This window comes from Drosophila innubila, assembly GCF_004354385.1.
Source record: "Drosophila innubila isolate TH190305 chromosome 2L unlocalized genomic scaffold, UK_Dinn_1.0 4_B_2L, whole genome shotgun sequence".
Classification (NCBI taxonomy): Eukaryota; Metazoa; Arthropoda; class Insecta; order Diptera; family Drosophilidae; genus Drosophila; species Drosophila innubila.
In genome coordinates, this window is record NW_022995372.1 from 3,530,045 (window position 1) to 3,591,277 (window position 61,233).

Sequence of the window (61,233 nt, forward strand, 5' to 3'; positions counted from 1 at the left end):
AATTTATTGAGAGGGCAAATCATGAACAAAATGACATTCTGCTTGAAAATCGGTTCAGTTTTTATCAAGTTATGACAGTTTGAAGTTGGTCAGACTGAGGATTTAGCAACTTTACAAGTCCAAATTTTTGTTCACTTTCACATGATTTTTTACCAAAAAATGAAAGGTCTCAGAATCAAGTTTAAAGTGTTGTTTTACACTAATTACGATATAAGGAGTTGATTAAAAGTGAAAACTTGAGATTTAAAATTTTGAATTTTCGAAATTTCAAAGGGGGGACCCTTAGCTTGGAAATCGAATTTTGGTCGAAAATAAATAAATTTTCTAAGTGAACACAAATTGAATAAAGAATGAATTTAGAGGCCAAATCATGATCAAAATGACATTCCGCTTGAAAATCGGTTCAGTTTTGATCAAGTTATGACGGTTGGAAGTTGGACAACTCTTTGACCTAGCAACTTTACCACAACCGTGCTGGTACAAACGTTTCGGTGTTCGGTTCTTGACAGAGAATTTCGTTTGGTTACGGCTTCAGTTCCTGTTTTAAAAATGAAACGGTTAGTTTCGGTTAAAGGTTCCGGTAAAGGTTCCGGTGTTATTCCCTGTTATTTGCAAATTTGAACTTTTTATAAGATATTTTTCCGCGCTGAAAAGAGGCATGATTTTTAAACAAAGTAGATATGGTATATAAAAATATTGTCACCAAATTTAGTTGCTCTAGTTCTTAAGGTGTCTGAGATCTGAGTTAGCCACTAACCCATAAGCTTGTTTACCCTTTGCGTACTGGGCTTTAAATGCTTAAAAAGTCAAACGCAGTGACTCACAGGCGAATTTCGAAAGTCGAAAAGTCGAAAGTTGAATCAGAGGCAACACTAACTACGAGTACAATATACATTGTGGGTCAATGGTGGCACATTTTTATTGGTCATTAGTGCCGAGCCTCTATCGGCATTCGTAAGCATTTACACATCGTTAAACTTTCATTTCCGGCAAATTAAGCGCATTCTATGTACCTTCCGTCCAGCTGTCCTCTTGTCCTCGTGTCCTTCGGTCCGTTGTGGTGTCCAGCCACAAGCCAAGTCTGATGTGGAGGTGGAGCCATATTCACGCCGTGTCCTTTTGTCCCTTTCCCCCGTCCACTGACATCGCATGGCATCGCATCAGTTGGTCACCCGTTCGTATCTTTGTCAGCAAAACATTTTCAGCGATTGTGAGAGGAAGAGGCGGGGTTAAAGGGGCAAATGACCACAACAAATCGAGTCCACACAGTGCGAAATAATCAAGTGCATATCGACTCCTTTTTGTGAATTTTTCGTTGGCACATTTTTTTAAAAAAGTACTTTCTCATGTAAAAAATCCAACTTCTGAAAAAATAATTATTTTTTCGATCATTTCGCTAAAATTAAAAAATTCGCACTTTAATTAGAATTACTTCATTAATTTTTTTTTATAGATATATAATTATAATAATTTAAATAATATTATTTTTCTAAAGAAAGACTGACTTAAATGATACTTTGAATTTCAGTCTCAATTATTCAGGATTACAAATACTTAAAAATTTGAATTCAAAAACTAAAAGGATAAACAATTACTATATACAAATTTTTTTTTATGCTCATTTTAATTAACTGGAACTTATATTAAGAAACAGTTTAAAATTTTAATACAATGAGGTATAAAAATTGAGTGTTCTTAAAAACATTTTTTTTAAGTGTCAGGGTAAAATATGGAAAAATTGACACTGTTGGAAAAAAGTGGATTATTCAATTTTAGTGCAGAAAACTAGTAAATATATAATGATACAATTTATATTCTGCAAGGAAATCGGGTAAGATTTGTCAAATTTGTAGCAGTTTGAAGTTTTTGATAAAATTGGGAAAATCTCTATTGCGAAAATCAAGTATTCGATTTTTCAAGTATTGCACCATTGTGGAACTTTTTTTTAGTACGACTTTTTCTCTCAGTGCAGGACAGAGTCAGAGTCAGAGAAAGAAGCAGATTCTCATATATACGAACCTGGCCATATTTAATGGACATCAAGCAAATAGAGGTACGCCCAGAGGCGGTTCCGCACTTTTGTTTGCTTTTCAATCAAAAGTCAATAGCAGAAGCGGCCTTATAAAAGCCTTTAGGCTTGGTCTCTCTCTATATTCTTCTATTGTGCTCGTCATGTCATTCTGGGCGGTTAGCCGCGGTCTGACGCCGCCAGGTGGCGCTAAGGTGGCACCCAAATTGAATCCCAATCAACGACAATTTCTAGAGGATGAGGTGCGATATCGTGAAAAACTAAAGATCCTGGAGGGTGGACAGGCCATGGATGATGTGTATGTGCGTAAACCGGACACAGTGGATGATCCACTGGAGCTGGACAAGCACGATGCTTTCTACAACACCACCAAGAGTCTGCTTGTGTTGTTTCAAATCATGGGCGTAATGCCCATACACAGGAATCCACCCATCAAGAACTTGCCACGCACTGAGTATTCTTGGACCTCGAAGCAGGTGATGTGGGCCATTTTCACCTACAGCTGCCAGACGACGGTTGTCGTCCTGGTGCTGCGAGAGCGGGTCAAGAAGTTCATCACAAGTCCCGACAAGCGCTTCGACGAGGCCATCTACAATGTCATCTTTATCAGTTTGCTCTTCACCAACTTTCTCCTGCCCGTTGCCAGCTGGCGACACGGACCTCAGGTATTTATTAAGTTCAGTCATTAAAGGGTTAAGAAGGTCAGCTTTTTAGCCCAGTTATTAAAGGGAAAACAGACTAATGAGTTTGTGATAATGTCGGACTGACCCTATGAAAATAAGACTCCTATGAATTCCTTTTGCGTTTAATATCATTTTTTAATCATATTAATCCTACCTTCTATCTTTTTACTTGGTAAAATTCATTAAATTTCTTATTTTATTTATTTTTATTTTTTAGTAATAAGCAACATTATTTAAAATAATTTTTTTTTACTTTTCAATCAATTAATATTGGTATTATTCATTAAATTTATTATTTTCGTTCATTTTAAATAATCTGATATAAAAAGTTAAGTGCAAAATGTTTATTTATTTTCTACAATTTTTACTTCTCTTTAAGTTTTCCAAAAAATAAAATAAATACAAACAAAATTCAAAACGCGATTTTTCACTTAAAATATTGATTTTGTTATATTTTTGTAGTTATTTATGTACTTATTTTATTTACATTTAATTTGTAATATTTGAATTGCAAAGATAATAGTACTGGGTATTTAATAGTCGAGCACCTACACTGTAGCGCTTTTACTTTGGTTTTTGTTTACGCTTCAATCTATTTTCTAATTTAAATTTACTTAATTTACTACTGTCATTCAGGTTGCCATCTTTAAGAACATGTGGACCAACTATCAGTATAAATTCTACAAGACGACAGGCTCTTCAATTGTATTTCCCAATCTCTATGTGCTGACGTATGCACTGTGCATCTTCTCCTGGTTGCTCAGCATAGCCATCAATCTCTCTCAGTATTTTCTTCAGCCCGACTTTAGTTTGTGGTACACTTTTGCCTATTATCCCATTATTGCCATGTTGAATTGCTTTTGCAGCTTGTGGTATATTAATTGCAATGCCTTTGGCACTGCAAGTCGTGCTTTATCCGATGCACTACAGCAAACACTTCGCGATGGCAAACCTGCCCAGAAGTTGACCGAATATCGTCATTTGTGGGTCGATCTCAGTCACATGATGCAGCAATTGGGACGTGCTTACTCCAACATGTATGGCATGTATTGTCTGGTCATTTTCTTCACCAGCATCATTGCCACTTATGGCAGCATCAGTGAGATTATTGATCATGGCGCCACCTACAAGGAAGTGGGACTTTTTGTCATCGTTTTCTACTGCATGTGTTTACTGTACATCATCTGCAATGAGGCTCATTATGCATCCCGCAAGGTGGGCCTTGACTTTCAGACAAAGTTGCTCAACATCAATCTCACGGCTGTGGATACGGCTACACAGAAGGAGGTGGACATGCTTCTGGTTGCCATCAACAAGAATCCCCCTATCATGAATCTCGATGGATATGCCAACATCAATCGCGAACTTATCACCACTAATATTTCCTTTATGGCCACCTACTTGGTCGTCCTACTGCAGTTCAAGATCACGGAACAGAGACGATCTCAGACGCCTTAGTACACGATTCACATGTTAATTGAATTTATTCTATTAACCATGGTATAACGATTAAAAACAGAAAAAATAAGCTATATATTTAAAAACGTTAATAAACATAATAAAATACGGAATAAAAAGTAGATACAGAAATCAGGGAATCAATTCGATCAATTGCAGAAACAACTTTAACAAAAAAAAAAGTCTATTTTAGTTTTTTTCTTTCGGTTCATTAATATCAATACCGGAACAACAAATCCCATTTTAAAAAATTTTAAAATGACGAAGAAAAATTATTTCAACAACATTAATTAAATTTAAGTGCAGCATGAATTTAGAGACCAAATTTCGATCAAAATGACATTACGATTGAAAATCAGAACAGTTTTTCAAAAGTTATGACAGTTCAATTGGTCAGACTTTAGATCTAGCAACTTTACAAGTTAAAATTTTTGTTCAATTTCACATGATTTTTTACAAAAAAATTAAAGGTCTCAGAATCAAGTTTAAAGTGTTGTCTTATACTAATTACGATATAGGGAGTTGATTAAAAGTGAAATCTTGAGATTTAATATTTTGAATTTTCGAAAATCACAATCGGAACCGAATCCAATTTTCGTTGAAAAAAATTTAATTTTCTAAAGGAAAAAAACTTGAATGCAGAATGAAGAAAGAGGACAATTCATAATTAAAATGACATTCCGATTGAAAATCGGTGGTGTTTTGGCAAAGTTATGATTGTTTGAAGTTGGTCAGACTTTGTATCTAGCAACTTTACAAGTCCAAATTTTTGTACAATTTAGCATGATTTTTTACAAAAAATTTAAAGGTTTCAGAATCAAGTTTAAAGTGTTGACTTACACTATTTATGATATAAGGAATTTATTAAAACTGAAATCTTAAGATTTAAAATTTTGAATTTTCGAAAATCACAAGGGGGGACCCTTACAATCGAAACCGAATGCATCTTTTGTTGAAAAAAATAAAAAAATTTTAAAGGAAAAAAACTTGAATGCAGAATGAAAAAAGAGGACAGTTCATAATCAAAATGACATTCCGATTGAAAATCGATGGTGTTTTGGCAAAGTTATGACAGTTCAAAGTTGGTCAGACTTTAGATCTAGCAACTTTACAAGTCCAAATTTTTGTACAATTTAGCATGATTTTTTACAACAAATTTAAAGGTTTCAGAATCAAGTTAAAAGTGTTGTTTTACACTATTTATGACATAAGGAATTTATTAATTTATTAATTGAATTTTCGAAAATCACAAGGGGGGACCCTTACCATCGAAACCGAATCCTGCCAATATGGCATCCTGCTTGGTGGTTTTTTCGAATAAAAAGCTCAAAAACTCAGATTGTGGTCTCAAAAATGAATCGAGAAGCAACTGTGTTGTAATTGAAGAAGGAAATGTCAAAATAATTTAAGCAGATTTAAATTTAAAAGTTTTTCGATTTCATTGAAATTTTGTCCATGGATCCAGAGAAATGTGTCACAGACCGGCAGCAGATCACAGCAAGAACCTTTACTTGGGTCTCCACTTGGGCGTCGAGCGTCTGGAGGCTATATTATTAGATGCCGAATTGCAGGTGACATTTACGGCTGTGGTGCGATATGATGTAGATCTGCCGGAATATGAAACTATATTAGGAGTCAGCAAGGATGCAAAACCCGACGAATTTCAAGTGAATACTGTGATGTATGTCAAGGCATTGGATGTTCTTCTCAACTGTCTGGCATCACAGGGTGCCAATCTGCACAGGGTGGTTACTATCGGAGGTGCAGCCCATCATTACGGAACCGTTTTCTGGACGGACACAGGCTTTCGTCGCCTCTGTGGCCTGAATCCGTTGAGTCGCCTCCACGAACAACTTAACAACGCTGCCTTTGAGCAGGTCTCGACTCCCAGCTGGGTGGTGAGATCCTCCATAAAGCAGTGCTACGAAATGGAGGACGATGTGGGAGGGGCCATGACAATGGTCAAAATCACGGGATCCAAGTGCTTTGGAAGATTGACGGGTCCACAGATACGCAAGGTAGGCATGTAAAAAAAAACATCGATACTTTTGGTAATAATGGGAAAGCGTTATTTATACTGTTGTTGGTTAGGGGTATTCAGGAAACAGGATAAACTTTCTATTTTAGTTTTTATCACACAAATTAAATATATCTTTATTTTTTGGGTAACTCAATTAGGAAATTAAATGTTAATTATTTATTATTACCCATAGATTAACTTTTATTTTAAATTTTTATTATAACAAATTTTGTTTTTAAAATTGTAATTCTTAAAATAGTAATTTACACGTTATGATATTTTTAGAATATAAACTTAATTTTTTGTATAAGAGAAAAAAGTAAACAAAACTTATTTTGGTGGTGTTAAAATACATCGATTTGATAATATTATACATATTTTAAACGATATATTGAGTTAAATACACTCATTTTCTTGAATGTTTTAATTTTTGTTCTATTTTGTAAATACAATTAAGTTTTTAAATTAAAAGGTTTATTTTTGAAAACTCCACCTGTCGGCATTATAGTATTTTCCGATTGATCGACCACTTCTTCCATTTTCATGTTTCGAATAAAGATTATTATTTAATTATTATTTTATTTATTTATTTTTTTACATAAATTATAATTGTTACGTTTCTGTTTCTTATAAAAGCTCTACGAGGAGTTTCCGGAGCAATATGAACGCACAGTTCGCATTTCTCTGATGAGTAGCTTCCTGTCATCGATACTTGTGGGCAGCATCGGCTCGATTGATTACTCTGATGGCTCGGGAATGAATCTTCTGGATATTGAGAGCAAGAACTGGTCCAAGCATTGTCTAGCTGCGTGTGCTCCGAACTTAAAGCAGCGTCTTATGAATCCCATTGCCACGAATCGACTTCAGGGACGCATTGCCGATTATTTTGTGAAACGCTGGAACTTTCGTTCCGATTGTATGGTGGTCAGTGCCACTGGAAGCGGTCCATCCACGATTTCCGGCTTGAATCTTCAGCAAAATGTTCTGGTCTTATTGTTATCGACAACGGATAAACTCCTGATGAGCTACAAAGGACGACCCCAGTTGGACGATGGATTTGTCAAAATTCATCCAACAAATCCCGATGAATTTATTGGATTAGTTGTATTCCGCAACGGATCTAAAGTGCGAGAATCCATCTGTAATGAGATTGCCCATGGCAACTGGACACTTTTCAATGAAAAACTCTCCGCAACTCCAATGGGAAATGGAGGAAATATTGAGGTGCGTTTCGATGAAATGGAGTATACTCCTGAGGCCAAGGGCACGCTCCGTTGGGACAATCACATCGATGAAATGTCCATGGAGGCTCTAAAGGCAGGCAACAATTTGAAGATATTGAAACCGAAGCTCGCGCTGTCATCGAGGGTCAAATAATGCATCGACGTGTGGTTGCCATCGATGCTGGTTTTAAAATTCAACCAGACACCAAAATTATTGCCCTGGGAAATGATTCGAATAATCAGCAAATTGTGCAAATTGTCGCCGATGTCTTTAATGCACCCGTATATACCCATGATGGTCCCCACGTAACCCTCATGGGTGCAGCCTATCGGGCCCGTTATGCTTTCTATGAATACCGTGAGGCCAATTGCAATTGCCAACAGTGTAAGATTCGTCGGGGAAGAGAGCCAAAACGGACTTACGCCGAATTCTTCAAGCATCTGCCCGATAAACTCAAACTCTCCGCAGAGCCCACGCCCGGCTGTGAGGTCGTCTATAATCCTCTGATTGATCGTTGTCGGAATATGTGTCGCCTTTTGGCAGCCGGCACAAATATCGATGATAGTCGCATTAGATACGAATAAAAATCGTATTTTTCTTCCCTTAAATTTGTACTAAATTAATTTAATTTACTGCATAAAGTTCTATAAAATACAAAAAATTAAGAAACAATACTCACAATAGAAAACAAAGCAAAGCATTTAAATTATAAACAATCAAATTAGGAATAATGATAGAAAGAAATTAAAATTAGAAAAAACATATATAATCGAATAAAAGCAACTATATTTAAATTTATTTTATCTACCATTATTTAATATTTTGGTCTTAGCGTTTGGGCTACACAAATATCAGTCAGTCAGTCAGGACAAACAGTTTGATATTTATAGACTATTTGAAAGAAAATTTAAGCACAAACAGAGAAATCAAAGCTAAATTTCCTAATATCGAGGAAATAGATTTTGCCTATTAATTGTAGTCGATATATTTTTTTTACTTGATTTTCCTATTTTGTGTACTTGTGTAGTTAATTTTTTCTAATTTATTCTTAATTTATGCCATACTTATTTAAATTTCTTGAAATATAATTATTAAATTTTTTTGTTTTTATTTTATTTTTTTTGTAAATCTTACAAAAATATTCGGAATTCGTAAGAGGTAACCTAATTATTGCATAAAGTCAAGTAGTGCAACAACAATAATAACAACGCCTACTACTAAAAGTCCGCATCCCAGCCGGATAGCTCGTCCGGCGGCTCGCTGAGATCGCAGGGGAATCGATCAAAGTATCTCACATCTGTGGGATGTGCAATGGGACGCACAAAGGGAGGAATCAACAGCTGACTGGACAGACCATCCCAGTCGAAGCCCTGAAACCATCTAAAGTATAATGGATTAGTTGTAGAAACTTTATATTGAAAAAGAATTCTTCTCCCAGTCACTCTACTCACTTGTGCTTCTTGATGTCCTGAATGCCGCCTGTTTGGTAGCCCAGTCGCTCGGAGGGAACATCTCGACATAAACGCTTTATAAGCTGCACAGCCCAGCGGGATGTATGTTTCGGAAAGCTGATCATATCGATGCCTTTCAGTATAAGATTGTACGTCTGCATGGGATCCGGAGCATTAAACGGCGGACTGTAAAAAAAAACATTAAATTCATGAATATTCAACAAAACAAAATATTTTGGCCAATTTAGAATAAACTAGAGCAGTTAGAAATCACATTGATATAATTTTAAATGTAAATTTATTTATGTGAGTTTTCTCTGCTTAACTAAAATAATCTTCGACCTTGTTTTAAACAGAAATAAGTGCAAGCAAACAGAAAATATATGTGGAAAATAATGATAAGTGTTCTTATACTCCAGGAACTGGAGTACATTGAGTTCAAAACAAAAAAAAAAAACAAATTTGTGTTACAGGCGTGCAAACCCCAAATCTATACACATAAAACTCTTTGTCCTGACTCACTCACTGACTGACTGATCATTTCACAGCCCAAAGCAGAAGACCAAGTAGCCTTTTAAATCAAACAATCGAATTAATTGAGCAACTTTAAATTAACTTTACTTAAAATAACTTTCTTTTTTTTTTAATTCCTTAACGATTGGACATAAACTAACATTTAATCAAAGCGAAATTTAATTGAGCTCTGGCTGCATTCTTGAGTGTTTCTGGTGGTAGAAACGACTACAAATATTTATAAATATAGCAAGTACCAAATAATGTATGCGATTCCGATAATCGTTTAAAAATTTGCTTCTTCGCACCAAGTAAAATGTCGACTCTGTCAGTCTTCTGAGGAATTCAGTGAAATTCAGTCGCAAAATGTTGTCAAAAAGTAATTTCTATATTGGAGTCTAAATCTCTCTCTTTCTCCCTCTATCTTTATCAGTTTTTTTCTTTTTCTCTCCATTCTGACAATTTTCATATTTGCACCAATTGCCAAAGAAAAAATATAATATTTTTAGACCCCGTACTTAAAAAAAGTACAGAGATCTATTAGGTTTGTTTTAACGAATATGTGCGTAACAGGCAGAAGGAGGCATGGCAGACCCTATAAAGTATATATATTCTTGATCAGCATCAACAGCCGAGTCGATATAGCAATGTCCGTCTGTCCGTATGTCTGTCTGTCTGTATGAACACCTAGATCTCGAAGACTATAAGAGCTAGAGACCCCAAACTTGGTATGTAGGTTCCTCTATATTGCAAGCAGATCAAGTTTGTTTTTAAAATTCGGCCACGCCCCCTTTATCGCCCAAAAATCGAAAAAAAAAATTTCATATCCAAATTATAAGACCAATTTAAAAGCTAGCGACACAAAATTTGATATGTAGATTCCTCTATCTTGCAGGCAGGTCAAGTTTGTTCCTTTTTTGAATCGGACCACTATATCATATAGCGCCCATAGGAACAATCGGTCGAAAAACAAGTTTCAGAATGAAAAACTTTTTTGTTTAATGAGATATTGTAACCAAACTGATACAATAAGCATATGACTTGGTTTTATATATCCTGTTTAAAGTTGGTTCAAATCGGACCACTATATCATATAGCTGTCATTTGACCGATCGAGTGAAAATCAAGTCTCAGTATGGACAACTTTTTTGTTTAATGAGATATCGTAACCAAACTGATAGAATATACATAAAACTTGGTTTTATATATCCTGTCCAAAGTTGGTTCAAATCGGACCACTATATCATATAGCTGTCATAGGACCGATCGGGCAAAAATCAAGTCTTAGTATGAAAAACTTGTTAGTTTTATGAGATATCGTAACCAAACTTATAGAATATTCATTTAAGTTAGTCTTACACATCCTTACCGAAGTTGGTTTAAATCGGTCCACTATATCATATATCCACTATGTCAAAGAAAATACTCGAAAATTGGGTTTCTGAATACAGATGACTTACGTGCCATTGAGCAGCTCGTGAATGAGTATGCCGAGTGCCCAGTAATCCACAGCCCGATCGTGTCCCTTGTTGAGGATGATTTCGGGTGCCACGTACTCGGGAGTGCCACAAAAAGTCCATGTCTTGGCGCTATTGCCAATGTACTTGGCGAATCCAAAGTCCACGAGTTTCACATAGCCACGTTCATCCAGCATGAGATTCTCGGGCTTCAGATCACGATAGATAATGCCACGTGCATGTAGATACTCAAAGGCCTGCAGGACACAGCCAATGATGAACTGGGCCGCATTATCCTCAAAGGAGCCACGATCCCGCAGCATGGTCCAGATCTCACCGCCCATGCAGGCCTCGAGCAGCATATAGACGTACTTCTCGTCCCGAAAAGTGCGAAAGAGACGACAGATGAAGGGAGAATTGGAGCTGAGCATAATGGTCCTTTCGCTGTAGATGTGATCCTCCTGTTTGGTGTCGACAATGTGTCGCTTCTTTAAGCACTTTAGGGCAAAGGTTTCTTCCCTGCCCTGATGATGCGCCTTGACCAGCTCCACACGTCCAAATCCACCAATTCCCAGAGTGCTTATCACCTCCAGATCGGTGAGCTTTAGATCGGGATACTCCTGCTGAGCCTGGGCGCCAAAGGACTGCTCACACTGAGCCGCCTGTTTCATGGCCAACATGCGACTCTCATCGCCATAATCCTTCTCCTTCAGCTCACACAGATCGCCGATTAGGCGCTTAAACGAGTCCCGATCCAGACTGAGACATTCCACGCCTGGTGACAGAGCAATTATGTTGGCTGTTCTCTTATCCTCATTGATCAGCGCCTGTTCGCCAAAGTAATCCCCCCGGTTGAGAGTACGCAACTCGGTTTCCTCCAGTGAGGCGGGTGTCAGTTTCTGTGTCACTCGCACCTGTCCCTGCGAGATGAGAAAGAAACTGTCGCCGGCCGTTCCCTGGCGTATGATATACGTGCCCGCCGCATAGAATTCCAGCTCCAAGACATCGGCAATCTTGGCCAGCAGCTCCTCGCTCAGATTTCTCAACAATGGCACCGATCGCAGGAAATTCACACTATTCTCAATGCGCTGCAAACCGGTTCGCATCATTATCTGCTGGAACACACGACGGTCGAGCACCCAAACCCGTGCCTCACTCAACACGCTTATCGATGCCGTCCTGGTGCAATTGTAGAGTATTGCCAGCTCACCGAATGCCTTGCCCGGTCCCATCTTGTCCAGCACTTTGCCATTCTGCATCACTGCAAATTCTCCAGCTGCAGACACATACAAATGGGCGCCCACCTCCCCCTCGCGCACTACAAACTCGCCCGCCTCGATGCTCCTCGAGTACATGGAGTCCACCAGCTCACGCACCTGCGAGGCATCGATGTTCTTCAGAAAGTCATTGTCCATAATGGCGTCTTTGATCTGTTGCTTGGCACTGAAATGGCAAAAGTTGTACACTCAGAAAAATTATAGCACGAAACATTCTAGAATTATTTTTGTGCTTTAAAATAAATATTTCACTTAACTCACTAATTTCAAATTATTTTAAAATAGGAATTTGTCTATAATTTTAAAATCGCCATAATAGTAAAAAAAATAATAGCTATGCTCTTGAAGAAAAACTTTTTAGCATGAATTTTTTCTGAAATGTTAAGATCACTATTTTGGTTAAGAGTAATAGGTGTGCAGCTAGATAAAATATAACGTTCACTTCCGAAATTTGTCTTTTTAAATCGAGGTAAAATTTTTGCAAATAAAAAAATATTTTACTCAATTTTGTAATATGTTTTTATTTTTGAAATAGCTTCAAACAAAAGTTAAGCATTCAAAAAAAAAATAATTTCAACTAAGAAATTTGTCTATAATTAAAAAAAAAAGCCATAAAAGTTTAAAATAATAATTGTGCACTTAGAAAAAAAACGGTAAATAAAAAATTTATATTTTTTTTTGGAGTCGGTAAATATTTAAAAAAAATTTCCAATAAATCAAATAGACTTTGAATATATTACACTAATATGTTAATTTTAGAAATATTCTTTTTGAAAAATGGATAAAAAAAAAGAATTTATTTCTAAAAATAAAGTGATTTGGCTATTTAATCTTTTCTAAATTTTATGCAGAAATTCATTACTATGTTGATATTATAGATTTGTTGCTTGGCATTAAAATATCAACAGTTGTACACTGAGATAAAAATATTTCACAGAATTAAGTAAATAGTCTTTTATTTCGCTATAAAAATCGCTATAATAATTAGATATAGTACTTAGTTGTGTTTATTTAGAAATTAGTCTTTAATTTTAAAATCGGCAAAATAGTTAGAAAATTTTCTTATATATCAGAAAACATTTTTTTTAATATAAGAGTTATAACATTAATTAAAATTTTAATTTTTTTAAATTAAACTGTGTGAAAAACGATTATGTTACATTATTAAAAAAAGACTTGATTTAATCAATGGGATAATGTTCCTAAAATAATGTTTCTAACCCTTTTTCTTATTAATATTAGGAAAAACTCTAAAGGTTAAAAAAAATTTTTTAATTTAAAAAAATAGTAATAAATTGTGGTTCAGAAAAAAGTTATTGAGTAGAGGTTTCGTTTCTGAGTGCATTAATATTGAGAATGTATATATGCTCACCTGAAATCCTTCTCGTATTTGGGTATTGGAGCTGTGTAGGATTGCTGCATGGATTGCACACAGCTCTCGGCGGAGACGCCTTGTTTCTTGATGGCCGCCGAGAGAGGCTTGGGTCTCAGCTCGGCCTGAGTTGGAGCTGGAGTTGGCGATGGAGATGGCGATGGAGATGATGTTGAGGTTGGAGTCGGAGTCGGAGTTGCTGTCGTCAACGTTCTAGTGGTTGTGGGTGATCCCAGGGAGAGTGACTCCAGTGTGAACTCGGGACTGCCCGGCATGACCATGCCACAAGAGCTGCAGACATGCGGATTCCTCTGATGACTGCTGGTCACCTCGCCGCACTGCTCCGGCAGCGGATAGAGCTTCGTTTTGCCGGTCTGCTGTTTGCTGGAGACGCTCAGCTGATTCGTTGTCTGCTGCAGCACACTCTGCAGTCGGAGAAACGTCAATTGAAAGGCGTCGTTCAATTAATTCGGTGTCAATTGAGCGTCACATGGAAACGCAATTTAAAACATCTCACCCAGCCAATGACCCCTCACGTGCTTCTGCTTCCCTTTCCTCATAGCATGAACAACCTCTCTACACTCTTTCCAACTAAGTGACCTTCAAAAGCCGTTTAAATGGGCCAAGAATAGTTTGTGCGTGTCATCTTATCACACTTTTTGCTCGTAAATAAGTAGCATGCAAAAAGTGACCCAAAAACCAAAAAAAGCGTAAAGATAAAACACCGAAATCCATATACGAGCACGACTTTAGTCGACTCATCGGGCAAATAAGATAAGCCAAATATCACAGTGCACAGTGTGGCAAACTTCTTAGTTTCAGGCCCCAGTTGTGATTATCCCCTTGGCCTCCCTCGACTGTGCTTATTTGTCTTCTAAATTATTTACATAGAAATTAGCAATTCAAAAACGGTCTGTGTACTCTTGTTACTCGCGTGCCCTGTACTTAAAATAAACAGAAAGGTAGTTCTAATTGGCGTATACAGCAAACTGTGGAAAATACTTAAGAACTTATAAGCTTAATTAAAAGACTTCTTAATAACTGTAAAATAAATTCAAATATTATTAAATGAATTTAAATACTTAAAAAATTCAATAAATTAACTAAAAAATTACTAAAAAATTATGTTTCTTCGATTTTATTAAAGGTGTAATTACATTTATGGTCATCACTCAAATAATATACCAATTTTAAAAAGCTGTATTATTCGTAAAAACTAATTTATAAATCTATTAATTATTCCTTCACCTAAATAATATTTATTGTATTTAGAACTTTTTTATTTTAAATTAAGAAAATGGTCTTTGAATTTTTTTTGCAATTTTTTTTAATTTTTTAAAATTAAAAATCTATATAATGAAATTTCTACGACCTCATATTTATGTATCTAAATTAATTAAGTGTAGTTAAAGGTATTTATCAATTAAATAAATATATAGAGTAAAATTACACTGCTTAGAAAAAAATGATATGGAAATTACGAAACCGAAAACATTTTTTTTTATTTTAAATTATACAACTTAAATAATAAATACGAAAAAAATCAAATTTTTCAATTCAATAGATTCTTAATACAATTTAAACTTTAACGCAAAACAATGAATTTTTAATTTTATTTAGGTTTTTTTTCTAATATGACGTATTTCATTCCTAAAGAACTGAATAAAACACAGTCATCATATAAACATGACGAGCTTTAATATGTATGTATTGTGATTCCATAAGCAGGGTATCTTTTAGTCGAGTCACATATATCAAGTCTATGTTGTTCTCTTCTGAAGCGCGTGTGCTGTCCAGTGAAAATTATAGAATAACATTGTATTTATTTACATAAAGCAAATACTGACTACGACTGTGGGAAGAAGAAGTTGACTCTCAGTTGGAGATGAAGTTAAAGACGAAGCTGATCCGGCAATTAGCGATGCAGAGCTGCGAATCCAAAGATACATTTGTATCTAAATCTGAGAGTGCTCTCTCTCTCTCTCTCGCTCTCTGCAAACACGGCTCGTAATTTGTGCTCTTTGGGCCATTAAAGTGCGCCACGAAAATCTCACCAAAAAGTGCTAATCGCTTGGCTCAATAAAAATGCTTTACAATTTAAATATACACATGCCGGGGCGGGGAACTGAAAGAGACTGAAGGGGGGGAACTGAACAATGCCAAATGATGTTCAAGTACAAACTTATTATAAGGCACTCGACTTGAGGCCCAGATACAAAGATACAAAGATACAAACTAACTGAATGTCAGCCACAAAACCGCGATAGATAATTCCAACATGGAAAGCAGGGGTTGTCACTAGGGCATAGGGCAGGGGTATCTTATAGTAGTATCTACTGCTTTCTGTTGTCTACTGTCTATTATTTAGTATCTGATATCTGTGCTGAGCCGCGGCTGCTGTTGCCCTCCCAGAGATAACGACGTGCGACGCAATTGATACGTTTGTGTGCGCGCTTTTCAGATACTTTGCGTTCTGTTTCTGTATCTGTGTGTGTATCTGCACACTACAAAAGCGAATACGCAAACGAATACGAATACGAATTAGTCGAAAAACGTAGGGCAATTGTTACTTTTGCTGTTGCTTATCTGTGGCGCGACAACAATAAACAAACAAAACAAACAAACGAAGCATTAAACAATGACATCCAAACAGCTGTAACCGGTTCAAATAATTCATGAATTTCTATACTAGAAAATTCCCAAAAAATATTACAATACTTTTCCAGTAGCTTCCAACATTTTCTAGCAATTTATCGTTATATTTCTTAAGCTGTTTCCAGAAGAGTAAATCTTAGACCTAAGATTTTAAAAAGTTCTTTTGTGACTGAAACCCTTACACCCTTTAAACTGGTTGGAGTAATTTGTAGATATCTCAACTTTGCCCATAATTTCTATTCTTAAGTTTTCCTAAAAGAGTTACTCTTATACACTACCGAGTAGTTCTATAAGTTAAATTCAAATTAATGAATTTCAATTATTCCTTTAATATAACTTTGCAAAAAAAAAAAAACTTAACATCTTGCCTCAAGCTATTCCAAAAGTTATTCGTATTTGATTATTTTATTTTAATAGTCTCAATAATAATGTAGCATCTCCAAGGTGTCTTGCTTAAGTTTTTCTCAGAAGACTTTATCTATTATAATACCTGCCCTTTCTAAAAGATAACTAGTATTTTCTTGGTTTGTTTTGCCTTAAACTTTTCTAGTCTTAAGCTAATACATTGACAAAAAAGACTGATTACTAAAATCAAGAAAATTAATTATAAAACAATTTAAAAATAAATTTGTTAAGTATAGAAAATTGGTTAAGAAAATACATGAAAAAATTTTTAATTAAATTTTATAAATTAATTTGTTTAATTGGTCATCATTAACTAAAAAAGTGTAATAACTTTATCCAACAATCAAAATGTTTGATCTAAATTAAAAAAATTTAAATTGTTAAACAACAGGAATAAAATATTAATTTTCCTCTCACAAAATTAAAAAATGCCAAATAAAAAATGGATCGAGAACCAAATACATATTTTTATCAGTGCTTTAAAATGTTTTGACTTATTTAAAATTTTTTGAATTCTTAGGCAAAAGGTCTAATTAATATTTTTCTCACCAAACTAAACAATTTCATCTAAATAGGAACAAATATTAGTTTTGATCAGTGAAGTTCGAGCTCTGCCTTCTGTCAAAAGTTGTCTATAGGTTACCTAATCCTAACCAAATCCCTTCTTCTACCGTTTCCTCTCCTTCTGCTTTCGTTCTCACCTTCAGCTTGTGTATTTCCCGATGCAATTTAACCAGCTCGCTCTCCCGATTCTGAACCAGTTCCTTGAGTGCAAGGACATCATTGTGCAGACTGCTGACGATTGCATCTCGTGCCCGATCATCCAATGCCCTGGCCATGTCAGCAGCTCTCGATAATATCCGTGTAGATGATCTTCAATTCAATACTGAGAATGTTTTCCATTCAAACACGACAGTCAACGACTTAATTCAAGCAATTCTTTAAATGCCTGCCGAGCTCTCCGCCTTCGCACGCGTTCGGACAACGACTGTCGGCTGTTTTGACTACTGTTTTTTATTTTTCCCCATGGCCGATCGACGCGACGTATGTGTGATTTTTTCGGATTTGCAAAGAGCGAAAGAGAAAGAGTGTTAAAGAGCATGCTAAAGAGAGAGGCGCGGCAAGAGATCAGAGTCCATGCTATCAGTTAAGATAATTGCTGATAGATAACCAAAGGGGTTGGCGAGTTGAATTTAATTTGGCCAACTGATATAAAACCAACAACAATAACAACGTGCCTAATAACAACAAATACAACAGCTGCATAGGCACAGAGCTAACGAGAATAGGTTACAGTCTGGTGAGCCTGACTGTATGAGACCCTGTACTTGTAAACTAAAATGCTTACATAATATATGATTGTAATTAATTCGATCTAGAGTTATCAAAAATTAGAGTTATGACATAAAAAAATAACAAACTTCAGAAAAATAAAATCTGGAAAAATGAGAAAGTGGCACCAATATTTTAATTTCTATGGCGAGTTATGTAAAAAGATACATTTGCATGTTCAATTTATATTAAAAATATTCATTTTATTTTTTAATTATTATACGCAAAATGAAAATCTTATTTCGTAAAACAAATATTTAATTTAAATTAAATTGAATTTTATTTTTCTAAAAATATTTGATGGTAGTAGTAGTATTATAATAGTTATAGAGAGCAGGGAGTAAAAGGCGGTCATGTTAATGTTGAACAACGATTGTAGAGTTTAATTTTAATCCTAACTTTTATAGTTTAAAAAAAGTATTAGCTAAATATTAGATTTTGGGTGATTTTTAGCGTGAGCTGCCGTTCACAGTAAAATTTAATATAAAAATAATTTAAAATTTTTAAAATAAATATCAATACATTTTAAATATTTTACAGTTTTTTGTTTAAGAAATATAATCGTTAGAGTCACTGTTTAAATAAACGAATTAATTACAAGCTGTTTCACTAGAAAATATTTTTGTGCCTGCCACGCCTCATTCTATCTGCTACGTGTAAGGCCACAAGCTTATAATCCCCTTTTTAACTTAAGCTTTACCGGGCTAAAAAAAAAAAATAAGTAAAAGGCAGAAGCCGCTTTTGTGCTGCACATTAAAGCCAAACTCCAAGACAAAAGCCGAGCGTAATTTGATGATGACAGCTTCGTTGGGTAATGGAAATGACTAAGAGGGAGAGCGAGAAAGAGAGACAGAGAGAGATGGGGGAAAGAGACTGACACAAAGCGTAAAAATGCGAAATGAAAATGAAAATGGCAGCGCAGATGTGAAAGTGAAAGCTAAACGAGACGCGGCCCAAAATAAAATTGCTTTACAGCCATAATAGAATTATAGTGCCCACTATGAAGCGACCACGGTTGAAGACAGAGCACAGAAGAGAGAGAGGGAGGAGAAGGGAGGAGAATGAGTGTGAGAACATTGCTCCTGAAAGCAAGTGAAATAAAATGCCAGCATGCCACGACGTGGCAAGGACACTGATTTGCTGGCGGCAACCAAAGCGATGCTTCATCCGCTCCACATTTAATGTGGTTGCGTCTGCGGGTACACTCAGAAAAATATGCCATCCTAAAATTAGGTACGACCGTACTTGAATTTATACCGTTTTGTTCTTAATATTTTAAGATTGCTGTGTACTAAAAATCTTTAATTAAGTATAAATCGATTTTAAATTTAAAATTCTGACTTCACATTCCCACATTTCCTAAAGAAAATTCACCATTATTTAATGGTAATTAATATTGGTATTTTGGTTAATTTTTGTACACATACTAATGTATGTTTTAAGATTAAAATTAATTAATTATGGCAATGTTTAGTTCAAGATTTTTGTATACTTAAAGTAGTATGTTTTCAATTTTTTCAGACTTGAATTAAACCCAAAACGTACTTAAAGTATCCCCTAAAAATATCATTTTTAGATTTCCGTACTTGCGAAAACCAAACTTGAAATAAGATCTTTGTTCTCAACTTTAGAAATTCGGAACTTAGACAGCTTTTGAGATGGTTTTTTCTTGAAAAAGGCCTTTTTAAGTACGGAAATCTTGATTTTTTTTCTGAGTGTAGCACAGAGAACAGAGGGAGAGAGAGCGGAGAAGGGTAGGGGGCGGGGAAAAGAGAGCAGACATTGATGTATTTGTGGCTGTGAGTGCGTGCTGGCAAGAAGCAGAAGAAAAATGCCACTGCGATTTGTGGAACGTGACAACATCGAAAAATCTTTAGGCGCCGAAAGGCAGCAAAAGGATTAAAAAACGACAGTCGACATACGCGGCGTATACGTAATGATGCAGCAAATGATCTATTAGCTGCACTGAATTCTGAAGCAAAGTAGAAGTAGCACTAATGTAGACAGAGAGACAAGCATATTTCGTAATTTGTTGCTGAGCTGAGAGAAGTTTCTCCGACAAAACTTTCGACACTTGTGCGCCAAAAACTGTGATAATTATCTTCAAGCGCTAGTTATTACTCCCCCCTCCCCTCAATTGGCAGGAAACAAAAAGAGCAACTAATTGCACCAAGGACACTTTGCAGATTATTCTTTTCATAAAAAATACTGTAAGAACTTTTTTCCAAAAATTAATTTGTGCAAAATAAATTAAAAATAAAAAGAATTTCTTTAATTTTAAAAATAATTATTTGATGTCATTTCATTTTATAAGCTAACAAATGGGGACTCACAAATATTATAAAATTTTTCATACTGCCTTGAATTTCCTCCTCACTTAAATTTTTCACTTACGTAGAAAATTAAATTTTTAAACAGTTTTTTTTTTTTAAAAAATGAGAAACCAATTATTCTAAAATTTAAATAAATATATTTTTGACTGAAATCATTAAAAATTTTCAAAACACTTAAATTTTCACAACCAACATGCAAAAGTTCAATTTGAATTAATCAAAGCTAAAATGTTTAAAAGCACCACTGTGCAACGCATTAGTTTAAACGTCAATCTGCAGAGTGACTAATTAATGAACGCTAATTTGAACTATGACACGGAAAGAAGGAGAGGTAAACAGTTTTGTGAACTCGTCGCTATTATAAAAGTGTCTGTGGCGCATTAAGTGCAGGATGCTGTAATGCAAGGATAAGCTTACCACATAGATCCAACAGTCAACCTCAATTACAAAGGCAAATTCGTAGCCAAGGCATGGCAATCAGTCTAACAGGCTAACGGCTAACAGGCTAACGGGATTTGTTGCCAATATTTACATAATAAATATTGCATATCAGTGACAGAGCGAGGAACAAGCTTCACCGGAGTGAAGCTCCCTGGACCCCAGGCCAATATCCATTTGTACTTTGCATTTCCTGCCATTCTCGATGTCACTGCCATATGCCAGAAATCCTAACCAGAGGTGACAGAAGACAGAATAGGACAAAACGGGACATAAGTGTGATAAGTGTCATACACAAAAACGCACACACAGACATGCAGGCAGAATCATCCAAGTGCACGACTACGAGATACTCTGTGTTTAGGCTTAGAGATAACTTAACACGATTTAATTCGCTTTAAAAAATTTATTTTTGGAATAAGAAATTATTTAGGTAAACTCAACGCAATAGACGGGGAATTATTTTGAATTTGTTCTACATTTTTAATGTATATAAAATCTTAAATATCTTGAATAATTTTTTGGTTTTTATTCGTTCATAATAAAATTATTAGATTATTTTTAGACAATAATTTTTATAATTATTTAGCCTCTTATTTGACTCTGCATTAAAATTATAGTATTTAAATTTTTTCCATCACTGTCAATTTTTTCCATACTTTGGCACTTTTCAAAAACTTGAAACTGTCATAACTTTGTCAAAACTTAACCGATTTCATTTCGGAATGTAAATTTTATCATTGCTTAACCATTTATTTGATTTTGCATCAAAATTTAAAAAATACATTTTTTTTGATCACTTTCTTTATTTCCATACTTGACCTTCGAAAGTTTTTTAAAAAAAGGTTTTTAGGAGTCGGTTTTTTTTTTCAATTTGTAATTTATTTTAAAACTCGTTTCAAACTCGTAGAAATTACCCTTTGATACATTTTAAGAAATTAACTAGATACCATTTGTGTGTTACCAACATTGACAACAAACTATTATGGGAAGGCATCCCCATTTTCCATGGGTGCAGGGTATAAACAACAATAGACAAATGGTAAATGGGAAAGGAATTTGAATACGTGCATAAAAGGTGGCAAATCGAGTGGCAATCTATGGTTATGAGCGTATAAGTAATGTTATCCCATCATATGCCCTGTAATTCCCCCTTCGCCCCGCATCCTTGTACCTATGTGTATGTAAATGAGAGCTTAAGCAGGCTTTGACAAATTCCACACTCAAACCCAAGCCAACAAACTGTGTGTGACAGTCAACGCTGGCATTACATTTAGTTCTATATTCTCAACCTTATTGTGAATGTGGATAGAAACAACACACGATAATTTCACAAAAATATACCAAATAGTCGTTTTATTTTTATACCAAAACGGAAGAAGAGAAAGGGATATAGTAAAAAGAAGAAGAAGAAGAACTCAAGGCTAAGATAAAAGATACAAGACGGCAAAAAGGATTTACCCCGAGCACATACACACAATCTCAAGAGTCCTTTAAGCAGGTGAGCAATAAGTTTCAAGTTTCTCGCAGCTGCAATCAGAAAGAACAGAAAATCCATCTTACCCACATGACATTCCTCGGCAGTTATTCAATTAAAATCTCTACGCACTCGCCGTCTGCACTCTACAACGGCCGTGCCACAAAATCCGCCGCATTGTTCCTTGCGTGAAAAGTGGCCCAGGGGACGCAGGTGGCGAGGCGGCCAAAAAGTGCACGCCTGGGATTAATTTCAGGCATTCGGTCTGCCAGCTAAAACACCATCCGACCGACCAACCGACCAACCAACCGACCAACCCGGTCAATAGCTGCCCTCCAATACCGACCTTAAATCCCAGGCAGAGAGAGCTCATTCATTTTCGGTCTTTTGTTGTTTTATGCTCGTGCCTCGTATCTCTTTTATTGCCTTTGTCATACACTAACATCCGGCTGGTTGGCTGACAGCGTTTTACCTTCAACCGTTAAGCCACTTCTCTTACTTTTTTCTGGATATTCAATCAGCAGCGTAACGAATTGACCATACCTCAAGGATTCCTTGAGGAATCATAATCTATGCTGTGTCAGTCCGGGGACTTTTTGAACGATCTACTAGATCAGTGGTTGTTAATAAGCAAATATCTCAGCCCTAAGCTAAATTCATTTTTGATAGTGTGTTTATATCAAGGCTGCAAACCGGTTCTGAACCGAACCTCGTAGAACCGGTTCGGTTCGGGTTTTTAAGCTGCCTGAACCGGATCATGAACCGAACCCTTGAAATTATTTACTTCACGAAACCGAACCTAAACCGAGCAACTTTCTAAACTAAAAGGTTCGGCTCGAAAAAAAAAATAATTACATAAATTTTATGGTTTTCTTATATTACGCAATTATTTGAGACTTCGGATTAATATAAGTCATATTTAAATCTTCAAATAAATTTAAATTAACGTCAAAATTTGATTTCTTCACAAAAAAAAAATTTAATTAGTTCAAAATGTAGAGAAAAATGTATAACAATAAAAATATTTTTTTTTTTTTTGAAATTGAACCAAGGTTCGAACCCAAACCTTGGGTTCAGGGGGTATATAAACCAATTCGTGAACCGAACCGATGTCTAGCTCTATGGAAAATTATTAATGGTGTTTGTATAATTGTGCACACCACTGTTTTGAATAAATATGCAAAGTGCATACAAACTTCGGTGTTCCTTCCCTTCAATTCACCTGCTTCGCATTTCTGCTTTGTTCGTTGCAAGATAAATAGTAACATGTTTACTTTGAACCAAATTCCCAATCCTTGCCATTCATTTGGCATTTTCACTCCTATCGGTATCCTATCTCACCAGAAGACGTGCTCTTGAATTATTCAATGGCCAACTCTTGAATTCAACGGCTAATTTTTTGTGATTTCAGCTGCAAGTCGACGTTATTATGCGATATTCAACCTAATTGAAGTTTCCCCCCTATTCAAGGATAAAGGTAGCACATTCAGAACGCACATTATACATCTGACAGGAGTTTTCCAATTGCGTGTCATGGACATTAATCTAAGGTAAGTTGTCATCTTTTGAATATATTTTTATTATACACTTGCAGTGGGTATTTTAATTTTGTTACGCAATTTGAAAAGCTATAAACATATAAGACAGACGCCATAAAGCAATTAATATTACAATTATTCAAGTCTATATAGCGATGTTCGTATGTTCATCTGTTTCTATTCAATAAAGTCTATCATTCTTGGAAAATTGTGCAGTTCCAACGTTTTACTGCAGGCAGTAGATGTGTCGGAATTGTCTATATAGGATACTTTTATCTTATAGCTATCATAGAAACTAGTGATATAAATCCAAATTATAGATCGAGATTTATATCGAAATAGAAAATCGCCAAAAATAAGTATCGCGTTGTCGATGTATCGGAAAATTCTATATCGAGTTGAAAATATCGAATTTAAAAAAAAAAAAATTTTTTTCGTTTCAAAACGCAGTTGTTATCGCAAGTACACACGTTCCTTTAAACAAATCTAATTTTTCTTGTATCGTTTTCATGCTTTATTCAAACTTCAGCAATTTCGTAGATTATTTATTTATTATTACGGTCGTTCAACAAAAATTTTACGATCACACTCAATTCTACAAATTAACTACGATAAGCAATCCCCAGTGAGTTGTTGCTTTTTTTTGAAAATCAATTTAATCAACTCGATAAAGTACACGAAAATCGCTTCCGCGAATATCGATTTTTCGATATATCGATAAATTTTTACATCACTAATAGAAACGATATGTCGAACATCAACCTTTAGTATAAAAATCATCTTGAAATATCTTAGGCAATCTCACAAATCTTGTAGCTAAAATTGTCGTACACAATTTTAATAAATTTTACTAAATCTATACTACTATATCACATAGATGTCATAGAAACAATCTTTCAAAAATAAAGTTTTAGTATGAAAATCTTTTTTGTTTCTTAAAATATTTGAATCAAACTTACAAGTTAAAACTATAATGCTAATTTATTCATTCTTATACAAATTTTTTGATGTTATGGCTAATAAATTAGATATATAGTAATAATTGTTTGAAAATTAATAACAGCGCTTAACAAGGGTATAAAAACTTCTTTGCTTTCTTGATTTACCATATTTTTGTTGTAAATAAATTTAGATATTTGCCTTCATCACGTTCGTGATTTAGCTGCCAGTTGCTTTTTAGCCAACTGCGAGTGTGGACTCAAAGCTGATGGCCGTGCGTGTTTCTGAAGTTTTGCAAATTGCCAGAGCACACAGACACACACACACACACACAGTCCTCTGACCAGCGGACAATGATAGATTAGCTGTGAGTGCCCTCATCTCCCTCTTTCTCTCTATGACTTTCTCTTTTTCTGACCCTTGGCATTTTCATACTTTTCTATACACTATATGCACTTCACATTAGAAAACTTCAATTGGCAGTGCCAACATCTCTTGCAACAAAATTAAACTGTAATTGAAAAAGTCAATTAAAAAGTTTCGCATTTTACGTCCAACAGTCAAACAGACAGACAGAGAAAGCGACAAACCGGCAGACAGAGAAAGAAAGAAAAAGAAAGTAGTTCAGTTAGCTAAGGCAAGACCTTTGTCTTCTGTCCTTTTCCTCGACTTTTCAAGTCAAACTTTCTTGACTTTCACACTCCCCGGCAGCTTCATGGCCAACGAAAGTGCTTAATTATCAATTAGAGTAAAGTTTTCATGAATAATAATAAATGTTTTTTGTGCATTTCACAGCTAATATTGTTTTTGAAATACTTTTACTTTGCATTTCTGCAGCTTGGAACATTATGAGGCACTTTATAAGGCGGCCCTCGCCGCCCAGGAACACGCCCACTATTCGCCAAAGTGTGTGAAGACAGTGGAGGAGTTGCAGCTACGTTGTCGCATCTGCGGTTGCCTGGACGACGGCACCTTTGTGGAGTTGGACGCAGTGCAGGACTTTGATTTCGAATCCTCGATATGCAGCTATCGTGTACTCTTCCAGCGCACCTCGCTGCAGTTTGTAAGTTGCAATCCCTATACTATTATTGTACCCTAGCGAAGGTTGCTATATATTTTTTGTCGCTTAATGGGCAACAAATTCAATATATATATAAAATAGTCAAAAAAAAATGGTATGAAACTACACTGAAAACTTTATTCTGAGACCTTTCATTTTTTTGAAAAAAAAAATAGTGAAGAATAGGATAAAAATGTTGACTTGTAAAGTGACCAACTCCAAAGTCTGACCAACTTCAAACTGTCATAACTTGATCAACACTAAAGCGATTTTCAAGCGGAATGTCATTTTGATCATGATTTGAACTCTTAATTCATTCGGCATTCAAATTTTGTTCATTTGGAAAATTTAATTATTTTCGACCAAGATTCGATATCGATGCTAAGGGTCCCCCCTTTGAAATTTCGAAAATTCAAAATTTTAGATCTCAAGTTATCACTTCTAATTAACTCCATATATCGTAATTAGTATAACACAACACTTTAAATTTGATTCTGGGACCTTTCATTTTTTTGTAAAAAATCATGTGAAATTGAACAAAAATTTGGACTTGTAAAGTGACCAACTCCAAAGTCAGACCAACTTAAAACTGTCATAACTTGATCAAATCTGAACCGATTTTCAAGCGGAATGTCATTTTGATCATGGTTTGGACTCTTAATTCATTCGGCATTCAAATTTTGTTCATTTTTATGGTAAGGGTCCCCCCTTTGAAATTTCGAAAATTTTTAAATTTTTAAATCTCAAGTTATACCTTTTTATTAACTTCTTATATCGTAATTAGTATAAAACAACACTTTAAATTTGATTCTGAGACCTTTCATTTCCTTGTAAAAAATCATGTCAAAATTAATAAAAAATTTTTACTTGTAAAGTTGTTAGGTTAGAGGCTTGAGCAACTTTGAACTGTCATAACATTGTTAAAACTCAACCGATTTTCAAGCGGAATGCCAATTTGATGATGGTTTGGCCACTTAATTCATTCTGTATTTAAATTTAATACATTTAGAAATTTTAATTATTTTATGACCAACGAAGCCATGGTTCTATGTTGACTAAAATTGGTATTATCCTTAATAGATTAAAAGATGGCTGCAATATCATATAGCGTCAAAGGATAGATTCTTTTGTTTTCCTAGACTTTGAAATAAAATTGTTTTTTGTTTTAAAAGATATTTGTTACTTTTTATTTAAAATGTTAGCGGGAGTATTAAAGCTTAAATTTTTTTTTGTCGAATTTTTCTTAACTTTCCTTTCCTTTGCAGCAATTTCACACAATGCCCGATCTGCCATCGCGCATTTGCATCAGATGCGGATACAAAGCAAAGATATTCTATCTGCTAACGCGACAATTTGTGCTCGGTCAACACGCAATGCGCTCGACAATCACGGCATGGTATCACAAGAAGTACGGTGTCGAGGCGCCCGAGCAGATCGAGGATCGAACGCGACTGATGAAGGAATTGGGAATAACAGAGACTAGTTTAATTAAAAAACCCAATGAGACACCAAGAAAACAAAATTCGACAGTCAAGGAACTGATTCAGGCTTGTGAAATGGATCGTATTCCGGAGCTGACGCGTTCAGTTTCAGCTGACAATAATTTGGATATCGAATGTACTAAGAATCAAAGTGATCTTGAGACAGATTCGACAACTGCTCGCCACAAGAATCTCCAGGGTGGTCAGATGGCACGATCCTCAGTAAATCTTCTATGCACTCCGAAAATTCGTAGTCCAATTGAAAAGTCTGCAAAGGAAAATCCTAATCGGATTCAGAGTCCACAAACTGCAAGAGCAGAGATGAAAAAGACTCTCAATGGAGATAAATCAAATCGAGAGAAGACTGTGATCATCAAGGAGTGTCTCGTGAGTCCCAGAGTGGCCAAGATCGAGGCGCGGGGAGGGGAACGTTTGCTCAACAAACCCAAAATTCTAGAGACTACTGCGGCAGAAGGATCTACCAAGTCAGAGGTGCCAGCATCGAAGGCTCATTTACAACAAAAGCTTCAGGAACGTAGAAGACAGTGGCGTTAATAATATTTTTTTATACCAGTTAGTTTTTAGTGTTTGTCATATTATTTATGTAGTAGAAGACCGTAGTGGAAAGAGAAGCGCCAATTGGGCAAAAACCATTTCGATTTGTGTCATTTCAAAATCTTTTAGGTATTAGTGCAATAATATAAAGCCAACACATCTGACACAATACAATTACAGGAGATTTAGGGGCAATTTTTGGACGCACAAACACACATACAAATAAAGACCTATTTTGAAAAAAATTTGAGAAATTTTTTTGTTTTTTAAATTGAATGCAACGTTTTATAGCCCAAGTCTTTGTAGAATTATTAAATTAATAAAAGAAGGTCGATTAAAGGTAAAAATATTCGAAGTATGATTTAATTAGCACTTTGAAGACATCAAAAATTAAACGAAAACTGTATACAAAAAGTGAAATAATACCTCAGAATATGTGAATTAAAAATCGGATAAAACGTGTCTTGCTAAAGCAATAATAACAATTGAATATAAATTTAAATCAATAATAATAAATAATACTCAAGAGTACATTTCATTTTAGAGTTAGCAAAGTACGGAAATAAAGCAATCAACTTTTAAATTAAAATCGTTTAATCCCTTTCCCTTTAATGGATGCATTCCTTCACCTTTTGAACAGAATGTATTGGAAATTGGAAATTCGAGCGAAACTAGTTGCAGTAACTAACAAGTTATTTCTTTGACAGGCGGAAGCAGAGACTAAGATGAATTCTTTGACAGTTCCAGGTTATTTTTTCTAATTTTTTTTTGGTTTTCCTAGTCTTATTTAAAAATGCAACAAGCAACGCGATTCTGTTTCGTGCTTTAAAATCGGGCGCACAAAATCGATAGAGTGAAACAAAAAGCAATCCGCATACACTACACAACGCTGGGTCAGCGGGTGGGTCACTGGGGAGGGGGTTCATTTGGGGGTCAGTTGTGGCATTTTGATGGGGGCGTTGTATAAGGCCAGCCAAAAATGCCAAACAAATTGATTGGAATCGAAAACGAAACGTAAACGAAAACGATTCATATGATTGACTGGCTGACTGATGGACGACAGGCAATATGATGGCAACTGAGAGGGGAACGGCGAGAGAGGCTGGTCGAGTTGATGGAATGATGGCATGAGCATATGAGCAAATGCCAGGGTATGTGTGATGTTTGCCATTGATTGCATGTTTTTCCAAAAAATTAAAAAAGTAGAAAAAAGGCAGCACCTGCCAGTCGGTCCGATTTATTTGAGCATACACTCATATGACCGACTGGTTGGGCACATGAAAGTCACATATTTTGCATTGCATTTAATTTGATTACATGTGGAAAATTGCAACAACAACAAGTCGAGTCGCCGACTATAAGATACCCGCTACTTCATTTAAATATACACTAATTGTATCTATGAAATTTAAGCTCGAATAATTTTAGAATTACTCATCACTAACAAGATCTGACTTTTAGAGTCTTCTTGTAAATGAATTTCTTATTATAACTATATCATTTTATATTCGAAAAATGTATTTCTCACTTCATATTTATTTAAAATGTATTGCACTGTAGTTGTTCTAGTCAGTATTAGTATATTGTAATTTACCGGCAATATGTACAAATTTATGATCAATAAAAAATATTACTGCATACTTTTGGGCGTGACTTCAAAACTTAAAACCGTCATAACTATCGTTATAATTATCAGATCTTGATGCGATTTAGTAGATTGAAAGTCAATAATATTTGGAAACTTTCACCAACAAAAAGAATAGTCTGCCATAAAAATTGTGGTTGTGGCGGAATTCTTTCCAAACTGTTGTGACGAAAAAAAGCGTTGCTAAGTTTTCCAAATACTGTGAGGTCTGTGGGCTTCATACAAGCCTATGTACAAAATTTAGTATCTTTAGCTCGAACAGGGTAGTTTATAGGTTTTTTATTGCTTAATTAAAATTGGTGATCACATTTGGTAGATCTAGCTCTTTTAGAGCAACTGATGGAGGTTTTTATTGAGCTATGCTTTCTTCTACCTCTCATAAATACAATATACCCTGTTACTTAACAAGTAATGAGTATAAAAAGGAAAACTGAAGAGGAGAAAACCAAAACCTGAATATAAAATTGCATGAAGTTTGATGAATGCAATTACGCAACGAGTTTTGCCTTCAAATTGTTTGTGTAGTTTTTGTTGCTGTTGTTGTTACTTTTAGTTGTTGCTGTTGTTGTTGACAGTGGCAACGAAAATGCATTTAGCATTATTTGCTGGCCATTGCCCGCGGTGTATGAGTCGCCATTCAAATCAAGTGTATTGAAACGATTCGAATAGAATTGAATTGTATGGCATTCAAAATGCGAGTCTCATCCTTGCACACGGCAAAACAACAATACACACACACACACACACACCTAGTCAAATACACCAAAGTACACACAATGCACAACTCATGACAACGAATCGCATCGAATCGACGTGTTTATTCACTGCATTTCCTGTTGATATTCAACACACTCACAACCACATTCACCAGTCAACTCAAATACTTCCCCCCTGCGTTGGCATCCTAACTGCATCCCCTTGTCGCGCTTTCAAGAGGAAACAGGAAGCGCATTTGCTGCAACCGCCGGCAGCTTCACAACTTGCCCATTGATTTTTGTCATTTATTGTTTTGCGATTTTCGTCGTCCTCATTTTGGTCGCACTTCATAATGTTTTATCTCAATTCTCGTTCGCTCTCTAAAGTTTGAAATGCATTCAAACTATTCAGTTTTAAACTGCAGTTAAGCATTAAATCGTGAATGGTTTGCACAAATTTTTATTTCGTATTTTATGTGAATAAACCTATAGAAAAATACAAACACACATCTTTTGATCTATTTTAAGCTTAAAAATATTTAAACAACTTGTGTTTTTTGAAGAAAATTTCAGAGTTACTCTATAAGTTAATTTATAATTATTTTATTTATAAAAAGAAATATTCCTTTAATAGTAAGGAATTTATTTAATTTTTTCAAAAATATTTAAGATTTATTTTCTCCAACTATATACTATATCCCTTACATTGAAGAAACCAGTAAGTGATAGATCCTCATTTGTAGAAAAACACAACAGACATAAATTCAATTATATCTTATAAACTATACACTTATATTTTTTTCTAATTTAATTCAAGAGTTGACAAAGAGCTAAACTTTCTTAAATAAATTTAAAGAAAAATTTAAACATTTTTAACCAAAAATTAATGCAAATAGTTTAAGAATTGCATAAGCAGAACAAATTTTCCAAATTTTTTTAGATGTATTCGAAAAAGTATTTCTAATTAATATATTTTTTTTTAAGAGATTGAAGTTGAATTTTAGATTAAGAAAATTGTTAGCTCTTAATAATTTACAATGGAACTGAACTCCGTACAATACTAGAATTTTAATTAAGAAGAAAAAGAATTAGATCGAAAATATTTATTTATTTATATTTTTATACCATCATTCCTTTATATATTATATACTCTCTAATAATACAGAGTGTCTTTTATACTTTAATCACAATACTGTGATTTTTTTAAACTGTTTGCAGGGCATTAAGTTGTCGCCCATTATGATTAACTGTGGTTAATACCTTTTGGCTGTGATTTTTCTTGTTTTACCCGCATTTTATTATTTACGTTTTGCAGTTTTCAGTTGCAGCTTTAAAGCTTGTGGCCAACAGGCAAAATCGCACTGTGCATTGTATTCACATGGCCAAAGAGTTTTATTTTTTTATATTTTTGCCACTGCTTCAGCTGCCACGCCTACTGCACAACAAGAGGGCAGCGCAGAGAAAAAGAAAAAAATGGAAAATTCAAAAAAAAAAATATATAAACTAAAAATGTTTTATGCATGAGGAAACCACAACAAAGCGCGTAAATGTCATTTCCTTTTGACTAAAAGGATACTTTGAAATTGAAATTGTGGTATTTTTACTCTCTCTCACTCACACACACGCACATACACACACAAGGCTGTCACGTTTACTTTAATCTGCTTTTGTTGCATTTTCTCCTTTGTTTCTCTCTCTTCAATTTCGATGTAAGTGAGAAGTGAGAAGTTGTTGTAGTAAGAAGAGAAAAAATTCAATATATCTCATTCAAGGCAATTGGCGATGGTGTAGTCGATGCCTGGTTGTTTAAATTCTAGTTGCATAGTTTGCGGCTAATTACAGTCGACAAATAGCGGAGTTGCTGTCGAAAAGGGGAGAGAGAGGAGGAAGAAGGGGGCGAAAGTTTCCCTTCACTTTCTCGCACTCAACTGAACATCATCGTTAAGGCAGCACAATGAAAGCTCGTTCGATGAGTGCGCCCTGAAGTATGCTACAAAGCTAGCAGGAAAGGCTACAATCGAGCGGGCTCGACTGCTAAAGACCCAGTATTTGTTATGAAAGCTCAAAAACTATTTAAAAAATCAAAAAACTGTTGGTTGCCTTAATATTTTTAACACTGCATTGAATTGTTATATTTTCTAAATTTTTGACAATGAAATTAAAAAAAAAAATTGTTTAGTGGTTGTGGCAAAATTAAAACAATATGAACATTTTATTTGGACAAGTTAACAAAAATTTTGCATAAATTAATTTGAAAAATAATAATGCCTATTTTTTTATTCAGATGTTTTCTAATTTTAGTTGTATGTATATTCTTTGAGTATAAGTTAAAAACAAATTATTTTAAAAATATAATATAAATCCAAAATAAAAAATATTTTAAAACGTTTATAAGAAAACTTTAAAATAAATTTGTAAATAAACACTGAATGTAAGCATTATGTGGTTTATTTGAAAAATCTTAAAATACTCATGATGTGTGGCTTAATACCTCTTATATAATACATCACATATCCTTAGGGGACAACTTTTACTTTTTTTAAAATTTTTAAAAAAATAAAAACAAACAAATTATTATTTTTATTAATTATTTTTGTTTTGATTTTTTTAATAAACAATTTCAATACTTTTTTTTTAATTTTATTGAAAATCTAAAGTAATTCATATTTTTTATATTTTTTTGGTACATTTTTAAAAATAATTTTTATATTTGTTTTTTTTTAAATTAAAATGTATATATTCAAATCAGTTTCCTTGCATACTTGATATACTATATGTGTTCTTCCAGTACAGGGTCTAAGAAACAAAGCAAGACATCGCAATGTCATCGAGCGAAATTGGCATTGGCATTGGGCATTGTGGCATGCTGTGACTCTCTGGTTGTGGCAATGGCTGTGTGGCACATTTTGAAAGTCGCATAAATTATTCAAAACTTTGTCCTCAGCAGTTGCAGTCCAGTTGGCTCCCCGAACTACTTACGAATGCTGAAATATTCATGCGTGTAGAGCAAAGCAAAAGGAGTACAAAATAGTAGAAGCAGGCAACAATTATGCAAAAATTGCAACAAAAATGCTGCATGCAACAAAAGGCAGTAGAAAATTGAAACCAATGGTAGCGTTGTCATTGTTATTCTTTGAGGAATGTGAAATAAATGCAGGAGAAGAATTAGTAGGGTGTAGGGAGCTGCAAATTGGCCTAACCGCGATGTACACACACAAATCAACAAAACTAACGAAGCCTGTATCCAAAATCGCTCTTTCGTATTCGCTTTCGTTTTCGTATTCGCAGTCGAAGTTGAAATCGGGAACAACATTTGCCACAGGCTGTGCGTTGAAAACTTTTCAAGCACTCAAAGTTTGTTTTATGTGCCGTTGACAATGTGCCGATGAAAACTGAAGATGCTCGACTGCTGTATGCCCAGTATTTTCGCAGCAGTTTGATTCAATCAACATAATCTTAAATACAAATTAAACAACTTAATTTTCTCTAAAATCAAGGAGTTTTTACAGACCAAGGAAATGACATTGTCAGAAATTAATAAGCCTGTTTACCCTTTAAATACTGGGCTAATAAGGCAGAGGATGGAAATGATGGCTACGACGCTGGCAACAACAGCAAAGTTCAATTACGGTCAGCAAATTGTTTCGCAATTTGAAAACACATTTTCATAGTTTTCACGCTGGCAGCGCTTAAAATTAGGCAGCAGCTTTTCTTAGTCACTTGTATTTGTTTATGAGTGGGTGGGAATAAGCAAACAGAGAGATCTTGGAAAGGAGGAGAAGAGCAAAGGGAAACCCCGCTATAAATTCTACTGTCTTGGCCGCAAAAGTGCGCACAAGATTTTTAATCATGATTTGCGCATATTGCGTAAAATTGAATTTCAAAGTAACCAAAAACTTTTGCCCAATCCCACAGTAATTTTAATTCCATTGTGTCTGTGAGTGTGCGTGTGCGTGTGTATGCGTGTGTGTGTGTGTGTCTGGAGCATTATAATGACAGTTGCAGTAGTTGCTCCATGTTTTTGACGTGTTTACAGGCAACTGCCACGCCCACTTAATTGAGGCACTTCTTGCCAAAGACATGCAACACAGTCTGCCAAAGCTTACATCACTAAGCTCCGCTGTGCTTCACAATAATCTCCTGGCTGTCAGATACCCAGATGCAGCAATTCTTCCCCCTTCCCCCTTTCCCACGTTCTTCTCTCGCTTACAGACTGCAAGTCTGCCTTAAGTAGTTGCAGTCACGAATGAAACATGGCTGCTGAGTTGCTGTTCTTCTTGCTGCTCTTGTTATACCCTGTACCTAGAAGCACAAAGGGTCTGCTCGTATTGTCGTAGGAAAATCGCATAAAATGCATATATACATTAGGGTGCATCGATTATTTCGAAAAAGAAAAAATTGTATCCCATATTCGTAATCTTCTTTCAATTCTAAAATGTTTTTACCACGAAACCAAAGTTTTAAACTCAATTCCTAGTACCCGCTTTTTTAATTGAAAAATTTTGCGTTTTTAGTCCATGCAAGGACGAAAATTATGTTTTAAGCACAATTTGTCTTTGTATTTGAAAGTCCTGGTCATAACACGAGTTTAGATACCAATCTTGTCTGGATCGGACTTAAAATACTAAATATTTGGTAATAATTCATGCTAAAAAAACACGTTTTTCAACTCAAAAAGCGGGCGCTAGAAATTGATTTTGGAACTATGGTTTCTTAGTAAAAACAACTTAGAATTGACCGGAGATTACTAATATCCATTTGTGAATTTTTTTTTGCCCATACAAATCGATGCACTCTAATATACTCTGTACTAAATAAACAATGTCTGCATATCATTTTATTTTTAAAACGAGTTAAACTTAGTTAATATTTATTAAAAAGTTCAATAATGATTACAAAGTTAGAAATTTTTTATGAAATAATAATATAGAAAATTAATTAAGAAAAATTGAGTTATTTTATTGTATAATAATAACACCAGATTTCGAGCCAGAACCTCAAGTTCATTATCTTATTATTTGTTGATTTTTAACACACTTTGCTATTTTACAAAATAAGTACAGGGTCTCTAACAGTCTGGTTTCGAAGTCTGTAGCTACGTTTGAGCGAAGGCTTTAATTTCATTATAAATTCATGAGCTGCAATGGCATCTTGAATGTCTTCGTCAATGCTTCAAGTTTGCTGGCCAATCTGCAAATTTAATTCTTCGCGAGTTTTGCGCAACAACATTTAAGTAGGTTTATTTCGGTCTGGCGAAAATTCAATTTGGGCTCAGGTCGCAATGTGGCACGTTTTTTAATATCTTCCCCAATTTAGGCATTGTTTCGGCTTACTTTATGCTTCCTTTCCGTACTACCTACCAACCTACCACTCTCACTCTTTCTCTTCACTCGAAACAAAGCGAATTTCAAAAACTGTTTTATGCAGCACAATGCGGCGTATGCGTAATATTTGCAGAGAGAGCAAGCAAACGAAACGCACTTTTAATTTAATATTCATAAGCAGCAGTTAATGAAAAACACTTGTAGTCATTATTAGCCCTGGGTTTTTGGGTTTGAGATTCCTGGCAATATCCACGGCGCACTGCGTCGTGTGCCATAATAAAATGTCAAATATGTTTGGCGCAATTTAACCGCAACACAATCTCATACACTGATAAAAAAAATGCTTTAAAATCAAGATTAGTCTAAAAACTAAGAATTTTGCTCTAAAAAATGCATCCAGAACATAAAATTCTTGAATTATTCTAAGAAAACACACATTGGTTTTAAGATCATACCAATTTAAGATTTTTATTCTTGTATAAAGAGCTTTAATTTTGTAGATTATTATTCTTAGTATTATTAATATGGACTTAAAATGTTCTTATTTTTATTTTTTTTTTTTTTCTTGATACGTTTCATTAATATTTTGAGCTTACTACATGCTACTTAAAGCATTTTCAGTGCAATTTCAATATTTTAACAGAACAGGTAAGTAACAGATTTTTAAACATGGCAGGGTTCGAACCCCGTTATTTTTCAAACTGTAGTTCTAGGTATGTGACTCTAACATCTCAGCCACGCGACCACACGTTCTTATTTTAAGAACAAATATTTAAGATAAATGTTCTTGATTTTAGAAGTTGGTATTTTTTTCAGTGTACAGCTTCAGCTTCAGCTACAGCTTCTGGTTTACCTTCCAACTCTGAAATGCCACTCGACGACGCTTAAGGACACTTAGGGACGCTACTCAATGCCGAGCATGCGGATGAGTGTAGGATGAGAGCGTGTTCCAATGTCGATCTGGATATGAATATAAAAAGTGGCAGGCAGGCAGCACGCGGCTTGTGGCATGTGGCATGTGGCAGGTAAAATGGCAAACTGGCTTAAGTTACACTTACACTCACTGGTTGGACAGTGTACATAAGTATGTGTGTGTGTCGCTTGCTACTTATACCCGTCACTCATCAAGTACAAGGGTATACTGAGAGCTTTACTCTTATATTCAATATTCAACTGATTCTTCAGCAGTTGCCAGCTATATGATATAGTCAACCGATTTGAACATAACTTGGTTTAACCGTAAAAAACAAACGAATATATATATAAACAACAATATTTTCCATACTAAACCAAACTTAAACTGTCAGTTGTGTTCAGCTTAATTGCTTTTATTTAAAGAAGAATAATAATCATCAGTTTTGAGTAATTCAATAAAACGTACACCATAAACATTATTTTTGATCAAAAAAAATAAAAATCAAAAATTCTAATTATTTTTGATCAAAAAAATTAAAATCAAATATAATCATTATTATTGATAAAAAAAAATTAAAATCAAATATGATGATCAAAAGTGATTTTTATTTTTAACGCTCAAAATAAAACTTAAAAATAGTACTGGTCGCTTGCTTTGTGCTTCCTGTATAAGGATATGCAATAATATTGATGAAAAGTCGAACACAGAATCCGTAAATTACAGTTGAGTTTTTTTTGAGCGAAAAAAATAAAAATAATTTTTGATCATTATTTTTGATTTATATATTTTTTTTTTTATCAAAAATAATGATTATTTGTAATTTTTAGTTTTTTTGATAAAAAATAATGAATATTTTTGATTTTTATTTTTTTATCAAAAATAATGAATATTTTTGATTTTTATTTTTTTTATCAAAAATAATGATTATGGTGTAAGTCTTATTAAATTACTCAAAACTAATTATTGAGTATTTTTAGTTTTTTTGATCAAAAATAATGAATATTTTTGATTTTTATTTTTTTATCAAAAATAATGATTATGGTGTAAGTCTTATTAAATTACTCAAAACTAATTATATTGAAAAAAAATAATCAAAAATTAGAAATTTAAAAATCATGGCATGGAAATGAAGAGATTGTAAAATTATAAAGATTTTGGTGTAAATCATTATTTTCTAGGAAAATTATAAGTAGGTGTTTTTTTATTAAGAAAAAATAATAATCATTATTTTCGGTCCCTGAGATTAAGGATACTTTAGAATATTAGAAAAGATTTTGATATTGTAGAGTCTTAGAGTTTAATTCTTTGGCCGTATCATCATGACGGCTCTTTTGAGTGAGTATTCATAACCTTTAAAAGTGTACCAATTGACGCCCTTCTTCAAGGTGTTATCGTTATACCTTCCCGTCAAATTGCTGTAAATATTCAAATCAATAAACAAAGCTTTGAAAAAACATTTTGCCCTTCATCGTACCTGGTGTGACAAGCAACGTACCACCAGGCACCAGTGCTGTGTACGGCGCAGTTGCCAAAAATCCAAAAATCATTATCTCGATCATAGGTAGAAAACTCCATGTTACGCTGAACTGAGAGTGAGTCACCAGCCGTTCCATTCGCTTTGCCCAAAGTATGTATGACATATTTTTGAGCCTCATTACCGATTCCAAATTCCTCATACGACTCATACGCTTCATTTCCCTCGAAGTCCTCAAGGATAACAAGTAATTCCTGCCTGCTCTCTGTCGTCAATGTGTGTATTTTATCCAATCCTAAGAAAAACTCGCCATTCAGATCTCCGAATCCCTCTTTGTATTCCGTCCAGTTGCGATAGAAGTCCTCACTTCCATCCATTCGCCTCAGGATTATCGTCCATCCTCCACCTTGAGTCTCTGCATCGCAGGCTACTTTAAAGGGTTCACTACTAAAGTTGGAGATAAGTATTTCACTGATCCCACTAGACTTGGCGTCGCTACAATTGACTGGATGAGAGCTTAAAGTATGCTTTACCGATTCCTTTACAAGTTCGTCTATAAGCTTTCCTTGACGCTCCAGCTCCTCTTTAAGATATTGATTATTAAGTTGTTGATTGAGTTCAACTATCAGTTTTTCCAGACGCTCCAGCTCCGCTGTTAGGAAGTTAATTCTCGATTCTTTATCAGCTCCATCCTGTTTCTGTTGTTCCAGTTCTGTTCTAAGAAGTCGCATGTTCGACTCCTTAACCAGTCCGTCTTTCTTCTGAAGTTCCAGTTGCAGTTCCAGTTTTAGACTTTGAATATCCGTTGCCTTGATTAGTCCGTCAGTCAACTCATTGTAATGTTTCTGCTCCGCTCTAAAATTTATAAATTTCACTTTAGTTCAGTTTTCACTTCATGTTTGTTACTAAGGTTTGTTTTCGTCACTAGCGTGGACTGCCGTTCACAGTAATAAAGATCTTACCTTAGTTCAGATATTTGGGAATTCAATGAAATAAACAAATTCGTGACATTTCGTTCAGGAATAAAAGTTGCATGTGATAATGAAACTAATGAATTTACTGCACAGATGAAACAAATTATTTTCTGCAACATTTTGCGACTAAATTTCATTAAATGTTTCCAAAGACTAACTGAGTTGAAATCGGACTAGTGACGAAGAAGTGAATTTTGAAACGATTATCAAAACCACACACTTACTATATAATCTGTATATGTATATGTATATATATATATATATATATATTTGTACTTGTAGCTACATTCACAAATGATAATTATTATGACCGCACAGTTCCCGCAATTTCCGTTTTGATAAAATGCTTAGCTTGTGTTATTTGTTGAAACATTCCAAAAATTCAACAAATAAAATATATGCTAAATATTACAAAGACTCATTCATTTCGGATTGATTTTTCTGCCTTTGGTGGAATTTTAGTTAATTTTAGATATTTTTTCAAATAATGTTATTCCCAATTTATGGGTTTCTAAGTTCCATTTTGTTATTATAAAACGCACTAATTAATGGCAACAAGTTCGGATAAATACTACGATAGTTGTAACTATTTTAAGTCACATGAGCGCCTAAAAGTATGCAGTAATTTGTATACTATTAGAGTCGTAAATGTATAGACAAAATTAATATATATTTTTTTATTTTTATCGGGTATCTCTCAGTCAGGGACTCGCATATAGCATTTTTACTTGTTGTTACTGCTCTTGTTATTAGCATAAAACGGCTACGTGCCTCAAGTTGTTGCAAGCTTAAAGAGCAAGAGTCTGCAAGTCTTAATCTATTGATTTTACTCGAGATTTCTCACCTACTGCCTTTCAAATCGAAGGTTCAAGACAAAAGGATAATGCACAATGCACGCCATTACAGTATGTGTGAAGGTGTGTGTAAAGGTATGTGTGTGTGTGTGTGTGTGTGTGTGTGGGTGGGTGATGACATTGCATGCTACTTGAGAAGCCAAGGAATTCGACCGTCAACCCAGTCAGGCAGTCAGCCAGGAAGCAGTCAATAAAAGTCCACTTGAATTTCAACTGACATCTCAATTATTTTTCCTCTAAGCTTTGTCTTGGCTTCTCTTCTCTTTTTCTTTTCTTTCCATCTTATCCTAAGGAGAATACGCACCTGAAGAATGACGGATCAGGGTCTCAAGGTCTCAGCGTAATTTGCGTGTCAAAATAATTAAAATTTCTTTGCGCAATTCACATAAAGCATTAAATATTTAATTGCTTTGCGATGCAATCAGAAATGCAGCTTAAGGAGGGGTTTAAAAAGGGAATGTCAAGGACACATTAAGGGGAACAGAGGGGAAGTAGTCATTGTGCTATAAGTTAATTATTAGCGACACCTTCACTGATTAGACAAATCCCAAGGGATGTAGAGATTTCATGGCACACAAATCAAAGCAAGATTATCGTATAAAAGTAAACTGTCTCACTCTATCCCGAGGGGGGTAAATGAAGTTCAACGATTGAAAATATTTTTATTTGTAATTTGTTTTTTTTAATTTTAAATGCTATCTATTTATTAGAAGTGCAAAAGGATGAGAAAATGGTGGAGCTAGAAAGAAAGGCATAGTAAGAAAAAGTAAAGACAGAAAAATAGAAAAAAACATAAGGTAAAGAAAGAGAAAAAAGTGACTGAGCAGAATTAAAGGAAAAGAGAAAAATAAAGGAACAGAAGAATATTAACATAACGACATAAGGACAGATATATACACAGAATGTCAATTGCTTTATTCAAATTATTTATTTTATTTATTTACTGTCAAGCTATAAGCAGCCGACACTTAACTATACATTTAAATTAATAAATAAATTAAAATATTACTGTGTAATGTGAACGTAAAGATAAATATAAATATTCAATATCTAAAATGAAAAAGAAAACGATTGGTCCAACATTTGTTGCAAGAATTGGGGAATACCCAGAATTATCTACAATCAAATTCGTCTCATTATATTCGGAAAGTTGTATTCCATCAGAAACCGAAGCTAATGCTTCTTATAAAGATTATATAGATTAAATTTTGCGACTAAAGTTCACTGAGTGCTTAAAAATACTTAGTGAGTTGAAATTTGAATTGAAGCGAAGAAGTGAATTTTAAAACGATAATCAAAATCACATATACCATGCATACTATATATCATATCTATATGCACAAACACTAAGCATTGGCTGACAGAATTCCCACAACTTCCTTTTTGATAAAGTGTTCAACTTATAAGCTTGAGAATATATTTTGTGTACCAATGAAAAATATTTCTGAAACAACCCTGATTATGTCGTAAATCTTAACTTCAAAAATATCTATGAAAAAACAGGATAATAATTTCTAACTTGTATGACATTAATGAAATTATATTTTAACAAAAAACATATATAATAGTTATTAACATTTATTACTAATAGATAATATTTTTTATTAATTATAATTAAATGAAAACTAAGCAAAGAAATCCATTAACTTATTATTATTATTTACAATTTAGTTTCTTCTCGCAATCGAACCAAAAATGTAGCCAGAGTTGACAAAGAAAAGCGACTTGGACAACTCTAGACACCAATTAACCCAATGTAACTGAAGAAAACTCAATGAAATTGAAGAAAACTGTTGTAAGACTGAAGGCAAATCATTTGGCCAGCGTTTTATAACTGAACATTCAAAGCGAACAAACTCATTTGACCAACTTAAGTTGATTACGTCCAAAGAGAGAAGGCTGTGAAACAGGAAGAGAAGGGAAGAGAAGAGCAGATTGCGACAGGAATCCTATAACAGCAATAACAAACAATTCATTTTGTAAGTAGAGTTTTGTGCGCGGATTTCTTTTTGGGCTATGCCAAATCCGCCATCCGACAAAGGCGTTGCCAGCTGAGGGGGCGTGGCAGTGAGAGAAAGGGGCGAAATGGTAAGGGCAAGAGAAAAGGAAAGGAAATTCTGTCAAGCTGGCATAATCTGCGCTCAGCGCCGTTTGCTTATTTGCATAAAATAATTGAAAGGCGAAATTTAAAAGAATCAACAAAGACGTCTAAGCAAAAGAAACTAAAAGCTAACAAAAAAGTGAAAAGGCTACGGACAAGATGCTTGACTGCTCAGATGCCCAGAGTACTATCAATTAATTACAAATTTGAAAAAAAAAATTTAATAACAATTACTGTTTTATACTAATAATTCCATAAGAATATGATTGAAAGTTAAAAACTTTGGATTTAAATTTTGAATATTGAAATAAATAAATAAATTTGAATGCAGGATGAACAAAAAAGCCAATGCCTAATCAAAATGACATTCCGTTTGAAAATCGGTTGTGTTTTGGCAAAGTTATGAATGTTTGAAGTTAGTCAGACTTTGGATCAACTTTACAAGTCAAAATTTTTGTACAATTTAGCATGATTTTTTACAAGAACTGAAAAGGTTTCAGAATCAAGTTTAAAGTGCTATTTTATACTAATTATCTATAATCAGGAGTTGATTAAAAGTGGAATCTTGAGGGGGGACCCTTTCCATCAAAATTATATCTGTGCAAAAACTGAAGAAAAAAAATTTTTTTTTGTTTCCGATTGCGCTTTCTTGATTAAAATTTGTCTTCTAAATGAATACCACTTTTAAATATTATTTAATTTTATTTGCCACCAACTCAGTAGCATTGTTAGCCTTTAAGTACTGGGCTATGAAACCAAAAGAAAGCGAAGCGAACCAAAGTGAAACACAGACAAATGACGAATGAGAAGTACCAAAGGAGCACTTCAAATGGCAACCGGACAAAGCATAAAGCAGACCAATCAAAAATGTGAATTAACAACGGTCAAGTGAGGGAGGAACGTCCTCAAAAGTGCACTAATTACTTGTGCAGTGTCCCATTGCAGGAGCTTGGAGCCTGGAGCCTGAAAGGATATGCGATAACTCTATCATGATGATGGGAATCCTCGGGGGCGTCATTTGCCGTTTTAATTGGCCGCCCACCCATCGTTTATAGCTCTCGTTGATGTAATATAACTGTCTACTGATTGACTAATTGGCCAGCCTACAACCCACGATAGGTGTGTGTGTGTGTGTGTGTATGTGTGTGATTGTGTGTGTGTGTATTCCTTGCGAGATGTGTGACATTGCAATCATTCGATTTGTATGTTGCATCCTTCACATGGCAATTAATAAACGGCACAAATTCAATTAAATGGAATTAAATCTGTCTGAATCAAACCTGAACACACATGCATACATAGTGTTGACATTTTCTAGACATTTTCTAGCTTGTCTTAGCTATTTTAAAATTTCAAAACCTAGAAATTTTACTAGAAATCCGGCTATTTAATTAAATTAACTGACATCTTTTGCATATTGAATGTACACAATACTTAAGCTTATCAAAAGACAATCTATCAAAAATATATTTCAGGCAAATAAATACATACATACAAATACAGCTTATTTGGTCCACTACATTTATGAACATGTTTTTTTTATTGCTTAAGTACATAATACAAGAAAAGTTCTTATAAAAAATTAAATTAAAAAAAATATACATCTAAAATTAAAGCTAACAAAATAAAAGTTCAATAATGCTTAAAGTTTATTATGGAGTATTGATATAATTTCATGAAAGCAATATTGAAAAAGTAAGATTTTGTTACGGCAATATGAATTCTAAAATTATTTGAAATTTACGAATATACTTAGAATTAATATAAGTGGAAATTGTTATTTTACAATGATTTTGAAATACAACCAGATTTGGTTTAAATCGGTTCACTATATCGTAATGCTGCGTTTGGAACAATCGATCAAAAATCTACTTTTATTAAAAAAAATCAGTTTTCGCAGGCATTAAGTAAACTTCAGTCGCAAAATGTTGCACTAAATTTAATTTATTCCGTCCTGTGATGGAATACATATTTCCGAATATAATGAGACGAATTTAATTGAGTAAATTTCCGTTTCACTCATACTTCCTGGGCACTGGGTATCCCGCTTGTTTTAAACTCAAAATTATTAAAGCAATTATAACATTTTCATATTTCAAGCTATCTTTTTTAACAAATTGACTGTTTTCGCTCTCGAAATGTTGTCAACACTGTCACTATTTTATGCCTCCCCCTACGTCCACCACTATAACGTGTCTATCTGGCTGTCTTCAATTAGCCATCTCAAACAGTCAACTTGTCCATGGTCTATGCTCAATGGTCACGATTCGCTGCTCAACCGTCTGGCTGTTCAATTGAGTTACCTGTGTTTCTGTCCGTCTGTCTGTCTGTCTGTCTGTCTGTCTGTCTGTCTGTCAGTCCTCCTGTGTGTGTGGTAAAAAGGGGGGTGCAGTGAAATCGCATCAAGTCAACAAAAACCGTCACTTGCGCCCACAGTTAATTGAAATGACATACGTATTTTAATGGAAATTCTAAATGAAAACAAATAAAAATGCTAATAGACTACAAAATACCTAATTTATACTTTAGTTAAATATACATAAATATTATGAATTTTAAGTTTCAACGATAATTAAATTACAGCTTATATTTACACTGTTTCTTAAATCAAGAATATTTAATTTCTACATATGTACTATATATATAAATACTTATACCCGTTACTTGCAATATATTTAAAACGGTATATTGTATTTAATATTAAATTTAATTTTCTTTGATTATCTTAGTGCTACAAGGATTTCCTTAAAAATTAATGCACTAGTCACAATTAAATTGGATAGGTAAATAAAACTTAAAATAAAAAAAAACACCACAATAATACAATATAAAATTGTCTTAAAGTCAATATGTTATTTTTATTACTTTAAGTATTTTTGATTCACGCAGAATTTTTCAGAGCGTAACTGTTTTGTCAAGAACAAAAGCTTATATAAGAAGTGTAAATTTTTACTTAGTTTAGGGAAACTTAAAACAGGCATAGCTACTGTAATATTTAAACAATTTTGATGCGCTTAATTGGGATAGTTGTTATAAATAAAAGGGAATATAAACCATCATAATGAGCGCTGTATCTTAAAAACTGTGGAATTTTTTACAATTTGTTATTGAAAAAAACTTAGATAGCCGTGGAGAAAATACGCGTATGTCTATCGAATTTAAAGACTCTGGCTGTTAGAGTGTAACTGCTATAGGCTTTTTATTGCTTTCATTATCCTGTTACGTACACCCTTTTACATTTCGAGTAATTAGTATAATGACTGAGAATCAATTGTCAAGATAATAGCCATAGAGATTGCTGCATCGAGATTTCCACATACTTACCCTCACTTAACACTCGCCAATTGTCGTTTCATCAACTAAATTGAATTCAACTTCGAAGAATTGTGAGATGAGGCTTTAATGCTTACGCAGTCGACATTGATGACGTCTTTGCAATTATGTGAGGAGTCCAACGGATACCGATACCCTCGGAATGTTCCTTTGTGTCTCTTGCCTGTCTCCAAAATAAAGCGTTGGCAGGTGAAAGCATAACGCATCAGGTTTTAATTATGCAAAGAGCTGGCTGAAAGACGCTGATTGATTGCCGACAGTCAACGCGTCGACATTGATGATGAAGCTCAAACAGAAACTGATACTGAAACTGAAGCTGATACCGAAACCGAAGCTGAAACAATTCAAGGAGGCGACCGTTGCCCAAACAGTGGTTATAAATTTGAGGGGCCAAGGAGTTATGAATAATGTCGCCTTTATTCCTTTCCTCATCCATAGTGCGACAGCTGCAAGTGATTGCATGCCACGCCCCCTATCTACTCAGTTCTCTTTCAGACCCTTTGGCGTCATTGATGTCTCGGTTTGTTTTTTTTTTTTTGGCAAGTGACAACAATGTCCATTAAACTTATTGAGGAACCTTCAACGTTGCAATCTCCCAACGAAATTGTTGTTCGCTTTTTAATGGCTGTCTTTTTTGGTGCAAGAGTTTGGTATAAAAATAAGTAAGAAAACTTAAGTAGAGAGTGCACGACTACGAAATATTTTATGCCACGTATAAATTAAAGCTGAAAATCTAGTTCCAATTTAAGTTTAACCATAACCAATAAAAATATCGAGCATTTAATTTAACACGAAAATTGAACAAATTCAACGACTCAAAAATATTTCAACAAATTTTTAAATAGAATGTTACTTTCAATGCGTAGATTTGCTTATGGATTCAGATCCATTAATTTACGTGGAGGATAAATTTAACATTTAAAACATTCAGTAGACAGCTAATAAGCTTTATTGTTAATTGTTAAAAAAATATATAAAATTCTTTTTTTAATTTTGAATTTGTACAATATTTTGTTTTATGTACAATATTTTTGCTATTTAAGAGTTTCCTACAAAAATTAACAGTATTATTGCTTATGTTTTTTTATATTTTTGAGTTTACAATTTTTTTTTTTTAATTTAATTTAATTTTTTTCAAAGTTTAGTTTACAAAAAGAAATTATTGCCAATGATAATTCATTTCAATAAGACCTATTTAATGCGCATTGTAATTTGAAAAACTTTTTAATATTGAGTTTTTAATTATTTAATTACTTTTTACTCATTATAAATAGTTATTATTTTAATTATAATAAAGTGAGAACATATTTTAGTTGAGAATGTTTAAAAACTCAAGACACTAGCTTTTGTAATTTTCTCTTATTATTCTACTTTTATCTTTGATTTTCCATTCCCATTCTACAAACAAAATGGAGCCTGTTTATGCTTTAAAGTACAGGGTAAACAGATTTTCAAGTGGATCGTTTCATTAAAGTGCACTCCTTGATTGCGGCCTTATCGGGAAAGCCATGTTCCATGATTGAACGCACATTTTGAACATTTTGCAATTGGCATTGAAATGTGAATGAAATTTTTGAGCATTAATGTTTGAGGGGGAAAGGATGGAGTGCGGTTCTAATCGAAAATGCATGCCATGTGAAATTGGATTTGCCGCAAGCACGCTTCTACCACTGCGAAGGAGCTTCTAACAAGTTTCAAATTTCCTGCCACGATGTCTGCTAAGACTACGCCTCGGACACTTCCTTGGACTCCTTCTTGGCCTTCTTCTTGGCCACCTTCTTGGACTCTATCGCCTAGACGCGAGGCGAACCTTGACTCCATAAGTCCATACACATCGCTGCACATTTATTTCCGGCAAATTAGGCTCAGCCTGGGCCTCTCTGTCCATCTCGTTCTCTTTTCCATTCTCTTTCTCGGCTAAAGCAGTTTTTCTTCTTAGCAGCAGCTTTTCGTTAACATTGGCATTACTCATACGCCCCGTTTGACAACCGACAGTCGATAGTCAGTTTCCCAAACCGTCGTCAATACGAAAACATGAAAATGATAACAGACAATTTATTGAAGCGCAGCTCAGTGACCAACCATATACACACACACACACACACAGACAGAAATGAGCGGGCAGTTCTTGCAGTGCGCAGAAAAGTAGGCAACACAAAACATTACCCAGGCACAGTGGGCTCAATTGAACGATTCTTGTCTTTTAAATTATTTCATTTCTCAAAATTTATTATTTAATTATTATGTTATTAAAGTTTAATTACATAGATGTCACTGTAGAGTTAAATTATAAGATAATATTTATCTTAATAGTTAAAAAAAAAAAATAATAATATTAAAGATTCAAAACAAAACTAAATAATAATCATTCAAATTAAAATATATTATTTTTAGAGTTATATTTAAAGAAGCTTATTTTTTGTGTAACATTAAATTTTCAATTTTCAAATATCATCTGAAAGGAAAGGATGATAAGAATGGTAATTGAATAATAATCATTATATATTTTTTTTTTCTGTGCATGTAATTTGTTTTAAAACGAATCTAAAAATAAATTGTAATCAATTCCATTCCAATATATTGTTGTAATTCAAATTCATTCAAACTGTTATTTTTAGCTTTTTTAATTTGAAAATTGAGTTAGTATTCCATTGTGAAAAGCAAAAATTTCATTTGTGCCCTAAGAACCGCAATAGACCTCATGATTATTATGATTTGTCGATTCTTGGCAACTGCGTTTCGTATCTTTATCTGTCTTTCTGTCTCTTTTATGTGTCTGCACTTGTATTTGTTTCTGTATTTGTATCGTGTCGACTTTTGCTCTGTGCGAATGTTTATTTATTGCTCGCAATTTTGTCGATTGTGATTTTGTTCGTAGTTCGAAATAAGCTTAAATTCATACGTCGTATTTATTATCAGGCAGCAGTGCCCTTAAGCAAACTTATTCACACACACTCTTGAATCCACTCACAATACACTCGCTGACAAATACGAGTATGTGCATCCCATTTTAAATTCAAAGCTATCTTATATGTTTTTGATTTTTCGCTGACTTTCTTCATTTGTTGTTTGTGTTGTTATTGTTGTTATTGTTGTTGTGGCAGCTGTCACCTGGGTAACCCAATTGCCACGCCCCCTCAAATTCCCACGGCCTCCCTTAACGCAGCTTAGCCGCCCGTGTCAATGGCTGTGTGCGTGCAAATTTGTTGCTTGTCAGGCTTAGAAAGCACAGTGGGACAGTAAGATATTTTTTTTTAGATAAATTTTATCTTTGAAATTTTTTCATAAAATTTTATGAATTCAATTATGAAGTTTGACAGCTGTATGTAGAATGTGAAAAAACAAAACAAATTAAATTATTATGCTACACAGAAAACAAATCCATTCTAAAATTCAAGCTTAAAATTTTTAATTTTAGCACGTTTTTTTAAGTATGTATTTGGAATATTATTGTTAAATTAAGATAATAAGTGCAATACAATGGCAACGTTATAGTCAACGTAAATAGTCAATATAAAAAAAGTTAAAATAGCGTAATTATTTGATCTAATTTAAACTCCGAAAATGAATATAATGTTGAGAAAAATCGTGCTTGATTTAAGTATTTTGTACTTGATTTAAAAGAATCCGGAATTACCGTACTGCTGGCACCGCATTGGATGAATTTTAGCCCGGAAGCCTGGATTTTTTTTTCTGTGTAAGAAGACTCCGATTTGAGAAGCTTTAGTGCAATTTGTCGAAATAAAAAATAATACAAAATTTTTATTATTTTGTCTCTCCTTTCACTATATTCTATAATAGTCCGATCTTTACAGTTTTTAACCAATATGTCAGAAGCGTTATACCGCTTAAATCTATAGAAATTTCTCCGAATTTATTGAAAATTATAAGAGATTTTTTTATACTTTAAAAGTATACTAAATTGTATTCCGCAATCGATATGAAAGTATTTTCACAGACCAGTTCATATTTGTATTATCATAAGTCCAATGTAAAAACTTAGTTCAAAAAATCTTGTTTCGTTCTTGAGTTAATTGAGTTAATTCAAAAAAAAAAAATTTCGCAACGCTCCATAGTAGGCAGAGAGGAAAAAGAAACGGAGACGAAAGATGAATGGATGGAGGGTTGAATACAAAGAATATCTGCTTTCGGCGGCTCAACTAGGGCCACATACATCACCTGGTTTCACCTGCAGCTGTGCCAAAGGGCGACTGTTAAGCAGACATTTTTATTTACGTTGATGGCCATAAACATTTGAATTACAATATAATATTTAAGCGCAAAGCCCAAAGCCCAAAGCTTCATGGCTTCCATCTCTGACGGAGTGAAGGATTTATGGCTGCCGCAAATCTACGCCAGCCACTTAATGCATTTTAATTTATTAAGCTGTCAATCCGTCAGAGTGCACACACACACACACACACCCTCACACACACACACACACATACTCAGAATTGTTAGTTGATTGTAAATGTGAATAAATTTTATTCACTCTACCATTCAGTTCATTCAGCGACCACTTAAATGTTGTTAATTTACAAAGGCTGCGAATTTCAGGTCAATCTGCAGTCATACACTCAAAAATAAATAGATTAATTCCTCTAATTATCCGAATATTGCATTTTTTGTATCATACAAATACATTTTTAAACTACAAATAAATAAATTTTTTACAAAAATTTCTTGAATGTTTTTCACTGTAATAGTAAACTATAAATAACGAAAAATATGTCTAAGATCTAGAAATTATGTTGCTCATTAAGTAAATGGCAATTACAAGTATCTTTCAAAATCAAAAAACCATTTTTAAATTGTCAAGTTTTTCTAATGAATGGAAAAAAAATTCTCAACAATAAATATTGTTGCATAGCAGACATTTTTTATAAACCACAAAGCACACAACAAACAATATTAAAAAAAAATTTAATGCTTTTTTACAAATATTACAAATGGTGTTTTTTTTTAATTATTTATTATGGTAATTTTTATAGAAAAAAAAACTTTTTACTAATACTTTAACATAAGACAAATGGAAATTGAAATAAAAAATTTAGTATTGTTTTCTGAGTGTAATGCTCATATGTCTCTTTGTCTGTTGGCCATGTCAAACTTGTTGGTCATAAACATTTATGCGTGTTCACAGTCCCTGCTCCTCACCTCTAACTGTAGGTATAACAATACTTTGTCTGTTTAAATATGAGCAACAGATTAAAACTTAATTTAAAGTTGAATTGTTCGAGCTTTGCCTTGTTTCCACTTTAAGTTTAATTAATATGTTAAGCCCATAAAATCCCTCAAACGTAAACTAAACCAAAAACCCGAGATGCCAACAATTTTCTTGCTTTGTTTTTACTGTTTTGCAGTTTTCCTGTTGCTTCTGCGCTTATCGTTATTGTTTGTTTTGAGCACACAAAACAATGCAAAGGGTCATGTTAAACAATGAACCAAAAGATTTATCAGTTTTTGGTTGTGATTGAAAAATCCGTAAAGCTTAAAAATCACACACATTTAATTGAGAGTTACAGCAAGTTTAAATCTAAACCCGCACCAAATTATTTATATAAATGAGAAAATCACAGATATTGTAATATCTTGTTATAAATGAATATTTAATTTTAATTATATTTTTAATAAATTAATTTTAGCAGATTAAAAGCAGAAAAGTGCTTAATATAAACTGTGTATTCTATAAAATAGAATTGCATAACATTTTGAATTAATATTTTTTTTGTAGATTTGCAAATTTACTTAAAATCTTATTTCTTCTGCAAATATACATAAAATTCTTTTATTTACATCTTATGTTGAGGAATCCAATCATCGCATTGAAATTTTGAAAAAAAAAGAATTAGTTATTGTACTTTCATCTTAACATTTTTTACTTTGGTATATAATTTAAATACCTCAATTCCTTTTTAAATTTTTTATTTTATAATTGCATTCTTTATTCAATATTATTATTTTCAATATTATAAGCAATAAGGTCGCTGCTTTAATGTGTCCAACACACACACACACAAATACACAGAAATTGAGAGAATCTAAAATTATGCAGTGTGCCTAATGCATGCTTTAAAGTGTCTAACACACACTCGCATACACATACACATACAGAACACACACACACACACAGTCAGAGCGAACAGCACTCGACGAGTTTGTAATTCGACGCCGAGAAGTATGCAACGGAAATTTTAAATGCATTTCACGCACTGCGGTTGACGCTGTCGACTCGTTGTGCCTCCTGTTTCCCCTTGCCGCCCTCTTACCCCCCACTTGCCCCCTCTGTTGACGCCCCTGTCGCATCAGCTTTCTGGTTGTGTCTGCATGTGTCGTCAAGTGATGTGACTGCTGCTGTCGCCGTTAGAGTTAGCTGTGGGCGTGGCAAGGGCTTAGTTTGACTGGGCGGTAAATTTAGGCATTACGCACGCACAAAGCTGTCATCCTACCTACCTCGGAATATTTTTGACTATATTTAAAAATACTATGGCTACAAAATGGAACTTTTAAAATTCATATTGCAAAATTTTCTACATTGCAAAATAATATTTTCCAATACAACATTTGATGGTTTGAATATTATGAATTATATAATACTCAAAGTGCAGTTAAAAGAAAACTTTTTTTTTCATTTGAAAAAAGTGTCGCTCAATTTAAATTTATTTAGAAAATATTTCCGACATAAATTTCTTAAATTGAGGGGTGAAAACTCTTTAAAGGCGATTTAAGATTTTAGCTGTACAGCTTCTTTAAAATAAAAAATACAACTTTTAAAAGCACCAAAAAAACTTAGTCTACGAAAAATACCTTTTTTAATTTGCAGAAAAAAATTCAGGCTTAAAAATGTATTATATAATTTTTTTTAATTTAATCGAACGTCATTTTTAAGTATATATGTATATTAAGAAAGACCATTTATAATTTGACATCAAGTTACTTAATTTAATTTAAAAAAATATCTTAATTTCTTAAAAAAGGGTCTAAAGTTGTAAGGTCGATTCTTCCAGTGTACAGCCTCTGCCTCTTGCTGTGGCTGCTGCGCAGGACACATTTCAAAAGTGCTGCAGTTATGCAAATTTCAATTAAACAACAGCCTCAACATTTTTATCAGTCGACTTTCACGCTTATCTTCAAATGCAAATGTTCTCACAGTGCGGTGGCAGTCGACGGTCAAAGCTGACAAACCCCCTTAGCCCCCCTCTCTCAACCACTCCCACCACAGTCAACTATGATTTATTCAATTGTGTGTGTGTGTGTGTGCCGATGTATGTGTGGTTGCTTTGGCCACAGGCAATTTGGCAAATGTGGCGTATGTGTGATATTTAGAAGCTCATTTCTGCGGAAATCCATTTTATGACAAACGACAAACAAACTGCGGATCAACATCAACATAATTCGAACTTGTTGCACTAAGTGCCATTATTATTGCATTTGGTTTAGGCCACAAGGCTTATTAAAAAGCCATTAGTAAATTATGACAGAATTTATATTTTTTTCCCCTTATTTATTACTTATGTGATCCAAGACACCATAGTTTAAGCAACTTTAAATAAATTCATTTAAACACATTTTACATAAAATTTTAAAATATGTAATAAAAAATAAGTGGAATTTTTTTAACTCATGTGTTTAATTTCAGCTGTTTTAATTTATTTACTTCAATCCTTAACTACTAATTAATTGGTTAAAAATTGCAAAAATTCCAGGAATAATATGAAATTGCTGAATATATGAAATAATAATTCAATTTTGACTTTTCTTTCAATTTGAACTACGTTTTTTTTTATTTTACTGATAAAAATCCTTAAATATATTTTAATTTAATTAAATTTAGCTTTGATGTGTCAATATACTCACACAACAAAAAGTTACAAGACTTATTATAAGGACATTAGTAAACCACGTCCATAGTGCATATAAAACTGCTGATGACAGAACTTGTGTTTTGTTCTGCCCGCATGTGTTGGCCAGGACCTTAACACTTTTGTCATTGGAATTGCAAATTTTGTCAGCAACTTGAGCCAAGATACAACACACATACAACAAACACTTGTCACGCATCACACACACACACACACTCACACACACTTATGCACGACGGAAGAGGCTAACATCAAAAAGGTAAAAAGCCGAGCCAAACGCAGCTGGTATTTAACATATTTGAGCCAAAAACTAAAAGAGCAGAATTAAAATTCAGCCGCACTTTGGATATCATTTTGCAAATGAAAAGGAAGCAAAACAGAATAAATTAAGTAGAAAATCGCTTTTATATTTTTCAGGGAGCAACGACCCTCAACATCTGTAAGTGTGTGTGTGTGTGTGTGTATGTTTGAGGAAATGTCCTCAGGCTGAATTGTTGCTTTTATTGCACGTAAATAAAGTCATAAAGTCATCATTACACGCTCGCCAACAAGCAATCATACTAAGGAAAATGCATACATTGAGCGAAAAAATTGAATTTTTTAAATGAAACCATTTTTATTGCAGAATCAAATAATGATAATGATAAAAATTTATATTCCGTTAAGTCTTAACAAAGTAAAGACAGTCTGAAATGCATGAAAATTTAATTATCAATTTTTCAATGTATTTTAACGTCACTAATTTTAATTTAAACAAAATCGTGTAATAAGAATAAAGGGTTCCCAAATACAAACATTATTCTAGGTCATTCAATCGTAAATTGAGTACGACTTTTTCTCTCAGTGTAGATGTGTCTGGAGAGGGAAAAGTCAGAGGGCGGAGACCATCAGTCAAGAGCATTGTTAAATTTAAAGGACAAAGTTTTGTGGTCGCGATAAAAATTCGAAAATGTGCACAAATTACTTAAAACATATTAAAAACTGAATTTTCCCCTTGACATTTTGTACACAACGTAACTGAAATTAAAAATGTACCTCATACACACAATCTCTCTCTCACACACACACATACACACACACACACGCATTAAAATGAATTCCTTTTGGAAAACTTCAGAGGTTGGGGGAAACCGGAAGAAGAAGAAAGTTATATGCACTTTTATGACCCGTTTTGTCATTGCAATTTTACTAAAAACTTTTATAAAGTTTTAACTTTGTTATTAAAAACATTATGAATGTCAGTAAATGCAATGTCATTGATATTAATTTAACAACTAGTGCAACTTTATTCAATTCAACAAATATATACAGTTTGTTAAGTAATTGTTTTGACACTGAAAGTAATTTACATTTGACAAAACAAAACTCTATTTGTGTTATTTTTCATTAAAATAATTGAATTTTGATTTTTTTTTATACCCTGAGACCATTGAAAATGGGCAAAAAAGGGTATAATGTGTTTGGCAGAATGTATGTAACAGGCAGATGGGGCGTTGCAGACCCCCCAAAGTATATATATTCTTGATCAGGATCAGCAGCCGAGTCGATTGAGCCATGTCCGTCTGTCTGTCCGTCTGTTTGAACTCGTCGTGACTTAAAACTTGGTATGTAGGTTCCTGGATACCATAGGCAGATCAAGTTTGTTTTTATTTTTGGATCGAACCACAGTATCATATAGCTGCCATAGGAACGATACATCGAAAATGAAGTTTTAGTATGAAAAAGTTTTTGTTTCTTGAGATATCCGAACCAAACTGCTAGAATATGCATCTGGGCTGGTATAATACATCCTGACCAAATTTGGTTAAAATCGATCCACGATAACATATAGCTGCAATAAAGACGCTTAATCAAAAATTAAGTCTTAGTATGAAAAAGTTGACTTGAATTTAGCGGTAGATTTTAGAATATCGATAAGAAATATCGATGACTATGGGCAGCACTGTGCGTGCTATACTTTTAAAACTGCAATTCGATAAAAGTTTGTACTGTCGATACTTAAAGCATCGATGTCTATGGGCGCTGTGCGTGTCTCACTTTCCAACACTAGCTGACATTCCATAACAAAAACAGCTGATTGTTAAACCGGCGTGCATTAAAAAGGAAAAACAACGCTTTGTATTTTTGGTTAATAATGTTACAAAATATATCGCTGGCCGTGCGCTTACAAGCGCGTCGGCAATTCGCGAGTGCTGCTGTGAAAACTCAAGTGGGAGAGCAGAAGAGTACAAATAAACCGCTAATTTCCTGCCGACGCACACAATTCAATCTCTTGGAGCACGAGAGACAAGACGCAAAGTTCGGGACAGTTACACTGTGCTCCAAGGGCTGGCTGCATAACAAGTCCAAAGGCGATCACTTTTCCCTGAATGCCAGCATCAGTGGCGAGCAGCGGAAAGCGGAGATGCAGCGTCTTGAAGATTTCTTGGGCACGGGTCAAATGCAGCTTCATGAGCAACTTTTACACAACTTACAAAATGTATTGGACATCAAAAAGCTGACAGGTAGGCATGACAGTGCTATCAGATTTTTACGATCTTTTTAGGACTAATTTGATCAAAAAGGGTAGTTAGAAAATAGCTAAAAAATTTAAAGTGTTAAAATCATTAACTTGATCCAAAAGGGCACCTAGGAAAGAGATTATAAAAAAGATGAATGAAAAAGTGATTTAAAAAACAGCTAGAAATAGCTAAATTAAATTTTGAATTGTGCCAAAATAGTTTATTCGATCAAATTAAAGGAGCTAGCAAAAATGACAAAAATATTAATCGTGGTAAAAATTCATTTTAATTTTTTTTTAAATAGCATCGGATATATCGTATTAAATATATTTTTAGTTGCTCTTAAATATCATTATAAATTAACTATCGACACCCATCCCTACTTACAGGCATTCAAAGCCAAGCTATACCGATTGTAGACGGCAGCTTCCACACGCTGATTGCCGCAGAAACAGGATGTGGCAAGACTTTGGCCTATTTGCTGCCTGTGCTCAACAAGCGGTTGCAAGGATTAAGCAGAGAAGGTGACCGTCAGTTAAATACTCCCACCGTTCTCATACTTACACCAGGTCGCGAATTGGCCACACAAATCTCCCAGATTGCTCAGAAACTCTGCACGGGCACAGACCTTAAAGTGAAGGCGTTGCTGGGCGGAAATACAAAGCAGCTGATGTTAAATCCCGACTTTGAGCAGGTTGACATTTTGGTGGCCACACTGGGAGCGATTAGCAAACTGGTCACGACGGGCATCTATCGCATGGAGCAAGTGCGTCATGTGGTGCTGGACGAGGCAGACACACTTCTAGACGATTCATTCACCGACAAACTCACGTATTTCCTCAGAAGATTTCCCGTAAGTAGAATCAATAATAACCTATAAGAACTTTTACAAATAAATAACACAAAACTAGATAACTTGGCAATAGGGAATACAAATTAAATTGAGTTGGGAATACAAATTTATTAAATTACTTATTGTTCAGTCAACAACATTTTTTTAAAGTTCATAATGAAATATAAAATGAGATTTTAAATTAACTTCAAAAAAATGATTCATGTAAAAATGTTGAAAGAGTACATCAAGAACTAAAATATAGCAAACAAAAAATTTGGGAAAATGTAATTAATATATTAGAAAAAAAAAATATTTTTTTTTAAATAATTTACTATATTTGGCGAGAAATTTTATCAAATAATTTATATTTATAAGGAAATAAGATGAGATTTTAAATTAACAACTTTAAGAAAATGATTCAAGTAAAAAAGTTGAAAGAGTGCATCCAGAACTAAAATATAGCAAGCAAAAATTAGGGAAAATGTTTGTTGAAACTTTATATTAGAGAAAATAAATTTAAAAAAATATATATTTTTTTTTTAATTTTACTATGTTTCACAAGAAGTTTTACCAAGTAATTTAAATTTTGGTTAAGTTTCAAACATAATAAGGAACTATCAAAAATGTACACTTCATCTCAACTTTTATAATACATACTTAGAATCAATCATCAAGAATCAATTGAGACTATTTTAATTTTATAAAAACAAAATTTGTGATAAAAAATTTGAAAATTAATTTAAACAAAAAGGAACAGTCAGTTAATAAACTATGTATATCCCTTAATTTTGCTCATATATGTATTTCTTATTTTTTTATTTTCTTTTTTTATACATACTATAGTTGTTTTAAATTGTATGCTTACTGAACCAAATCTTTTCTTGCAGTTTCACAAGAATCACGTTCAGGATGCAAGTACAGTGGGCACTCAGCTACTGCTCGCCTCTGCCACAATGCCAACAAATACCCGAGAGATTCTGCAACGTGTCATCGATGTGGAAACCATAAGAGAAGTTGTCAGTCCATATTTACATTATTTAATGCCGCACGTGACGCAAAAGTTTCTGCGCATTTCCAAGGCTGATAGGCCGGCCAACTTGTTGGTTTTGGCCAAACAGGATCTGGCCAAGCGACGTCCTTTAATTGTATTCAGCAATAAGTCAGCCACAAGTGATTATGTCTCCATTTTTCTGAACAACAGCGGCATTAACTGCATCAATCTGAATGGAGATATGTTAATGAAGATTCGTCTGGGCAGATTTGAGGAGTTCCAGCGTGGTGACTGCGATGTTCTGTCCACCACAGATGTCGGCAGTCGAGGATTGGACACAACGCGTGCACGTCACGTCCTGAACTTTGATTTCCCGCTCCACGTATCCGACTATATTCATCGCTGTGGCAGAATTGGACGTGTAGGCAGCATGGATAAATCTCTAGTCACCAACTTTATCTCATCCCGTCGAGAAATTGATGTGGTACAACGCATAGAACACGCCGCAAGAATCGGCGGACTGTTGCCCGATGTGAATGCAAACATCAAAAACATCATCAACAAGCGAATTGTGGCAGAGATGAAGGAAGCGGGAATCGCAGTGCCACAGGATGAGGCCTTCTAGTTGGATAGTTTATCAACCTTTGTATTTAGTTATTATGTACATAGTTAGTTCATAAAGTTGATTTTCTTGTATGAAATCTGTCTGTATTTTATTTAGTTTTTATTTCCGAAATAATAATCTTGAAGAATTTCGGTTGTCAGCTGAAAATAAGTAAATTTCATTGCTCTGGAGTTCATGAAGTTCATACGCGTATAGAAATTTTGACTTATCTTCTTTTTTGCTTCCAAACTATTCACTGATTTCACATCCGTGATTTAAATTTATTTTTAAATTCATTGCCAGAGCCGAGAACTAAGACAATGTGAATGTAGATAAGACTTTGTATAATAGTATATAGGTATATGTATTATTATGTAAGTGGTTTAAAATTCAATTCTTCGTTTCTAGTCTAATTTCGACTTTGTCAGTCTTCTCAGGTATTCGGTGAAATTCGGTCGCAAAATGTTGCTTAAAATAATTTTTATAATATTTATTATAAATACATTTAATTCGTTCGCTGATGCGATTCCACATTCGGAACATAATGAGACGAACTTATTTCATTCAATAAATTCTCGATTTTCTGAGTTGAGGTACGATCCTTGACACTGTGGATGTCAGTCCACGCTAGTGACGAAAGCCGACCTCAGAATACACTTAGTGCTTGTACATAGCTTTAACTGAAATTTATAAAAATTTATATTTAATTTAGATTCGAACTGGAACAACAGAAGAAAACTGGACTTGATAGAGAGTCGAGAATTCAGCTTCTTGAAGCCAAGCTGGAGCGTCAGGGAATGTTGATAGAAGAACTTGTCAAGGATTTGGTTAAGCACAATTTGAGGACCCTTCCACTCAACTGTACCGGTGTCAAGTCTAGTGGAATCCGCGAAATACTGATCCCCAACTTTAGCAATGAACCTTTTAAAGTTGCCTGTGATGCTGAAACTCAAGGAGGTGGATGGATGATTATCCTAAGGCGGATAGATGGAAGTGTCGACTTCTATCGCAACTGGTCTGATTACAAAGAGGGATTTGGAGATCTCAATGGCGAGTTCTTCTTGGGACTAGATAAGATACACGCTTTGACGACAGACAGTAATCAGGAATTACTCGTAGTCCTTGAGGATTTCGAGGGAAATGAAGTGTTTGAGACGTACGAGGAGTTTGCAATCGGTAACGAGGATCGAAAATATGTCCTACACACTGTGGGCAAAGCCAATGGAACTGCCGGTGACTCACTGTCTTATCATCGTGACATGTATTTTTCCACCCACGACCAAGACAATGATTATTTTCCGGGTAACTGCGCCGTATCCAGCACTGGTGCCTGGTGGTACAATTATTGTCAACGCGGGTATGATGATATGATAATTGTTTTCCAAAGATTCGTTTTATATTTTAATTCTTACAGCCAAATTACGGGCAGATATAAAGTCAATACCTGGGGCAATGGCATCAATTGGAGATCCTTTAAGGGTATGGAGTACTCCCTTAAATCAGCCGTCATGATGATACGGCCCAGAAAGTACACACTACACTATTAAAATCTACTCCAAGAGTATATTCTCATTAATGTTCTTTTTCCTTTCTCTATCTTTAGATATGTTGTCCGATTTACCAGTTTTTAATTTAATAACTTTCAAATAAATAAATTTAAATTTAAATAAGTACTTTCTGTAATCAATGTAGCACTTTAAAAAATATTTTTAAATAAAATCTTAAAAAAGCGCTACATTATGACTTTTAAATACAAATTAAATTTTAATTAATTTTTTCAGTTTATAAATAATAATTAAAAATAGGCATTATTCCCGGACTCAGATGCGCAGGAAGTGATAGCCACTGGTGGCCACCACACGCTTGACATTCGTCAGCGGCTTGAGGAGCTTCCGCTTGGCAATGAGTATATCGGAGTGAACGATGTCGCTGCCGCCGTTGGTCGATGGCGAGTCCATAAACTGAGCGGCAGCGACGCCTTTTGGCTTCAGCAATACGGGACGACAGCCAGCGAATTTGAAGCGGATTGTGCCGGCGCAGTTCAGTCTGAGATTGGGCTGCACCAGTTCCGGAAAGGCCTCCGCTAACGTTGGCTTCGGTTTGAGCGCCTTGCTGGGATCATCGCCATGGCACATGGCTGCCGCCAGAGTGCTCCACTCCAAGCGACGCACGCCAGGCTGTGCTTCGAGTCTATACGCGGGCTGTCTGGCCTGAACATAACGCTTCGAGATCATCTTTTCATAGGCAGCTGCAAGAAATCGCATTTATTAATGAAATTAAGACTACATATTGTTGTAGACTCACTGGCAAAGTGAACCAGAAAGGGCTGCAAAGTTCCAGCTCCACAGCCGAATTCTAACCACTCGTACAAATGTATGTCGTCTCGTCCGCCTAGGAATATGGCAGCTGGCGCCAGATCCCGCCAGAGACTTTCGGGTATATCGTTGACATTGAGTTTATAAATATATGGAATGAACTCCCGAAAAGCGTATTCTCCTAAAGCAATGAGACCTCTTATAGCACGACTGATGTACTTGTAATCTGTAATATAAAAAAAAGATTCATTTCAGACATTTCAAAAACAATTTCCTCTAAAGATATTAAGAAATAATACTGACATTACCAAAATGGAATCAAGTTTATTAAAGATTTGCTTAAAAGTGAAAGATTGAGATTGAAAATTTTAAATGCCTTGCCTTGAAATCAATATCTAGGATCTGGCGGCAAAAAATTACTATAATCAAATTTAAGTGCAGAATGAATTAGAAGACCAAACCATGACCAAAATGATATTCCGATTCAAAATCGGTAAAGTTTTAATAAAGCTGTGAAAGTTCGAAGTTGGACAGACCTTGGGTCTAGCAACTTTACAAGTCACAATTATCGTTAAATTTGTGATGATTTATTACAAGAAAAAAACTAAATTTTCTAAAGGAAAAAAACTTGAGTTCAGAATAAAGAAAGAGGCCAATTCATAATCAAAACGACATTCCGTTTGAAAATCGGTTAAATTTTGACAAAGTTATGACAGTTCGAAGTTGGTCAGACATGGTATCTAGGAACTTATCAAGTCCAAATTTTTGTTATATTTGACATGATTTTGTACAAAAAAATTAAGCATCTTAGAATCGATTTTAAAGTGTTGGTTTGTACTAATTATGATATAAGGAGTTGATTAAAAGTGAAAACTTGACATCTAAAATTTTGAATTTTCAAAATATCAAAGGGACCCTTACCATCAAAATCGAAATCTAGCAAAAAATAATTTTTTTAAGAAATTAATAAAATTTAAATGCAGAATAAAATGGCCAGTCCATGATCAAAATGACATTCCGCTTGAAAATCGGTTCAGTTTTGCCAGAGTTATGACAGTTCGAAGTTGGTCTAGCCTCTGACCTAGCAACTTTACAAGTCAAAATTTTTGTCC

At 34.2% G+C, this 61,233-nt stretch overlaps 8 protein-coding genes across 9 annotated transcripts in view; 5 read left to right on the forward strand and 3 right to left on the reverse strand.

The window, feature by feature from the left end:
* The first annotated feature begins 2,172 nt into the window (after window positions 1–2,172).
* Window positions 2,173–4,170, forward strand: LOC117779653 (gustatory and odorant receptor 21a). Its single transcript, XM_034615917.1, has 2 exons — window positions 2,173–2,694; window positions 3,349–4,170. Exons 1-2 carry the CDS (start codon window positions 2,173–2,175, stop codon window positions 4,168–4,170), a joined length of 1,344 nt encoding a protein of 447 aa, XP_034471808.1.
* Window positions 4,171–5,602: 1,432 nt separating this feature from the next.
* LOC117780646 (xylulose kinase) lies at window positions 5,603–8,022 on the forward strand. Its single transcript, XM_034617259.1, is given in 3 exon segments — window positions 5,603–6,188; window positions 6,827–7,499; window positions 7,502–8,022. Coding segments are annotated over 3 exon segments (1,719 nt in total). The 5' UTR covers window positions 5,603–5,639; the 3' UTR covers window positions 7,999–8,022.
* Window positions 8,023–8,497: 475 nt separating this feature from the next.
* Window positions 8,498–17,531, reverse strand: LOC117781424 (cGMP-dependent protein kinase, isozyme 1). Its single transcript, XM_034618181.1, has 5 exons — window positions 17,246–17,531; window positions 13,485–13,909; window positions 10,839–12,278; window positions 8,866–9,051; window positions 8,498–8,794 (listed from the first exon to the last, which is right to left on the reverse strand). The coding sequence occupies exons 1-5, from the start codon at window positions 17,381–17,383 to the stop codon at window positions 8,632–8,634; spliced, it is 2,352 nt and encodes a 783-aa protein (XP_034474072.1). The 5' UTR covers window positions 17,384–17,531; the 3' UTR covers window positions 8,498–8,631.
* Window positions 17,532–21,865: 4,334 nt separating this feature from the next.
* On the forward strand, window positions 21,866–27,914 carry LOC117780231. 2 transcript variants are annotated; one of them, XM_034616673.1, is made up of 4 exons: window positions 21,866–22,148; window positions 23,536–23,674; window positions 25,439–25,664; window positions 26,927–27,914. In XM_034616673.1, the coding sequence occupies exons 2-4, from the start codon at window positions 23,658–23,660 to the stop codon at window positions 27,695–27,697; spliced, it is 1,014 nt and encodes a 337-aa protein (XP_034472564.1). In that variant the 5' UTR covers window positions 21,866–22,148; window positions 23,536–23,657; the 3' UTR covers window positions 27,698–27,914. The 2 variants fall into 2 exon arrangements, with proteins under 2 accessions (XP_034472564.1, XP_034472565.1); XM_034616674.1 differs by lacking the exon at window positions 25,439–25,664 and having other exon boundaries at window positions 23,536–23,576; window positions 26,971–27,914.
* A 9,557-nt stretch (window positions 27,915–37,471) lies between these two features.
* LOC117781452 (ficolin-2-like) lies at window positions 37,472–38,486 on the reverse strand. The gene is made up of 2 exons (XM_034618215.1): window positions 37,752–38,486; window positions 37,472–37,692 (listed from the first exon to the last, which is right to left on the reverse strand). Exons 1-2 carry the CDS (start codon window positions 38,480–38,482, stop codon window positions 37,575–37,577), a joined length of 849 nt encoding a protein of 282 aa, XP_034474106.1. The 5' UTR covers window positions 38,483–38,486; the 3' UTR covers window positions 37,472–37,574.
* Window positions 38,487–54,935: 16,449 nt separating this feature from the next.
* LOC117781914 (probable ATP-dependent RNA helicase DDX28) lies at window positions 54,936–57,901 on the forward strand. Its single transcript, XM_034618799.1, has 3 exons — window positions 54,936–55,379; window positions 55,766–56,229; window positions 57,099–57,901. Exons 1-3 carry the CDS (start codon window positions 55,010–55,012, stop codon window positions 57,825–57,827), a joined length of 1,563 nt encoding a protein of 520 aa, XP_034474690.1. The 5' UTR covers window positions 54,936–55,009; the 3' UTR covers window positions 57,828–57,901.
* Window positions 57,902–58,331: 430 nt separating this feature from the next.
* On the forward strand, window positions 58,332–59,501 carry LOC117781359 (ficolin-1-like). The gene is made up of 4 exons (XM_034618106.1): window positions 58,332–58,399; window positions 58,519–59,163; window positions 59,221–59,334; window positions 59,410–59,501. The coding sequence occupies exons 2-4, from the start codon at window positions 58,604–58,606 to the stop codon at window positions 59,435–59,437; spliced, it is 702 nt and encodes a 233-aa protein (XP_034473997.1). The 5' UTR covers window positions 58,332–58,399; window positions 58,519–58,603; the 3' UTR covers window positions 59,438–59,501.
* A 42-nt stretch (window positions 59,502–59,543) lies between these two features.
* LOC117779655 overlaps window positions 59,544–61,233 on the reverse strand; it is a 2,045-nt gene continuing 355 nt past the window's right edge. The window contains exons 2-3 of the mRNA XM_034615920.1: window positions 60,111–60,347; window positions 59,544–60,054 (exon numbers count right to left, since the gene is read on the reverse strand). Of these exons, the coding sequence (XP_034471811.1) occupies window positions 59,627–60,054; window positions 60,111–60,347 (665 nt within the window). The 3' untranslated portion in view covers window positions 59,544–59,626. The remainder of the gene's footprint in view (window positions 60,055–60,110; window positions 60,348–61,233) is intronic.

Coding starts and splice junctions, on each gene's coding strand:
- LOC117781359 (XM_034618106.1), top strand. CDS start 58,604: ATGTTGATAGAAGAACTTGTCAAGGATTTGGTTAAGCACAATTTGAGG. Junction 59,164..59,220: donor TACAATTATTGTCAACGCGG/GTATGATGATAT, acceptor TAATTCTTACAG/CCAAATTACGGGCAGATATA. Junction 59,335..59,409: donor ATGATGATACGGCCCAGAAA/GTACACACTACA, acceptor CTCTATCTTTAG/ATATGTTGTCCGATTTACCA.
- LOC117781914 (XM_034618799.1), top strand. CDS start 55,010: ATGTTACAAAATATATCGCTGGCCGTGCGCTTACAAGCGCGTCGGCAA. Junction 55,380..55,765: donor GGACATCAAAAAGCTGACAG/GTAGGCATGACA, acceptor CCCTACTTACAG/GCATTCAAAGCCAAGCTATA. Junction 56,230..57,098: donor ATTTCCTCAGAAGATTTCCC/GTAAGTAGAATC, acceptor CTTTTCTTGCAG/TTTCACAAGAATCACGTTCA.
- LOC117779653 (XM_034615917.1), top strand. CDS start 2,173: ATGTCATTCTGGGCGGTTAGCCGCGGTCTGACGCCGCCAGGTGGCGCT. Junction 2,695..3,348: donor GCTGGCGACACGGACCTCAG/GTATTTATTAAG, acceptor ACTGTCATTCAG/GTTGCCATCTTTAAGAACAT.
- LOC117781452 (XM_034618215.1), bottom strand. CDS start 38,482: ATGCGACTTCTTAGAACAGAACTGGAACAACAGAAACAGGATGGAGCT. Junction 37,693..37,751: donor TACGTTGCTTGTCACACCAG/GTACGATGAAGG, acceptor GAATATTTACAG/CAATTTGACGGGAAGGTATA.
- LOC117781424 (XM_034618181.1), bottom strand. CDS start 17,383: ATGGCCAGGGCATTGGATGATCGGGCACGAGATGCAATCGTCAGCAGT. Junction 13,910..17,245: donor GGGAAATACACAAGCTGAAG/GTGAGAACGAAA, acceptor CTCCGACTGCAG/AGTGTGCTGCAGCAGACAAC. Junction 9,052..10,838: donor CACGAGCTGCTCAATGGCAC/GTAAGTCATCTG, acceptor TTTTTTTTACAG/TCCGCCGTTTAATGCTCCGG.
- LOC117780231 (XM_034616673.1), top strand. Junction 25,665..26,926: donor AGCGCACCTCGCTGCAGTTT/GTAAGTTGCAAT, acceptor TTTCCTTTGCAG/CAATTTCACACAATGCCCGA.